Below are 71885 nucleotides of genomic sequence, written 5' to 3' on the forward strand. Positions count from 1 at the left end.
TTTCAGAGGGAGAGAGAGAGAGAGCACAAGCAGAGGGAGTGGCAGACTGAGGGAGAAGCAGGCTCCCCGCCAAGCAGGGAGCCTGATGTGGGGCTCGATCCCAGGACCCCCAGATCATGACCTGAGCCAAAGGCAGATGCTTAACCGACTGAGCCTCCCAGGTGTCTCCCAATAAATATTTTTTTAAAACACCCACTCATTGCTGTGAGGGTGTGATTACACAGGCACTTTGGGAGTGTAGAATGGGACCATGCTTTGGGAGGCAGTTTTGCAGTCAAGCACCTCAAACATTTATTTCTTTGAGAGCAGCATTTCCACCTCTGATAATTTAGGCTGAAAAAGTCCACCATAGATGGAGAAAAAGATGTATACGTAAGGGTGTTCATGAGACAATGAATGATATGAGGAAAACCTCAATGGTAGGAAGAGTGATTAGCCTGGTAGATTTTATAATGGCAAAATTCTTTTAGATTTTTGCTTGAATGACCCAACAAGGTAATCCAAAACAAAATGGGCAAAATATTTCATTATCAGTAATAATTAAGTCAACTACAGTGTGCAACTATAAAAAAGTGACAGAGTAATAATATCCTGAGAAAATATGCATGTTATAATGTTAGGTAAAAAAAAAAAAAAGGCAGAAAATAAATTGTTTAACCAGTATAATGCCTGAGTAAAAATAACCTGCGCAATACAAAGACTAAAAGAAAACCTTACGGGATGGGACGCCTGGGTGGCTCAGTCTGTTAAGCATCTGCCTTCGGATTAGTTCATGATCCCAGGGTCCTGGGATCGAGCCCCGCATCGGGCTCCCTGCTCGGCGGGGAGTCTGCTTCTCCCTCTCCCTCTGCCTGCTGGTCCCCCTGCTTGTGCTCTCTCTCTCTCTCTCTGACAAATAAATAAAAATCTTTAAAGACAAAAAGGAAAAAGAAAACCTTATGGGGACATAATGCATAGCATGGTGACTGTAGTTAATAATACTGTAGTGCATATTTGGAAGTTGCTGAGAATAGACCTTAAAAGTGTTCATCACAAGAAAAAAAAATGTGTAACTGTGTGGAGACAGGTGTTAACTAGACTTACTATGGTGAGCGTTTCGCAATATGTACAAATATCAAATCATGTTGTACACTGGAAACTAATATAATGTTATATGTCAACTATGTTTCAATTAAAAAATTATTTAAAAAACTTAAATTCAGGGGCACCTAAGTGGCTCAATTGGTTAATCATCTGCCTTTGGCTCAGGTCATGATCTCAGAGTCCTGGGATCGAGCCCCACTTTAGGTTCCGGCTCAGCGGTGAGTCTGCTTTTCCCTTCTCCCTGTGTGATCTCTCTCATTCTTACTCCCTCTCAAATAAATAAATAAATAAATAAATAAATCTTTAAAAAAAAACCAAAACAAAACCCTTAAGATCACGGTGGTTTTTGGGGGGATGTGGAGGACTTTTTCCCTTTTTTTCTACTTTTCTATGTATTCTAATTTTCTGCAATGAACACATATAAATTTTACAATCAGCTAAAAGTAAACCTATTTGTCAAATGAATATTTGTTCTTTGAGCAAAAACATATGATTTTGAAAGTAATATCTATTCCTCTCATAATCACTTCACTGTCATAAGGGTTAGATACAATTATCATGAGGGCAAACAGGTTGTGGACATGTCTGAGGCATGAGGCTCTTTGCATGCGTGAAAGGGGTCAGGATGACGCACGGACATACTGCTACAGCATTCTGCTGAATTCCCATCTGAAGTATAGGTCGCAGGATAGCTCATTTTATGAAGAAACCCTGCAGTTTGCAAAATGAACTGTCCATCCAGAATGTGAATGATCTTCCTATTTGTTTTGTAGGTTTGGATGTTTATGTGTCAGATTTCTTTTAAGTAGAACTCAGTTTCAAAGTTCAGAACTGCAAGAGAGAAGACTTCTCAAGGTGGAGGAAGACATGAATGGTTTGTCTAGCACCGGCTCCTTTCCACCTGCTTCGCCTTTCACCTCTATGCATCCTGTTTGATTTCCCCCGTCCTCATCGCCATTCAGAGGATAACTCTTGGGGTCAAGGACTGTGGACTTCAATTCATGTTTGGCTTCCAGAATGCTATAGGAGTCTAATGGGTGCTTGTTACAGGAGCAGTTGGCCTCAGCTAAAGCCCTGGGCTGGTCCTGCTGGGAGCCACAGAGGGGACCCATTGCTGAGCGACAACCCCATCAACACCAACAGACACGGCTCCCTGTGGCTTGGTCTGCGGCAGTCTGGCATCAAGGGTGGAGGCTGAGCAGAAATGGATTTCTTGCCACCATTCTCCGTCGGCCCGAGGGATGCTGGATGTCCCCGTGTTCCGGCCCCCACGTTCTTCTAGTCAACGCCTTGTCTGTCTTACTCTCCCCATAATTGCGTCTCTGGCCTAGTTCTGTTCTCAGACTGATGCCTGTAGAGCCAGGGGATCAGCGACCTCTTTGATGGGATCCAGGAGTTCCAGGACAATTAAAAAAAAAATTTAGGGGCTCCCAGGTGGCTCAGCAGGTTGAGAGTCTGACTCCTGATTTCGGCTCAGGTCATGATCTTGGGGTCATGAGGTCGAGCCCCGCATTGGGCTCCACGCTCAGCCGGGAGAGTCTGCTTGAGATTCTCTCTCCCTCTCCCTCTGCCCCTCCTCGAATAAATAAATAAATCTTTAAAAAAATGTAGTAGGGTTTCTTTAGTGATAATCTAAAATATGATTTTACCAGTTATAAAGGCAGCAATCCCAAACTGAAAGACATTTTCTTAGGACGAGACTTTTGTACTGTGGCTGCATTCAGCCCCTGCCAGGAAGGGCTAGGGTGGCTCACGGACCAACACGTCTGGCAGTGGGCAGCTGCTGGCTCAGTTCAGGGCTTTAATGATGTCAGGGCTGGTGTCCCTGTGATCCTGCTGTCTTGTCCCTCGGAGCTGCAAGTTGGTTGCTGCTGCTTCAGGCATTGTGACCTGTGCCGGAGGCAGGACTGAGGGAAAGAGGAGGCATTAGCCTCGTTGATCTCTTCTAACCAAAAAGCAGCACATTTTCCAGAAACCTCCTAGCAGGCCTCCTTTTACATTTCAGTGACACCAAACGAGTCACACAGCTGTCCTGGCTAAGAGGGAGGCCTAGAAATCCACTGGCGGGTAAAAGGCACAGGCTTGCTATGATGGGCTTGGCCCAGTCACTGCTCGGTACGTAGGGCTAGATCACAGTGTGCCGTCGCTGTGGGGCATGAGGCATGGGCCACGCAGCTGGAGGGCCTCTGCACCACACGTGCCCGGCCAAGGGAACTTTTTCCTTGTCTCCTCTCCCTGTGCTTCTTGCTCTGTTCCTGTGGTGACTTCCTCCTGCCTTTGGGCTCCTCACCGACTTCTCCGCCCCATCAGTGATGGATGGACTATTGCTGGTCACTCCCCCCTCCTCCTTCACCGTCAGGGTGGAAAAGGTCTTTATTTCTAAAGCCATTCTTTCGAAGTAAAGGTCATTATTTCTAAGTTGACTTCAGAGCTATGATACTAAATCCCAGCTATTTATCGAACTTCTAAGGTTTAAATTCCATTTATTCTCACCCAAAAGCAATTTCCTGGGTCGAGGAAGAAACACTCATGCTCAACTGACAGCCAAGCAATGCTAATTTTTGCTAAAGGCCCCCGGGGGTTAAGTGTCGGCTAACTGACAAGATAAGAGAGAGGGAATTTCATGCAAGTCTAGTTTTTTTCTGGAGAGGGGAGAGCTGGGCTTGGGCTTCCGCTCACCATGCTCCCCATCTTCTCTAGGATATCCCACTCCCTTCCTCTCTGTGCTCACACCTAGGAAGTAGCTCTGTGTCTTTCTTTACCCCTCCTTCTTTCTTTTTGCTTTCTTGTCTCCTGCTGCCGAGAGCTCATATTTCACCTTGTGATCCCTTCAAGGTCATGATGGCCTGTGGCTCCCCCTTCCCCGTTTCCGTGATTTTCCCGAGGCACACAAGCTCCCTTGTCTTCTCCTGGCTCAGCCACTTCACCTGCTCCTTGATGGCTATCCTGTGCGTTCTCGTGTGTTCTAAGGTTAATAATGTGTCTCTAGCCCTGACCATGGTGTCAGACGGTGAGAAATCGGGCACGGCAAGTTCTTTTCTCAGTTCTGCTGTGAGCCTTGTGAGCTCTTAGGCAGGTGATTTAATTATGCTGCAAAATTAATACCGCGCTGGCAAATCATTTTGAAATTCAACATTTTTAAAGTCTCTTGGGACTTAATGACATAAATATTACATAAGTATCAGTGACATATTTTTCTCCTGTTTTGAAAGTCTGCTTCCTTTCCGAAAATTTTAAAATATAACATAAAGAAATATTAAAAGATAAAGTTAAATGGAGAAAGGAGGGGCTCCCGGGTGGCTCAGTCAGTTAAGCATCCGACTCTCTACTTTGGCTCAGGTTGTGATCTCAGGGTTGTGAGATCGAGACCTGCGTCAGGTTCTGCGGTCAGCAGGGAGTCTGCTTGAGAGTCTCTCTTTCCCTCTCCCTCTGCCCCTACCCCCGCTCATGCTCTCACGTGCTCTTTCTCTAAATAAATAAATAATTAATCTTTTAAAATAAATAAATGGAGGGGCGCCTGTGTGGCTCAGTGGGTTGAGCATCTGCCTTTGGCTCAGGTTATGATCTCAGGGTCCTGGGATGGAGCCCTGCATTGGGCTCCCTGCTCAGCGGGGAGTCTACTCCCTCTCCTTGTGCCATTCCCCACTGCTCGTGTGCTCTCTCTCTCTCTCAAATAAATAAATAAAATCTTTAAATGAATGAATGATTGGAGAAAGGAAACATGCATATTGTATTGGACTCAAAATACCTTAGATCAGAGGCCCTAGTCTTCTCATGCTTTGGGGATGTCCCCAGGGTCAGCCAGACCATGAGGTTTGAAGGCACGGTCCCCAAGACTGTCCTCACTTCTGACACCAACTGCAAGGTTGTGGGTGTTGAGTTCACAAAACCACCCTCAGTTTTGACAACTCACTAGAAGGAAGACTTACAGAACCTGCCGAAAGCTATTCTACCCACAGCTGTACTAAATCACAGGAAAAGGATACAGATTAAAATCAGCCAAAGGAAGAGACACATGGAGCAGAGCGTGTGAGGGTTCCAAATGCAAAGCTTCTGACCACCCTGGCATCGATGTGTGACAAAACACATGGAATATTACCCATCAGGGAAGCCCACTTGAGCCTTGATGTTCAGAAGTTTTTGGGGTCTCATTACCTTGACACGATTGAGTGATTGATTGTCCACTGGCTGATCTCAGCCTCCAGTCAAAGTCCCCCACGTAAGTCACGTGGCGGGTCTTTCTGGCATGGCCAGTTCTCACCCTAAAATGATCAGGTGTGGCTAACCCCACCCTAAGATCTGGTGTAACCAGAGCCTGCCCTAAACAGACACTTCTGTCAGGAATGACCCAGATTACATCCCAGAAGCTGGGGTGTAAGGGCCAGACCTCTTTTGGGGCAAATTCTTTACTGCGCAGGATGCTTGGGTTCTTATTCATTATCGACGTTCGTTGTGCCCCCAGGAAAGTGCAACGTGGGAGAGGCATGTGGAGCATCCTGGAGACCCTCGTTTGTTAGTGGGCATTGGCATTGAATCCCAGTTACGGGGGGCACACATCCCAAAGCCCTTGGGGCTGCCGCTCCCTGCTGCTCAGACATCAGAGATGCTGGCAAGGCAGGGGCTCTGGAGTCTTCTGTGTTTCAAGATGCCAATGCCCTGGGGGCTCAAGGACAGCTGAGGTTTCTGGAAGTTAGTGACCTGTCATCAACTAGGTCAGAGTGAACACCTGACCTGGAGATGTGGGGGAGCAAAGGCTTAGTGGATTCAGAGATCAAGTAGCTGGAGTTTGAAAGTGGGCAGAAAAACCTGGACTTTATATGCAGCAGATGGGAGAAGTAGGCTGAGGGTGGGAGACACCATAAACATGTGATGCACAGACTCAGTAAACAAAAGCAGCCCAGGAGCAAACAGAACATGGAAATTCATTGGAAGACACGTGACTACACAAATACTCCGTGTCAAGTTCAAAAGGAAAATACATTCTTCACTAAGAGAAGGATTTATTAACCTTCTAATAAAAATCTGAAGAATAATTGCTGTCTATCTAACAAATATTTATTGAGCATTTACCAGGTATCATTCAATGTTCTAAGTATTGAGGATTCAGCAGAGAGCAAAACTGACAAAATCCCTCCCCTCACAGAGCTTGCTTCCCAATGGGAGATATAAATAATAAATAAACATACAATATGAGGTGGTGGTGAGTGTGCTGAAGAAAAAATAAGCAGGAGGAATGGATGGAGAGAGGGAAGAGAGGAGCTTGTTATCTTAGCCCAGGAGCTCAGGGACAGTCTCACTAACCAAGAGATATCTTTGTCGAGATTTCAAGAAAAGGAGGGACCTGGTCATGTGGATATCTATGGAAAATTTTCTAGGTAGGTCAGTTAAGTGCAAAGATCCTGAGGTTGGGGAATGCTTGGCGTATTGATGAACGAGCAGCCAGTGTGGCTAGAGTGGAGATAAAGCCAGATAAACAGCACCTTGTGGTTGTGGAAAGGAGAGAGAAGCCATTGGAGGATGTCCACTGTAAGTTTATGTGACAGAGAACAACGAAAGTTCGGGTATGCACACACACACCCATCTCAGTGCCCAGGTTCTGTGTAGACTCCTGGTTCCATCATCATCTTTTTTTTTTTTAAAGATTTTATTTATTTATTTGAGAGAGAGAGAATGAGAGAGAGAGAGCACGAGAGGGAAGAGGGTCAGAGGGAGAAGCAGACTCCCTGCCGAGCAGGGAGCCCGATGTGGGACTCGATCCCGGGACTCCAGGATCATGACCTGAGCCGAAGGCAGTCGCTTAACCAACTGAGCCACCCAGGCGCCCTCCATCATCATCTTGAGCAGGGCTAACTGTGGAAGAGTCTTAGAGGCAGATGACAGGTTAAACTGATTCCTATAAGAAGGGATGTGGAGTGAACGTGGAAAGATATGAATTCTGGGAAGACACTAGGGGTGGGGTGGCCAGCAAAGGGGCAGCAAGGGGGCAGAGAGGGGCTACTGAGAGCATTCTTTTGGGGAAGCACAATTTTAAGGGAAGCAGCTACTGTGAGGAGGGAAACGAAAATTTTTAGAATGTTCTACTGTGTGTTACCCAGCATGATTCCCTCTTTGCTGCTTCTCCCAGAGTTTTCTCACATGAAGCTGCAAGGCTTTTTTTGGAGTTGGATTTGTGTTTCTTCTGAATGAACATTCTACTGAGACCAGCTCTGAGGTGGCCTGGCTTTATTCAGGTTTCATTTCTATGGGTAGTGCCCATGAAGTGATTGATTAACTAGCTGTTTTATAGCCTTTTCTCGTTAACTCGAAAGATTTTTTTCTTCTCTTAAATAATTAAAAGAACCCTTCTGTTTCACTTCAGAATATTTATGCAACAGGTAACCTCAGTTGGAGTCTCAAATCTGCTATTTTCAGCCGTGTCATCTCAGGTAAGACACCTGATCTTTTTAGGCTCCAGGAGTCTTATCTGTAAGTGGAGGTAATTTTTTAAAAAAAATTTCTATACAGAATCTCAAGAATGAAATGATACTCTGCATGTATCATTTGCAAATGACAGCCACTATTTTAACTGATTACTGTTTTTAAATGACCAGTTTGGATACTAACATGTGCTCACTAAATATACGTGGAATAGATTTAATAATTAAAATGAATGTGTAGATTCACTTGACCAGAGGAGACAAAATGTGTGCATCAGTGCATCAGGGGGTAATAAATTTTATCGAATTGCTGGAATCTCTTTCTTATCCTACATCAGTCAAGAAAGACATAGCAAATGTTGCAATCCTGAGAATAAATTTCCCTTAATAGTAAAAATAAATTCTCTCAAACTATAACTCATATATCAGAAGTCACATAATGATTATTGAAATTGCAACTTAAAAATAAACACCAGTTTTATATGTGTGTGTGTGTGTGTGTGTGTGTGTGTGTGTGTGTGTGTGTATAAAGAATCTATTAGGTAGAAGTTCTGGAAAATAACACAGAAAGCAGCAAGAATAATCACTGGTACAAAACTGGCTTTGTCGTGAAAAGGAGATTTGTCTCCCTTAAAAATAGTGAACTCTTTTTTTTTCATCACTTCGAGTCATTTGCATTTGATAATGGTGCAGTATGTAAATTGTGTGAATTAGCATAAAGACTGATTGCTGACTAGTTCTAACTGGCTTTTCCACACAATCATGAACGCAGGGTTTTGTAGACTCTGAGAGATCAATGGTCAATAGTCTAAGACTCTATTCAAAGTTTAAAAAAAAACAGTTCAACACTTTAACATTTAGTATGTCCGTGCTTATCTGAATGTTGGTTAGAACGTTCTTGAAAGCTTGATGTTGTCACAGTCTGTCTTAGTGACTGCCAGAAACAGTCATGCCGTTCTTCCCCTTATCTTAATGGGTGTGGTCGGTGCTGATGGAAAAGGCTACCCAGAGCCAAGGAACCCCTTAGGGAGGCTTTCCCCTGGGGACCTCACTGCACCTCTGCCTCCCTGGGAGGACTCATGCCCCATCTCCCCCCACCCCCTTTTGCCCACATGCCCGTGGGATCAAGGTCCATCCTCTAGGTCAGACACCAGCTTCAGCTCACCAGTGTGCATGTGCTGTCCCTGTAACCACCCCCCTCCACACACACACTCCCCGCCCAGCCTCGGCATCTGCACACCCACACCCACGGTCTTCCCACTTCCCCAGCCGGCCCCACAAAGGCACCGGGGTACCACAGCTGTAGGCTGTGGGAAACCTGCTTCTCTGTTTTCTTCAGCTTAGTCCAGACACCTCACCATCTGTTAAATTAGAGCTATGTCTCTGGTCCTGGCCTAACCCCTTCCCCAGCCGACTGCCTACCCAGCGGTCAGAGTGCTCTAGAATACATGTTGGATGACGCGAAAATACACCACAACACATGTTCTCCAGTTTAACCTTTCAGTGTAGCTGTGGGTGCCTTGTAGGGACTCACCCCTCAGTGCCTGCTCATCTTCTCCATCTACTGAACTTCTGTCTTTATACGCCCAGCTCAGAAATCACCTCCTTCTGGGAGCCTTCCCTGACTTCCATAGGGAGTCTGTCATTCTCTTACATTCCATGCAATATATTTATTTACATGTCAGATCCCCTTAACTAAGGAAGGAAAGCTAACCGCATCTCCAAGGACCCGTAGTCTCACGGGATTGAGGAGCTGTTTATCTGGCTTTTGGGGATGGCTTTGCGAGATCCTGTGTTTACGGATGGCTTCCTTGACACCGTATCTTGTAAGACCCTGCTGCTCGGGCATCACCCGAGAGCCGGTTAGAATGGCACCATCTCTGTTCCTACTCCAGAGCTTCTGAATAAGAATCTGTAGTTGAACAAGATCCCCAAGGAATTTGCTCACATACTAAAGTCTGACAAGCACTGGCGTAAGGATTATTCATGTCAAGAGTTTAAATAGAAAGTATAAAATGCCTGCTGGTTCCTGGGAAGCCGTGTTTGAGGCGGACTAGATTCCAGAGATGGATCGGCTCCTCGGCATTCAGTTCCGGGCACTGGTGTGAAGTGGCACTGGGTCCACAAGCAGACGCCTGGGTGGGGGGGCGGGGGTGTGTGGCAAAGGCAGCTTCTGCAGGAGGGAGATGGGAGGGCTCACTGTCTCTTCCTCCAGCCACCAGAGCTGCTGTCTGCGGGATAGCTCCAACTTTTGTTGCACAGGAAATTGAGAGGTTTGGCACTAGGTGGCCTTATGCTGTTCCAGACTAGATCTAGACTAGACTAGAGCACACCCTACGAGTGTCTCTCTGCGCTCCCTGAAGGTGTCCTATTGCCCCCTGTAACCAGACAGACAGTGGGTGCTCAGTCAATGTTTACGGTTGGATTTGGGTTTCAGTGATGTGCATTGTGCCTTCTCACACCTCTCCAGTCAGCACTGTGTAGACAATGCCACCAATTTTAACAGAAATAATTCTGTCTCCACAGAAGTCTGGGAACTGGGACCATGACCTGAGCCGAAGGCAGACGCTTAGCCAACCGAGCCACCTAGGCGCCCGGGTTTTAGTCTACATTTGGAGATATGAGCTCACAATGATTTTGCGTTCTCATGTGACTGACTCCTTTATCATGTCTTTTAGTGTGGTCACATTAGGGCATTCACATATTTAAGGGCATATGATTTTATTACAATTGTCCATTTGTTTCTCCTTTATATTACAGTGAGGGAATTTTACTGAGTTTTTTGAAGTTCTATTTGATAGGTTATATTGTCTATAAATTCCAGTTCTGGAAGGCAAAGCAGTATTAAAAATGAATGCCTTAAAAGGGACATTGTGTCACTGGTGTAGATGTGGATAGTTCCCAAAGAAGGAGACTCTTTGCCTTGCTCCTCGTGGAATGGGCCTGGGAATGGGCCTGGGCAAGACTCTAGAGAGAGAAGGCTGTGTGGTGTGTGGAGGCAGAAAGGGTTTTAGACAACCTCAGAGTTTCCAGCAAGGACTGGGGCAGCAAAATGCTACACTTGATCTTAGCCAAAAGGCCGAGAAGCGATGGGGGGGCGGGCAGCAAAATGATGCAGGATAACTGAGAGGGGCCTGCAAGTTCGTTGGCAACCACCTGGTGATGATCAGAAGGGGCTATGGTTTTCCTAGGAGCGATGCTGTGGGCAGATGGTAGGCCAGACAGGTGTGATCCATCCTTGACCTTTTCGCTCCTCAAAAGCACTTTGGAACTTAGACACAAGCCCTGGGGAAAAGTGGAGGGGGGTGAGGGAGGGAATCACTTAAATGACTCGAAAGAATTTTCCACCAAACAAGCAGATAAGGAGCTTCTAATAAAAATTAAGTTCTGTTCTAGAAAAATAAAATTACATTTCCTTTTTTTTTTTAAGATTTTATTTATTTTTGACAGAGAGAGAGAGCACAAGCAGGGGGAGCAGCAAGCAGAGGGAGAGGGAGAAGCAGGCTCCCCACTGAGCAGGGAGACCTATGCGGGACTCGATCCCAGGACCCTGGGATCATGACCTGAACCGAAGGCAGCCACTTAACAACTGGGCCACCCAGGTGCCCCTAAAATTATATTTCTTATACTTTTAAGTTTGTGTCCTAAGATTCATAATTATTACCCAAGTATAAAGCCCTTTTTCAATGTGTAAAATTTTGCAGAATGTCCCCAAGCATGAGAACTGCTGCAATTTAAGCATCCACGGATTGAGAAAAGACCTGAAGGCAAAAGCTACCCTGCATTCGGGAGGTGCTTGCTTCCCTCACAGTTAGATTTGCTGATCAGTAGGCCCACAGACTAGGAGGAACACAGGTTCTAAATAAGAAAGTCTGGGGTCCCAAGTTTGCTCTTTACTAACTGTGGGCTCTTGGACAAGTCAAATTGTGTCGTTACTCCTGTTTCCTCATTAACAAAATGGGGATAATGATAGTATCTACCACACAGGGTGATTGAGAGAACTCTGTAAGCCATGGTCGATCATAAATGGACATTAATTATTGTTTATAGATGCTCCCTGTATACGTATTATCTACAGACATAAAAGTGAGCATTAGTTTAATTTCTGTGGAGACTCCTTACTCCAGAGTTAAGTATTAAACCAAGCAAAATAATTTAGGGTTAGACTTTTTAGGGAATTCCTAGTCTGTGTGGCACGAGAATATTATTGCACAGAGCTGGTTAAGAGACTACCTACCAAACCACAGGCTCTGCAGGAGGATTTGTGCACGTTTGGATCAACAACCCACTACTTGCCACGAAGCTCTCCCACCAGGAAGATGTGCTCTCGTTTTCCATTACCCAAGTCTTATCGTTTCTAGAACCAAAGAATACAGACCAATTAATCCCCAAGGAGCAGAAATAAATTACCTCACCTTTGGGTGACTTGCTGTTTGGGCGATTTAGCACTTCTTATCTCAAGAGGAAAAGCACAGTGGGGCTGGTTAGTTCACGATGGGAATGGTCCATGCTTCCAAGGAGACCCAAGTTATTGTAAAGAGACATTCATCGTAGACCGATGACGGTTCCTGTTTGGAGGTTTGGAGGAAGTTTCTTCCAGTTTGTCGCTCTGAATGTGGCCCTATTTCTTAAGGTATCCAGTGAAACTCTGATTATGCAAAATATTGTGGAAATGGGGTTTTCCAGGTGAGGAAAGGCAATCATCTGGGTTTAGCCCAAGTTGAAAAGCTATTTTAAATGCTTTGTTGGACTTTCTTGCCTTCACAAGTACAGGGCAGTGAGTGTATTTTGCATATTTCTTTGTGAGATAGTTGAAAGAGTCATTCATTCATTTGTTAAACCATTCATTTATTCTTTTTACAAGTATCTCTTGTATTGCTACGGAGTTCTGGGCTAGGGGCTGGCCGCATGGCAGTGAAAAGACAGAGATGGTCTAATCGTCTAATGGAAGCCATCAGAATTGTGTTCAGAACGCACCACCACCACCTAGCAGCCATGTGATCCCAGGCAAGTTCTTTATTCTCTCTGACTCAGTTTCTCATCAGGGAAATGGGGCCCAAGAACTCTAATATTTAGCTTGCCAAGAACATTTGAGGATTATAAAGCATAAAATGCTCTAAAAACTGCAGGTCTCTCTGAATGGTCATGTCATTTGATGACTGAGAATCTTGCCTTGCTTTATGAAAATCATTCTAAATGGCCCAAACCATTATATTAGTTTAAGGGATGAAGTCATTTCTATGTGGACTCTATATTGTATTTAAAATAACATTTTGGGGGAAAGAAACTATCTGGTTCAGTTCCTTCCTTTTACAAATTAGAAAACCAAGGCCTCAAGAGGTGGACTGACCTGCTCAACTGACTCTGTTAACAGATAAACTGAGGCATATTAAAAATTTCAAGAGTTTATTTGAACAAAAGTTGATTCAAATTGGGCAGCATCCAATCTAGCCGATAGGAAAAAGCCAGCTGTTAAGATGCTGAACAAAAAATGAAAGACTTTCATAGACAGAAGGGAGCAGGAACAAGGAAATTATACTAAGCAAAAAGCAGGCTGGTTATTGCAAAGTTATTTTCCTTTAGGGGATGGCAGGGGTCTATCAGGCAGATGACCTAACTAGTGCTCATCAGGAGATTCCTGATTGGTTTCAGATTCCATTTCTGGGACAGTTGAAACTCTAAGTAAGTTAAGTCTTAGTTTGGTGACATGGGGTTTAGCATAAACAACTTCACTGTGGGCCCGTTGTCTTGTTTTTAACAACGCACAGAGCTGGGACTAGAGCTCAGTCAGTCCTGTTCCTCGGACCAGGTCTTATCACTCAGACTACGTCCCCTACCTACAAAACATAGGATGATACTAGCTGACGAGTGACAGTAGCCTGTCTGCTGAAATTGGGCAGTAACTTCTCTTCACTTCAATCTGTCTTCAAGGAAGAATATAATCATTGTCCCTTCGATCCATTTCCAAGAACAGTTGATTTTAACTTTCTATTTGAGCTTGCGTGGCAGGCAGAATCTTGGACCTCATTGTCTCTGCCCTCTGATGTCATGCCCATGGTTGTATTAATTGGAAAAAGGGATGTTGCAGATATAATCAAGGTCACTAAGCAGCTGGCCTTGAGACAGGGAGATTATGCTGTATTATCCAGGTAGGCCTAAAGTAATCACATGAGCCCTTAAAAGCAGAAAAGGAAGCCAGAAGAGGAAATCAGATGTAGCAAAAGGCAAAGTTAGAGATGCCAAGCATGAGAGGGGTCCTATGTACCATCATTGGCTCGAAGATGAAGGGGGGTCATGTGTCGAGGAAATGGGGATCACCGTGCTCCAAACCTTTGCCAACAACCTGAAATAAGTTTGCAAGTGGAATCTTCCTCAGAGCCTCTGCGGAAGACCCCAGGCTGGCCGAACCCAGGCTTCAACCTTGGGAGGCCCCGAGCAGAGGACCCACTTGAGGCACTCTTTGCTGGGACTTCTGACCCACTGTGAGATGCTACATGGGTATCACTTTCAAATGTTTTTCTTTTATTTTTGCCATTGACTTTAAAATATTTCTACTATTAATTGAAGTAGTACATACAGGTGGATACCCAGGCAGTGCAGAAAGGTGAGCGAAGAGCAGCAGCCCCCTATTGAGTAAGCCCTTCCTACATGCCCGCCAGGCAGCGGCAGCCCTGTGGGGCTGTTGCTGTACCCCACATCTGTCAGTATCACCCTATCGTACTGCTTTTTTAAAAATTTGAGATATTACTTGTTGATTTGATGTTTAGGTAGATATCGTTTACTTTTTTTTTTTTAAGGATTTTTATTTGAGGGAGAGAGAGTGAGCAAGCACAAGCAGGGGAGGGGCAGAGGGACAGGGAGAAGCAGGCTCCCCACTGAGCAGGGAGCCCCACACACGGGGCTCGATCCCAGGACCGTGGGATCATGACCTGAGCCGAAGGCAGACGCTTAACCAACTGAGCCACCCAGGCGCCCTGATATCGTTTACTTTTTAAAAGAAAGCTCCAACAAGGACATCTTTTCTTGTGTTTAGTATCTTTCCTCTAAAAGTTCAGTATAGCAAAAATGTTTTATTTATCCTTTTAGTGAGTTGGCTCCCACGCAACCGAGGTTTTATTGTGTTTGGCCTCTTAAAGGACTGGAAACCACCATCCCATGCTCAAGGAGCCTCCACGCCCGCTCGGTTTCATCTCTTTGGTACCTAGCAGGGAAATAAACTTACAACATCCCTCCTGTCTGTGAACCGTCAGGCAATATGAAGATTTCAAACTTTAGCATAATCTGTGTATCTTGGGCTTTTAACCATAATGTCACAGTTGCTGGATACAGCCAAGAGATGAAATGCTTCCTTTTTTTTCCATTGCACTTTCTCCCCAAATCCTTCCAGGAGGACGCTCGAAGCTCCAGACATTGCAGCGGGCAGAAGATGAGATGGTCAATATTCAGAGTTTCATCATACCTGGGGAAACAGTGCCTCATTCCATAGTTAAGAAACGATGTCTGAACTAAATTTAACAGAGAAAACTTGATTAGGACACTATTCTGCTTGTGAGTTGATGTAGCAAACTCTAGTGGGTATAGTGTGCCAGAATGAGAGAATGATCTGGTGAGACATTTAATCAACTATGGTCAAAGGGTAAAAATTGATTTAAGAAAAACCACGTAATTTTAATCAGTTGATTTCAGCTTCTCATTTGTCACACCTTTATCAGAACTGTCAACACAAAGCAAAACAAACCGAGCAATTCATTTCTTCTTCTCTTGTAAATTTACCATATGTGTACCGGGTGTCTGAGGCTGGCATTCCAGGGGACAGAAAAGCAGAGGCCCCAGTTAATCAGGAAACTAGAGGAGGCAGTGTAGGTCAGTGGTTAGGAACTCAACTCTGGTGGGGTAAAAACCACTTTGGGTTCTGGCTTCAACCGTGAGACCTTCAGGCTTCTAGGGTTGCTGTGGGATTAAATGAGATGGGTATGTAGTACGTAGCATCTGATAAGACTAAATAAATGTGAGAGTTTCTCATCATTCTTATTAGCTCCAAGACTAGCCCAGTGGACTTATGGGTCCCTGTCCAGCAGCCTTGAGGACAACTTCTATTAGTATCGTATGCAGAAGGGGGAGTGGCACTGGAATTGCCCAGCCTGTGCTGAGGAGACAGATGGCTCCGTGGTGCCCTTGGCTTGCCCGTCTGTAGGGCACAGGAGTACCATCACATTGTTGTGGACTGGCCAGACCTCGCATTACACTTGGCATTGCTCATTTGAGGCATAACCTTTATGGCTATGTAGCTGCACAAAACTTTCCACAAGGAGCTTCCAAACCGTGTTCACCTTTTCTTTTTCGATATGTTGGGTCTTTAAAAAAAACACCTTCTTACTTAAAAAAAACCAACCCATTCTATTGAAGTGTGATTGACATACAAAAAGTTGTACGTATTTAATGCATACAGCTGATGAGTCTGGGGATGATTATACATCGGTGGAAACATCATCACATCTGGGCCATAAACACAGCCATCACCAAAAGTTTCTTCCCACCTTCTTTATTTATTATTATTGTGATGATAACACTTAACATAAGACCTACCCTCTTGGCACAACACAATCCAGTGGTGTTAACTACTGCTACTATGTGTACAGTAGATCTCCAGGATTTATTCATCTTAGATTTTGTCACTCTTCTGTAATTAGTTCTTCACTGTAGCCAGAAGAGGGCACTGTTGCTTTACCCAAATTCTGTACTGTGGTTTGCAGGGCGGTGCGTCTGTGTCCTGTGCCAGAGCGTCTCATTCCTGGCTTTTTTGGGGGGGCAATTTCATCTCTTAGGTACCTAGCAGGGAAATAAAAAAAACAAAACAACCTTTTGTCTGTAGCAGGACATATACAGAAACTTGATACTTGACAAACTAAAAATTTTTGAAATCACGCACAGTCGTGTATGGGATTTTAAAAAAATGCACAAGTGCAGCAGAGAAATGCATTCTTTGATCAAGGTTTCAACTTTCTGACACCACTGTCTGAAAAATTAGGGCGCAATTTGGCGTTCCTGCTCATTTTTGGCACCATAAGTGACCCAGAAAAGACAGAAGAAATTGAAAAAGACATAGAAGCAGTTGTGCAGTTTGGGGGAGCTCTGGGATGTTTCCTCCTACTGTGGCAAAACTCATAATCTGAAAACAGAAGTCTTTGGTGGGCGCAACGTTGACACTCACCCCCTACTTCTGCCTATGAGGTTTGCCTTTTCCTTTCTTGGCGAATGCCATTATGAGCCCCTTCACCATTTTTAACAGGCCAGTTTTTAATGAGGCAATAATGGCTTTATTTATAATCCTTGGGTGAAAAATGGCACTTGAAGAAGACCATTTCACAACCCAGGGGTGTCTGCATTCTCGTGGTTCTCTTCCAGACTAGCAGTCTAATAAGGGTGACAGAAACTGAACTCTGCTTTGGCCTATGTTTATGTTCTTTCCCCCCCTACCCCTCTCAAGTTTCCCTATATGTCATTTCTTTCCATGGCTTCAGAGTTGGAACGAGAGATATTCGAAATGCAAATACAAGTATGCTGATGGCAAGCCAAACCTACAACAGTGTAAAGTCACAGGGTAGGGCTGAAAAAATCTAGTGGAATTGGAGAATATCTGCAGCACCAAGTATTAATACGATGCCTGTAAATCAGTATTTGCTGGGTGAATGACTGATTGCTCAATGAAACCACTACCTTCTGAGGATAATTGTGGGTGTGAAAACTGATTTGTAAGTATTTGAATGTACATGATTTTTTTTTAAATGTTACCATTTCCTCCTGATATTGAAATATTTTCAGGTATCCTCAAATAAGGGAATAGCAAGTCTTTCAACTTTATTTGGGATTTGATAGTGAATGCTTTTCACAATTATTCATGAGGCTAAAGGAAATTTGCGTACACGTGTGTATGTGAGTTTGTATCCTCGCTCGTGCTATATTTTCAAAATCATGAGAAACAGTTGTGGGAACTTTAAGAGAGCTTGCTCAACAGCCTTTCTCTGTTTCTATTCTCTCTTCATACCGGTGATGTTAACTTGCGGCTTCTTGTTTTTGTTTTTGTGTTTTTTCCTTCCAGACTCCTGTCCTAGCTGAACTCTACGCAGTGGGTAAAGTCTGTGCTCACAGAGGGCCATAAAATCCTTTTAATATTCATTTGAAGGTACAAGCTCTTGGACCACAAAGGTCCCTTCTTCATATCCAGGCATGCCCAGGGACTTGGCATCTCGCCCTGGAAGCAAGGCATATAGGCCAAACAAAACCCTCATTTTCACTGCTTGGAACAACGGTCAATTCTTTAATGTAATTACTTAGAACAAATTAAGAGTTTAGATCCAAGAGCCTTGAGGCAATCAAAGATTATGGAAGATAGGGGGGTGGGGAGTGGTTTAAGATGCCCCTGGGTTGTAAAAACCACCCCCCACAGAGCCTGGTGTGATTCTGATATATATGAAAGAGCCTTGACCAAGTACACACCAAAGGATCTTCAGGGCAGGAAAAAGGAGGAGCCTATATTCCATCCACGCTCTGTGTTGGCCAGGCTACCTTCTTCTAAATATAGCTAGCTGCTTCTTTTTAAAATGTGTGACTTCTTCAATACTCTTCCCTCTGCAGCAGCTTAGTTTCTTAAGGTAGTGGAGAGTAAAGAATTGTTTCTCCATCATCAACTGCAGACCGACAGCCCCAGCATAAAGCATGAAGACGGTATCAGTAAGAGATGGAAGGAGGCACAAAGGCAAATCCCATGAATTTGAGTTTTATTGCATGAGCTGTCAGGTTCCTAGGTATGCAGGAAGAGCAGAGCCTCAAATACTGACTTCAAAGAGAGTCTGTAAATTTCATTCAAGACAGGAAGTGTCCCTTAAGCCACTGCCACTGGGCAAATGTAGAAATAGGAACTTTGATACAGATTCAAGATACTTTTACTTCGGAGGGTTAAGAGGACAGAGCTATAGGGTTGTAGGAATACCGTTCTCCTTAAACAGCTTAGGAAGGAATCAGAAAGGCTTTACGCAGTACTCACCACAAGCCGGGCACCGTTCTGTGTGCTTTACATATGCTAGTTTATTTAATCAGCAAAACAATGCTCCGAGCCAGGTGCTCATCTGACCTCACTTGGCAAACCGGGAAACTAAGGCACCAAGATACAATACTTGTCCCTCAAACACCCAGCTAGTACATGCAGAAGCAGAAATTCCAGCTTGATTCTAGTCCCTGCCCTTAAGCATTTAACTGCTAAAAATCAGATACTATGTGGATATAGAAAGACTGGAACCGATATGCTAAATGTTATTGCCTCTAAATGGTGGGTTTACGGTTAATTTTCTTTTACCTTTCTGTTTTTTCCCCCAAATTTCTACCACGTACTGTTTTTATAATCAGAGAAAAGAAATAATAAAATGCTGCTTTAAAATTCTGACCCTAAAATCTATCACCGTGAAGATCACTGTGCTGAAGAGCCCCAGAGTAGAAATAGTGCTCGTGGCCCTGGTTGCTCGATTCACTAACGGCCAGACTTCATGGACTAACACCAAGGAAAAGTGACTCAGATGGATCCCTCTGCAGTCCTGTGAGCCATCAATAAACTGTCTACCCCCTGCAATGTCACCTGGGGCCCTATGAGGGGATGGACAGAGTCTCAAAGGAAGAGTGAATTTCCCAGCTGTAACAACTCTGAATGGAGTTCAACAGGATGACCGGCTCAGCTCTGAAAGGACACAAATTCACGTTCACGCACGACTTTCTATTAAAAGTCATAATACAGGGGCACCTGGGGGGCTCAGTCGGTTGAGTGACCGACTCTTGGTTTGGGCTCAGGTCATGATCTCAGGGTCGTGGGATGAAGGCCCCACTCAGCGTGGAGGCTGCTGCTAGAGCTTCTCTCCTTCTGCCCCCTCCCCCCACGTGCACACGTGGAAACTCTCTCAGATAAATAACTAGATCTTTAAAAAAAGTCATAATACAAAAGTCCATTGATTCTGTATAGATCAGCCACGAACAACTAGAATTGGAAATTAAAAAGTAATTTTGTAACTCACAAAATACACAAAACACATATAACGGATGTAGGAAGCAACTGAAATTTTAAAATATGAGCGTGTCAATTTGGATACAATGTTAGGAATATTCTCAAGGTTTATCATAACAAATGTTTAACACGAATACCATGAAAAGACATAAATGCAGAAGGCAGCAAATCAAAATTTAGGAAACTATCAGTTCAGACTTCTTGTTTGTTCCTGGAGAAAAACAACTGACTTACACAACGCTGATAGCTTCTCATACTGACTAACTCTTTATTTTTCCTTGTCTTTTTAATAAATAGCCGGATTTTAAAAAACCCCTTTTTGAAAGTAAGAGCTGAGGTCTCATTTCTCTAGGTTTGCATCTCTCTTAAGGGGAGGTGTTGACGTGGGCCCTGAGCTGAGTCCCTCAACTCCTCCTGCGAGACCGAAGGACTTCTTCCCTCAGCGGCTGGGATGCTGGCTGCAGAAGGCGCTCAGCCACCTGCCCTCTTCCAAACTGAGAACTCTGTGGAAGAGTGCCGCCTTGATCAAGCCCTGGTCCCTTTCCTGGGTAGCCTGGACTCAGCAACTGGTTGATGCAGCCTCATAAAACCTGGCCTTCTCGCTCTGACTGCGGACAACTCTGCAGTCTCACTTCCACTCCAGGGCTCCCTGTGGGGGCCATCCGAGGCCTCAGCTGAGACCACATCCCCCCTGAGCTCCCTTTGCCCATCCTGCTTCCCTCCCTTTCCTTCCACAGGTGTTGATCCCAGGACAAGTGCAGCCAGGGGCTTCCCGGCCCTGGCTCAGTGTCCCATTTCCCAGCACAAATTTGACACTGGGGGAGGAAGAGCATACCTCTCTAGTGAGCGCTGGGCCCCTCTGCCACCCTGATTCTTCAGACCACAGCCCGGAAGCCCCTCTTAGAAATAAGGCGAGGAAGGAAAGCAGTGCCATTTTCCTCACACAGATTCAGGAAGTGGATCAAAGAACAAAGAAGACCCTTGGAAGCCTGGCAGGGAACATGTCTGAAATTCGGGTGGGGCTTTGGGGGAACCACAGGAGGCAGGATGGCAGCTGCTTAGCCCACTGTTTGGTCTAATCCCCCGAGCTGTCTTGTCCCTGGTACCATGGTCGCACTGTGTTAATTAAATCATTCTCATTAATTCAGCCCGAGTGTAAATTAGGAAGGAATGAAGATAAATTAGGTTTGAAGGCAGCTAATACATTTAACCCCATGCTGCTTATTTTGCAGCCTAACAAAATAACGTTGTTAAGGGAGATAACAAGGCCAAAGCCTTGGGCACAGCTTCTTAATAGCATTAAAAATGAGACCTTGGTTTGGTGTCACAAGGCAGAGGCGAAGACCAGCTCCTGGGGGCCTATGGGAATGGGCTAACATCTTGAGTAGGGTGGTGGTCACTGTACGACACAGACCCACAGCATTTCCTGACTTGTTTATGACTCAGACATCGACTGTGTGTACGCTTGTCCAGTTGGATCACAGGCCTGTCTAGAGAGTTCTTCCTGTACACATCCGCGACTTGCTCACCTTCTCATCCTGTGAGGAGAGTGATGAGAATTACCTTTAGGCTTGGCTGAGGGATGCTGGGGTAATAACAGTTTGAGTTGCTGTGATCAGAAATATGCTAACTTGCAAATCATTTTCAGCTGTAAAATAAACATTAGGGCACAGAGGCCTGAAAGCTTGTCAGACATTGGTTAAAGCAAACCAGTGTGGTTTGCAGGAGGTCATTGAAAGCACACACATTTTCCCCAAAATGCAAGTTTAGTTCCTCTATCTCTCAGTAGGAAAATGTTTTCCACTTTTATACCCTCCAGAAGCTAATTTCTTTCCTCTGCCTCATGTTGCTTATCTCCCTGAGGCAGATAAAGCAAATGTCTATGGTCACTGAATACGATTCAAGATTTCCCAAAGCTACGACGTTTCTTCCTTCTCTTTTCTTGAAGCCCAGAAAGATGGCAACATTAGGTAGAAAGGAGCAGGGAAATGGCATCCGAGGATGATGAGCCAGTGTCGAGGATCCCCCTGCCTGCTTAGCAGAGTCCCCGGCAAGGAGAAACAAATGTTGCTGTCCCCATGGTTAAGGACACTGCAGTTACCAGGTGGTGAAGACGCAACAGAAACAGACTGCCTTGCCTGTTCCTAACTCAGTGGCTTTCTGTGACAAAATCCCTAGTCAACCAACCGAGCTGTGCACATGTTTTATCTTTTTTTAAGATTTTATTTATTTTTTCCGACAGAGAGAGACACAGCGAGAGAGGGAACACAAGCAGGGGGAGAGGGAGAGGGAGAAGCAGGCTTCCCGCTGAGCAGGGAGCCCGATGTGGGGATGCGGGGCTCCATCCCAGGACCCTGGGATCATGACCTGAGCCAAAGGCAGACGCCTAACGACTGAGCCACCCAGGCGCCCCCACATGTTTTATTTCTCGGCAGGATCATCTACCTACAGTTCCATGTAGATTTGCTAAGTGACTAAAGTAAGAAAGAAATACTTCTCCTTAGTGAGAGAAAGTGTTAACCTCTTTGTTTAAACATAACATTTTTTCCCAGAGGAAGACATTCACGTCTGGTCTTCCAAAGCAACGGACTTACTTTGAGCCGACAACATGGACAAAGCACTTCTAGGAGGCGTCTTCGAGGCTGCCTCCACACCTTGCCACAAGCTACAGAAACAGGTTTTTAAAAAAGACAGATGTGCGCTAGCTCCACATTTCCACCTCCCTTCTTTTCAGCATCCACCTCTGGTATCTACAGCGATGCTCTACGTTCGGTCTTGGCTCATTTTATCCGCACCTCCTTCAGGAACAGGATCGACTTGCCGGGCTCCTCTCTTCACCTGGCAGCCCCAGAATCGCTGCACGTGATTCTCACCGTGAGTTGATCCAGCTGTCTCTGGCTTTGTTAACAGTCTGGGCCTGAGAGTCTGCATCACAAATTAAAATATGAAACAGATTTGTAAAGGCTCACGGTGAGGCTGACGAGTTAATGCTAACAAAGGACTTCAGAGGGCACTGTCTTTCTTTGCTTGTAAGGAGCGAAATTTCTCAAGCGCATACCAGGAGGGACGGCGGGGCAGGGGGTGGTGTGGGAGGTTGGCGGGGGAGTGGGATTAGAATAAAGAACCGACAATTCTGGTTGAGGCAGTGTCTGGACACCGGCAGTGTTAGGTGGAGCCCCCTCAGCCTGTTTAAACCATTTCGGCATCTAGTGTTTAGAGGAAAGCTAGGAGGTGGGGGAGTTGGGGAAGGGAGAAAACTCTTCGGTGGATCCCTACTTGAGCTACAGAGCGGAGCCTCTGCTAGGGGGCCGTGTGACCTCGAGCTGGACAATTCACATCTCCCTGGGTCTCAGTTTCCTAACCTGCAAAACGAGGCGGCTGGGACGGTGATCTCTACCGTTCATTCATAGATTTTATTCCAAATATCTAATAAGAACCAAACAGGCGTTTTAGGTCCCAGTGGAAATACAGCCCCTAGTGCAAAGATCAAAACGGGTTTGGTCAAGAGCCATCGCCATTCGAGCTTGTTTTTCGAATCGCTTTCCTTTCCCCTGGCACGCAACGCCTCAAACCTGGGTGCTGGGCCATTTCTTTGCCGAACCCCAAACCAACACAGCAGAGCGATAAAAGACAGGAAGGGCCCAGCCCAAGAGGGCGACTGGGTCTCTCTCGCTAGAGAGAGGGGGCGGCGGGGCCGCTTCCCTTGAGCAGCTCGCTTTGAATCTAGCACCGGCCGCGATTGGCTGCCAAGCACGTGGTGTGCGCCCCGCGGGACGGCGCCCGCCCTCCGCTGCTCCCGGCCGCGTGGGGCAGAGTCCGGCCGCGGGTGCCGCACCCGTTGGGGGGGGGGCGGGGCGGACGCAGGGGGAACGCCAGGGCTCGAGTCTGTCTGCAACCCCCAGCCAGAGAGAAACCCGATGGCCCGCCTATGCCCAACCCGCAGTGTCCCCGCAGTGACCAAACTTGTGCCCCTGCCCTGGCTCCCGTCCTCGCTCCAGGTGCTCTGCCCAGGGCGCGTGCGGCAGACACCCAGCTCCCCCCTCGCTCCCCTTTCCTGAGCATCGCTCGGACTCCGGCATCGCGGAGCGCGCAGCTGGGCGCCTCCGCCGCCGAGGGTCCCTCAGCTCCGGGGCTGTCCTTAAACCGGGCTGGGCCAGAGAGGCGCAGGCACTCCGACCCGGCCAAACTTGTTCAACTCGCGGTCCCTGAGGATTGCAGCTACTGGTGGCTTAGGCACCGTGTCCGCTTTGTCTCCCTTCACTCTCCGCAGCCCCCCTCCCCCGCTTCCTCTCTCGACTAACTCCCCCGACACGCTCTTCTCCAGCTCTTCCCGTCGCCTCCTCCTCCCCTTCCTCCTCCTCCTCCTCCTCCGCGGGCGGCATTCACGCGCTTCCTCTCTCCTTCCCCCGGTGTCACTCTGCATCCGCACCGTCTCCTCCCTCCCCTCTTCCTCCTCTTCCCTCCCCTCCTCCCTCCTCCCCTCCCCTCCCCTCCCGCCGTGCCGCGCCCCTTATAGCCAGGCGCGCGGTCGCTGGGCGCAGACTGCTCGGGCAGCCGGAGAGGAGGTGGCGCAGCAGTGGCGCTGTGGAGACCGAGTCCAGACGCCAGGCGGCCGCCGGCGCACTCGAGCGCTTTCTAGCTCCCTCCCCGGAGTGCACAGCCCGCCTCCTTGTGCGGCTGCAGGCTCGCTCTCTCTTCCCGAGACGCGCTCCGGGAGACCTTCGGCGGGTCGCGAGCAGAGTCCGCGGCGTGGGGGTCGCGAGGCGCTGTCCTCTCCCCGGCGGGCGCCCCATGCGCGCTCCTTTCGCCCCGGCAGTCGCCGCTGCTCACGGGGGCTGAGACGTCCGCCTTGTCGCCTCCCGCCCGGTGACCTAGGCGAGGACCCAGCTGGTTGTGCGCTGACGCCGGTCGCAGCCGCCGTAAGTTTCCCCCGCCGCCCCGGACCTGTTGCGGCCATCGCGGTTTTCCGGGGCAGCCTTGGCCTGCGGGGGTGTGTTCGCCGGGGGTGTGCGTTCGCCCCGGAGCCCCGAACTCCGACTTGGGCGGAGGTGGGGGAACTGTTCGCGGGGCGGAGACCTCGGGGGTCGCCGCTGACCTCCCGCAGCGTGCAGACGCTGGCCATCGCTGGAGGGATCTCCTCTGGTCCGGCTCGCCGGCCCCCGGGCGAGCTGCTGGGGATCGGAGAGCCGAGCCGGGGTTTCCTTCCCCCGCCGAAAGCGGCGCTTCGCTGGGGGTGGCTGTCGCTCGGCCTCGCACTTCGCAGCCCCCGGGGCCGAGCGCCCGGGATCGTCGGCCCACGTTGCCCCCCACCCGGCACAGGGGAGCGCCGGGGCCACGCGCGCACAACGTCTTCGTGACGGCACGTTCACTGCGGCGGAATGTCTGTGGGGAATGAATGAAAACTTTCTGAAAAATCAACTTCTTCTCGTGCACGTATTTGGCCTTTGGTGTGACATTAGGAGTTTCAAAGGATAGCAATTGGTGGGCGTGGTGGAGACGAACCTTGAAACTTGTTTGGCGTGTAATTTCGTGTTGCCCTCACAGGTACGGCCAGCGTGCTGAGGAGCGTTGCAAGTGTTACAGAGGGCTGTCTGATCAGTTGGTTTTCTTGTTAACAATGTCTTTCTAATGTCGTTCCATTGTTATCAGTAAGGTAAACGCTCGAGAAAATCGGCCTCGTTTCTCCTTTGAGTGCATTGAGACCAGGTTCAAAATCTAAGGAGATGTGACGGGACGCAAAGTATTGGCAGCAGGGAGCATGAGTAAAGAGCATTAAGTGAACTGAAGTTACTGTAACTAGAAGCCCTTTTGATGTTCACGGTAACAGCAGCCCTTTCTCTGTTTTCTTTGTGGACACAGGTTAAGTGTGTGTGTGTGTGTGTGTGTGTGTGTGTGTGTGTGTGTGTGTTTGGCTACTTACTTGGCGTGCAAATATTTCTCTGGGGGCTTAAAAAATACTGGAAGGGTGATTCGTTTTATGTTGAAGTTGTGTTTGGTGACTGTATAAATGGCTTCTGCTGATATTTTGATGTTTGCATAATTTTAAACCAGAAGGTAAGTCGTTTCCCTTGGGTCTTTAAGTTTACCCTTTATTTTAAGCAAGTATTGCTGCAAGAATGTTGGATTTTGCCTGTGACATGCTTCTCCATTTGGATGGTATCCAAGATGACAGGCTAGCCTCTTGCTTCTGGTTTTGTGGGCCAACCTGGAAAATGCAGGAGCATAAACACAGGAGGCATAGGGATGCAGATTCTATATCCTAAGGTCTTCTGAACTGTTTTCTTAAGGGTGAGCCTCGTAGTGAATGTTGTTTTACCCTGTCTGGAATCTAATGCTCAGGGAAACATGTTCTGGGCCCCGGTGTGATTCCCACTCACTGTGCAGGCACTTTGGTGTCATGTACCTTGTGCAGGGAGCCTCATTCTTCAGCTAGAGGTGTGTTCACTCTTAGCTTGAGAGAAGGCGGCTTTTTGAGGGTGCTTTGGAAGCATTTGCTTAAAAAAGAAAGCAGAACTACTCGTTTGGAATGTTTGTAAGTTTCTATATAAGGCATCAGAGTATTCATAGCATCTTTTGAGGTTTAAGCTTAAAGCCTTCCTCAAAGTACTTCAGATTGAATGTACTAATTCACAGCTATAGTGGTAGAGCATCAGGGATGCTGATACGTGTTCTAAGTCTTGGGAGACTTGGTGCATTCGCATAGCGTGGAGTTGGGTCTCCAGAGCACTGGGCATCGCTTCACATGGATTGGACTGTAAAGGCTTTGCTTGAGGTAAGGATGATGGGGGGCTCCTCACCCTTTGTCCTATCCTAAAGTTGTTGTGGACACCGAATGTTGTCTTTCTAGCACCAGAGTCCTAGAACATTGTTACTTACTTTCTTCCACTAAGCCATGTTTACTGCTAGTGAAGAGTTAACATTCCAAAACTGAAAGAAAACAAGTTGCATCACCTAAGGCTCTGTGGCCAGTGTGTCCAGGCACAGTTGGCACCTGATCTTTGTTGTGCGCTGTGCCACAGCTGGGCAGGAAGTGCAGCTTGGTGGCTAGCCTGTGGATTTGTGGAAAATGGCTCATTTGCGTTTATTAGTAATTACTGCAATATACATTAAAAAATAAATATCTGAACTGTTGAAGGAAAAGAGGAGGCGGTAGGCTTCAGCCGCCTGTAAAAACTAACTGTTCTGTGTTTGGAACAGATACTGTAACTTACACGGTTGTTTACCCTCCTGGCATAAACAGCTTCCTTAGGAATCCTTTGACAGGCAGGTTCTTGAAGGCTTTAGTCTTTTGAAGTTAACAGAAGGATAGGATTAAAAAAGAAAAAAAAAAAGAAAAGCATGTGATTCAGTTTTTTGAAGATAGGTGATAGGTATGTCCTGTGTCTTTAACCTACGGTTTACTTACTGAAGAAAGCCAAAGACAGCATTAGATTTTGCTATAATTTCAGTAATACAGAGGAAAGTACTTTAGTCAGCAAATAAATTCTAGGGTGGCCCTAAATTAACAATGGCTGGCAAAATACACACACAACACACACACACACACACACACAGGTGTGAGTACATTTGATTTACATAAAGCAGGGTTTGCACTTTGAACTCCTGTGCACGTGCCCGTGTTTGCAGGTACACAAGAATGGTCCTGGTGATGCACTGTTGAATCAAGAGAGAGGGATGGATAGATCCTTTGTTCCTGCATCTGGTTTTCTAGGAATTGATATAAAGCAGGAAGAAAGAAAAACAGCAGTGATGAGTATGCTACTCAAAATATTCTTCCTTTTATGTGTGCAAATCCTCATTTTGGAAGCTGTCCAGAGCAAGAAAGATGGGTGGTGATTGTGGCCAGAATCTGTTCTGTGTTTTCACAAAAGCCGGCTGATCAATATATGCTAATGTTTATATTGGTGCTCTTTGAGGACTCTGGCGTGGTAGAATTGTCTGGTTAGAAACTGTAACATTCCAATAAAGATCTGATCGTGGAAGAAGGTGGCTTAAGCCTATGATTTTAAGGTGACATTGCCCATTTACTGCGATACACACAGAAACTGGATCTTACTAAAGGTATTCTTAATGGAATTAATTAGTAGGTACTTGTTTTACACATGGCTTTATGTTGCATGGGGCATAAAGGCTGGTGCCCATCCTGGCGTTACGAGAGCTGGAAGCCCAGCATTTTAAGTGGCCTGCAGTGAATCAGCTGGACAAGGGTAGGGAGCTATGAGGGTGAGACCTCCCTCGTCTTGGGCTTTGCTGGCTTACATTCTCAAGGACTTCAATATCCTGAAAGTTGGCAGTCAGGTTTTCCAAGATGAACCTGCTTGCAAGCCTTGATTTTTTTTTTTTTTTTTTTTTTAAACAGCGTTCAAATAGCCCAGCAGTGTTACAGTGAATGCCTTTCCTTATAGGTGGTTGTCTCTGACTTTGTACAGGCTTGGCTATCCATTATTCCGAGCAGTAGGCGCCAAGGCTAATGACAAAGTGTTCTGTTTTCTCTGTTCACAATGATTTGTGTGGCTTTGTTCTGCTGTTCTGAACATCAGGAGCATCACATTCAGTGGTTTGTTTTGTCTTGTTTTCATTTTAGGAGTGGAAACAAAATGTCAGTCAGTGTGCATGAGAACCGCAAGTCGAGGGCCAGCAGTGGCTCCATTAACATCTATCTGTTTCACAAGTCTTCCTATGCTGACAGTGTCCTCACGCACTTGAACCTTTTACGCCAGCAGCGCCTCTTCACGGATGTCCTTCTCCATGCCGGGAATAGGACCTTCCCCTGTCACCGGGCGGTGCTGGCTGCCTGCAGCCGTTACTTTGAAGCCATGTTCAGCGGCGGCCTGAAAGAGAGCCAGGACAGTGAAGTCAACTTCGACAACTCCATCCACCCAGAAGTTTTGGAGCTGCTGCTTGACTATGCGTACTCCTCCCGGGTCATCATTAATGAAGAAAACGCAGAATCGCTTCTGGAAGCCGGCGACATGCTGGAGTTTCAGGACATCCGGGACGCGTGTGCAGAGTTCCTAGAAAAGAACCTGCATCCCACCAACTGCCTGGGCATGCTCCTGCTCTCCGATGCGCACCAGTGCACGAAGCTGTATGAACTCTCCTGGAGAATGTGCCTCAGCAATTTCCAAACCATCAGGAAGAACGAAGATTTCCTCCAGCTGCCCCAGGACATGGTAGTGCAGCTCTTGTCCAGTGAAGAGCTGGAGACAGAAGATGAAAGGCTTGTGTACGAGTCTGCAATTAACTGGATCAGCTACGACCTGAAGAAGCGCTACTGCTACCTCCCAGAGCTGTTGCAGACAGTGAGGCTGGCTCTCCTGCCTGCCATCTATCTCATGGAGAATGTGGCCATGGAGGAACTCATTACCAAGCAGAGAAAGAGTAAGGAGATTGTGGAAGAGGCCATCAGGTGCAAACTAAAAATCCTGCAGAACGACGGCGTGGTAACCAGCCTCTGTGCCCGGCCTCGGAAGACTGGCCATGCTCTCTTCCTCTTGGGAGGGCAGACCTTCATGTGCGACAAGCTGTATCTGGTGGACCAGAAGGCCAAAGAAATAATTCCCAAGGCTGACATCCCCAGCCCAAGAAAAGAGTTCAGTGCGTGTGCAATTGGCTGCAAAGTGTACATTACTGGGGGGCGAGGGTCTGAAAATGGAGTCTCAAAAGATGTCTGGGTTTACGATACCCTGCATGAAGAGTGGTCCAAAGCTGCCCCCATGTTGGTGGCCAGGTTCGGCCATGGCTCTGCTGAACTGAAGCACTGCCTGTATGTGGTTGGGGGGCACACAGCTGCAACGGGCTGTCTCCCAGCCTCCCCCTCAGTCTCTCTAAAGCAAGTAGAACACTATGACCCCACGACCAACAAATGGACCATGGTGGCCCCCCTCCGAGAAGGCGTTAGCAATGCTGCAGTGGTGAGTGCCAAACTCAAGTTGTTCGCCTTCGGAGGTACCAGCGTCAGTCATGACAAGCTCCCTAAGGTTCAGTGTTACGATCAGTGTGAAAACAGGTGGACGGTACCAGCCACCTGTCCCCAGCCCTGGCGTTACACAGCAGCAGCGGTTCTGGGTAACCAGATTTTCATTATGGGGGGAGATACGGAGTTCTCTGCCTGCTCTGCTTACAAATTCAACAGTGAGACTTACCAGTGGACCAAGGTTGGAGACGTCACAGCAAAGCGCATGAGCTGCCACGCTGTCGCCTCTGGAAACAAGCTCTACGTGGTGGGAGGGTACTTCGGCATTCAGCGTTGCAAAACTCTGGACTGTTATGACCCGACGTTAGATGTGTGGAACAGCATCACCACAGTCCCGTACTCGCTGATTCCTACTGCATTTGTGAGCACCTGGAAGCATCTGCCTTCTTAAACGCAGTACACCTTCAAGAAGGTGAGCGTGAGGTAAGAAGTGAGTGTGGCTGTAAGTATGCGTGTAATTAAGCTAGCTGTGTGAGTTCCTATGGAGACTGAGACGTGATTGATGTAGCTCATCCCATGGAAGTAGTGCTACAAAAACTATTAAGAGGATTGGCACCCCAGAACTGTGAAAGCACTTGTGTTAACCACAGCTGCAGCTCCCCACCCCATAACAGAAGCCCACGGTTCTCAGCCTTGACTGAGCCTCCCACTCTCCCAAAGAGCTTTTCAAAAACGGCCCATCCCAGAGATTTGATTGCATTTGGTCCGGGTGGGTCCCAGGCAGCAGCATTTTTTGGAAGTTTTCTAGTGATTCTGATCTACAGCTGGGTTGAGAACCCCTGCCCTGGGTTAATAATGCCAACTAATGTTTACTGAGCCCTCCCTGCCTGCCTGGAGCTGGGCCATGTGTCTCACATGGATCATTTCATGTGATCCTGAGAACGACCTCGTGAGATATTACTAGAGCACTTTATAGATGAAAACAACTGAACCACACAGAGGGTAAGTCAGTAGCCCAAGGTCATGGAGCTTCATAGGTGGAAGAGTTGGTCAAGAAATCAACCCAGGCACTCTGGCTCCAGAGAGGAAGCACTTGAACATCATGCTGAACGGCTCCTTAAGAAACCTGAGCTTCATATTCATCTTACCCCAGGAGACATTTGTTAATATTCAAATTTAGATGCCTCAAACCCTTTGTGGAATGAAGTAGGGTGTAAAAAAACAGAATGCTTAAGTTTAGTTTGTTCCCTCCCAAATTATTTATTGCCTATTTAAAAATTTTTTCCTTGAGAAAAAAAAATAGCCCCCTTTAGGGCATTTATTAACTTCAGAGGGAAATCAAGGTCTATCCTTGTAAAAGGTTGCACCTGCATTGTATAAATTTGTCAGATGCGTGGCACACTGAGCCCTCTAGACAGCCTTCCACTGCAGCCTTTCAGAGTTAATCAGACAGGCTGACCCTATTGTCAGGGCTAACAAAAGTTGTCTTTCTTTGTCATATATCTGAGTCCATAATGGTCGTCTTGTGTACTTAAGAGTATATAATACTCTTGGCTCAAATAATTAATAGGCCTACACAGTTCAGTGTTAGTGGAGCTAATGGCCGTTTTGCTGCCGTTAAGCATCTTTAGCATTGGCCCCAGGAACCACTTAAGCACGTCTGAGTGTAGCACGGAGCACGTGGGATGTGTTGATTTGTTTTGGTAATTCATGGGCTTATTACTAATAATAAGAGAAAATTAAAACTAGGCTTTGGAGGAAGTACAGTGAAAACTAGCTCATTACCTGGAGACTTTTGGCTCTGTTTTCCCTAATGTGTTTCACACTTTCGAAGAGGACTTTCAGAGGGAAAAAAAGGAAATCTAGGGGTCTTTGTGAGCTCAGCAAAGAGGGATTTTGACTCATTTGTCTTTTCTATCCACCTTTCTTACAGCTTATTTTAAGGCACCGCTAAAATTGGCCTCACTGTTAACAATTAATCGTTCTCGTTTTTTCATTGGTTCAGTTGTCTCCTCCAGCCTCTAACAGTACAGTTCTTAGTAATAGAATGTAACCTTGGGACGAAACTCCTTCAAAGGAGCTGCAACAGTCAAACGTCCTGTGGGGAGCGACCGGGCTGACAGCGTCCCACACCAAACTGGTTTTTGCAGCCTTGCTGGCATCTCAGTAATCCTGAGTAAACAAATACTCTGAACGTGGTTATTTCATCTGCGATATGAGTTGCATGACTCACCTCTAAAGCACGTTTGAAGAACCTTCTGGGCAAAAGCATCAATTAAGAGTACACTAAGTTCGGTGTTAGTCCAGAACTGACTATATTTGCATAGGAGAGGCAGAAAAATTGCCAGTGATGGTGGTGGTACCACAAAATGGTGACTGGTAGATGGGCTGGCGCCTTTGGAGCAAGGTAAGGAAGCGCGGAGGCAGGAAGAGACCACGTGTGCATTCTGGTTCGGGGTTTGAAGCTGTGGACTATGGACCTTTCTGGACTTCAGATCCCTCTTTTGTCCAATGACTGATCTGAATTTGGCTTCTCCAAGCTCTATTCATATTCAGACTTGGGTGAATTGATAAATGAGGGGAGAAAAGGGGCGAAAAACACCTTACCCATTGTCTGACCTATATATTCTGAGGTTTCTTTCCTTCTTCAATTGAGACCTCAGCCAGCCATGGAATTAGCTTTGTGTGTGGCAGGAAAGTGAAGCTTCTTTGATTATCATCTGCTTGTTATCTTAATTCTTCATTTTTGGTGCCTCCTTTTGCAGCCCAGAGTATGTTGGCAAACACTTGAATTTGCCCTATCCTGGGTGTTTGAACCTAATCACAGACTTCCGGTCCCCGGGAACCAAGCAAATAAAGTGTTAGGTCATATGGGAAACACCACCTCCCCGCCCTGGGTGCCGGCAGCCAGAGTGGAGCACAGAACAACGGAATTTGACAGGGCTCCTTCGCCTTTGCAAAGGGCGGGGTGGACCTGATCAAAGCCACTCTTTCGGTTTCCGATAGGGAGCATGTTGGTTTAAATGTCCAAAGTTTTCTACACACAGGATAGTGTTAAAACACTTCAGCTGGATGGGGTGACTTTAAAAGAGATGCCGTGCAGGTATCAGCCCTAAGCTGCAGAAACTTCCGGGACATCTCTTTGATCTCCAAACGTAGGTGCTAACCAAGTTAATACAGCGTTAACAAGAAGTTTCCCTAAGGTCTAGAAGCTCATTCATCAGGGGGATTTTAACTGTCTCCTGACTGTTCTGTCAGTAGGTGGGAAGGACAAAAAGGAAATTACTTTTGATTACTCTCCCATTTTCATGGTGCTTTGTGGCCCCAACCTGACAGCACTTGGATCTCGATGTACTTTTGTTTCTTTGTTTTTAGAGTTTTTTTTTTTTTCTGTTTGCATATGCTCCATCATGAAATTTCATATTATTACAATTACAAAATACATTCTTTTGGCCTACTGTTGATATATAGGTTCCTGGGAGGTGGGGGTGGGAGAATGACACTGTAGTCTAAGGAATGCCTTGCAAGCTTGAATCACTGTTATGAAACTGCCAAAAGAAACAACTAATGAAATGAATCAGACTTCTGAACACACAAAAGCGAAAAGAATTCAGTGCAAGTAACGAGCGGCCCCTCCTGAATTCCCTTTTGTCTTCACTTAGAGTTCTAGCAGCAGGGATGAGATTCCTCCGCTAGGGCTGGAAATGTGCTCTATGAACAGATAGGGTGAGTGTTGGAGAGACAAAAAGCCGTCTACATAATTTCCCTGTATCAAAGTAGACATACAGGATGGAAATGGTGGGTCGTGCGGGGAAACACCAGCTCCTGTGAAATGTGCAAGCTTTGTGGTTAGGGCACCTTGAATTTACATTCACGCTTGATGTTGGTGGATTCTGCAGATAATAACTGCATACCATAGCTGGCATCTCCCAAGTGTGGACTGATGAACTTGGAGAATAAACTCCAGCCTTGGGCTGTGGAGGCCTGCGATGTTGTCGTGTGAAAGGAAGCGAGACTGATTTCTGCCATAATGAATAGCAGAGATGCATTTCAGTAAGAGGATTAATATGTCTTGCCTTCTATATGGTGAATAAATTGAATTTGGAATCCTTTATGGTAAATGGGCCAAGGAGGGTTTGCACAAGAATCTTTTTTGACCCTCTGGTGATGGCTTCACAATGGCTCTGTTTAACGATAGAGGTGAAGTGTGAATGTTGGAGGCGGAAGGTGGCAACTCAATAGCAGCACCTAGACGTAGAAGTTTGCATTCACACATATATAAGTTGACAGTGTAGTAGAAAAATGAAGATTTTTCTTTGGATGCCATCGTTTCTGTCGAGCCAATTAGCTGTATCTGTGCACGCACGTGGATGCACTTAATCTTTGCACATTTGCTACCGAACATGTAATTAAGACTTTTAGAAGCAATATTGACCAGCTTTGTCCTGATTTTAATTTTTTTTTTAAATTTCGAGCTACTAACAAGTGTCCTTTTTTTCTCTCTGTTTTAGCTTGCTCCATCACTTGGTGAGACAAAATGAGATTTCTGCTTTGGAGAGGCCAAATTTAATGAAGAGAGAGAAAAGAAAAAAGGAAAAGAAGTTGCTACAAGACTCCGATACAATGCACTGCACCTTGTAAATTCTCTAACTGGACATGAAGGAGGGGGTGGGGGAGGGGGTGGGATTTTCAGTGCAAGTAGCACATGGTTTAAATATGAATGAATGAACCTGTGATCTAGTCCTTGTCTTGTAATTGTGGATTAATGTCAGCGTTAATCAGCCCCTCAAAGGGAGAGAAAAGCCGGCCCTTTTCCCTTGCTGTACCATATTCAGCATTTGATTTCCATGGGCTCTACCATTTATGTGTAAAATTTGAAATGGTTGTCACCTCTCTGAGGAGCAAGCCTGAAGCCTCCACCCCAGCTGCTGTTGGAGATTGAAAGCCCAACTGTGGGGCCAGGAGGAAAGCTGGCTTGGCTGGCTGCTGAGTGAGGACCACTGGACTCTCCGCTAATCTCCGAGGGGTTGTACTCCCCAGGAAGGTTCTGAACAATGGGGACATTGTTGGTAGGTGTTTGGTAGATGTTCTTTTCTATTTATAAGTGACTTTAAACTTTCCCTTGGCTGTTAAAAAATTTGTTATAGATTTAGCTATTTATTGTTTGATGCCTGCATGCTGAAACAATGCTTACAATTGTCTTCACGTGTATGGATGTGTGTGAATGGTTATATGTTTTGCACAATTTTGTGGCTGTTGTGAAGTGCTTTGCTGCACAAAAATGGAAAACTTGGGAGTTACAATTTGGAGTATAACTGGAGGGTGGGTTGGGAAGGGGGTATTTTGTAAATGTCAAGACAGGGAAGGAGTATAAGACAGAAACATTACATTGTAGAGGTAGAGAAAGCATGGAGGTCACTTTTCTTAGACTCACTAACTTTTAATGGGGTTTCATGGGCTCTGGTCATGCTGATGGCTCATGGGGTGAGGGAAGTCTTCACTACCCTGTTCCTTCCCATCTGAGTCACCTACTTCAATCTCAGCTACTGAAATTTGGAAAGGACCAAGTCGCTTTGCAGTTTTTTTCTTTGTGTAATATCCTGAAATCCTGGAAAATTCTATGGAATAGTTCTGTATATAGGGCACAGGTTAAAGGCATTGTCCAAAGTTTATTTATTTTATTTATTACCCTGTGAGAATGCTTTGCCATACCCACAGTTAACAGGAGAAAGCTGAGTTGCCACAGATGTAAATTAATTCACTCACCGGATTTGCTTGGCCTGGTGGGTTCATTGTTCTGTCTTCTCGATGTACAGTTGAGCAAGTGTTAGGAGTTCTCCAAGACCATATTCACATTGGTACTATGTATACTTTAGTGCTCACCCTTGGGTAAGTCTCTAAAAAGAACTCTTTGGTACGCAAAAGTGACACATTTGGCCAGGAAACACCAAAGAATGATGAGCAGTGGCCCCTGTTGAGAGGTTTTCCGGGAACGTTGGGAATCTGTTGTGAATACATTCTTTGCTAGTTCGAGTGCTTGTTTACTAACTGTGTGCCGTGATAGGTATTAGTGCTAGACTCAATTAGGTGCTTGCTCAGAGGTGTCTGGGGAAGACCAGAATTTGCAACTCGCACCGCTTTCATCGATGTTTCTCACATTACTTGTAGTTTAGAAAATAGGTCTTAAGACTGATAACAACCTTCTACATTGTGAGTGTGTTTGCATTGTCTAGTGACAGATAACTCCTTAACATTTCTCTTTACCTGAATACTTTAGACTAATTGTACATGTCCGTTCGTGCCATGAATAAGTGGGCTATAGTTGGACCAAAATAAATGAGCCATTGGAATAAAAGCATCACAATACTTTTCCAGCAGGCAGTTCCTCGCTCCTAGATGTGTTCTAAGCGATGCAAATGTCTACTTGTACTCTGGCGGCATGGGGGTGGCGTTATATTATAGCAGCGAAGGCTCTCTAGTTTATGATGCAAATCTGCTGAGATGTGTGTGTCACCGCGTGACTTCTGAAAGCAGGATGAATTTTCTGCAGCTGTTTCAAAGTTGTGGTCTGTCCTTGAATCCTCTGTTAATTACTGTGTGCGAGCCAGAGGGAGCCGTGGTCAGGATGGGCCCCCAGCCTGCAGGGAACTTTCTGGACTCCCGCTCTTTGAATTGATGTAGGCATTTGGGCTCACTACTTGACCATTCTCACCCTGTGAAACGTCCCCCACTTTGAAGCAAATACAATTCACAGCACAGTGCACACAAAAACCTTGGCATAAGACAGAGAAGGTTCTTCTTATTCTGTGGACTGGTTGCTGTGGAAACGGATAACAAAGGGCAGCCTTCCACTTCTGGTATAATTGTGTAGCCCCCTTTTCTCTGGGCTTGACACCTGTCTGAATAAGAGTGATTAGAGCTGAATAATATCCCTCTCTTGGCTGTTGAATATGTGGTTCACGTACAAAACTCTGTGTAAGTTGAAGTAAAGTGTTCATGTTCATATGTGCTTGTTTGCTACTATTACATTTTTGAGGTTTTGTAAAACTGTTATTTTTTTTTTCACAATGTGAAACTGAAGGTCAAATAAATTATTAGAGATTTTCTCTTCATTGTGTGTGTGAGTCTTTATTTTAATACAATATAATCTACCGAAACCTGGTGCCTTTTGTAGTTTAATGAAGGTGAGGATCATTTCAAATGTTTTCTGAACGTGTTTATTTCACCATCTAGTCACATACATTCAGGGAAGTGGTTTTGCGTGTTGAATAATTAAAATTTTTGGCCTTGGGTATTTCTTCAAGCAGTGCAAAACACCTCAATTCTGGTTTATTCCTAGCTTGGGATATAAAAAGTCATATACCAGGCGATGGTAAGACCGCATAGGTAATATACAGAAGGAATTTAGTTTTTAGCATCCTCATGTGGCTTGTATTTTGACAGGAAAGCTGTGAGGGAAGGGGCTGGAGTTCTAGCCCCTTTTCATCTGACGTGCCTTAGAAATCATTAAAATAAGTGGGAATATATGCGTATTATTTCCCTGTAGTGGCACAGAAAACCACAAATTTAACCCCTCTGATATACTTAGCTGCTTCCAAGTTGAAAGCCACTGTCCCGGCTGGCTCAGGGTAAAGACTGAGGAAGCTTCTCACCCTTGCCTCATGATCATTTTCTGTCACAGTAAGATGCTCCTTTATCACTTGAGTTGGGCCCCTTGCTGTTTTAATGTGTACAGCGATGTCAGGCATAATCTTTTTTTGGATAGAAAATAAATACTACCTAATTAGAACTCTATGAGAGCCCCCAAGCAGGCAGAATGCAATTACAGCCTTTGGACTTTGACCAAAATGCCAAGCAGATGCCTCAGGTTTTATAGAAGGATCATCCAGTTCTGTGCTGGGTGAGTCTGGTCTAGTGCCAAGCCTTGGAGTCTTCAGATCCCATGGGCACAGTGCTGATGACCCATGGAAACCCTGTTGATGACACCATAGACAACACCATATGACTGGGAAGAGGGGAAGTTAGCAGCTACGAGTTGACACATGGGACTTGGATGTTCAGAAAAAGCCTTGATGTTAATCTTCAGAAGGGTTGAGAATGATTCCTAGAGGGATGATTGGAAATCCGCCTTTCAATCTTTGGAGTTCTTTTTATCCTCTCTGTTGGGACATGTAGACAGATTGGGGTAAAGAAGTGACTTCAAATCCTTTTCATTAATTTGGAAATGTCATTTCATTCAGACATTCCGATTGCCCTAAACGGTGCATGTATTGGCTTGGATTGCCTTGGGTTGCATGTAAGAGGAATCTGGCTCCGATGGTGGTTTAACCGCAGTGATGAAACTGTTGGGAAGCTGGCAGACCGGGGCTGGCACCGCCCCCCCCCCCCGCCCCGGAGGCCATGGAGGTCCAGGGCTGCACCTGCTTTGCCATCCTGGCCATGGGTCTTGGTTTGAATGCCTGCAGGAGAGCAGCTGTAGCTCATGGCTTGCAGGTCAGCAAAAATGGGGGCAGACGAAGGGGAATAAGTACGTGCCAGATGAAGCTCTTCCCTTTTCTTGGGACGGTACTAGTTTTCCTAAAAGACCTGCCTAGGAGGTGTACACTTCCCTCTCGGCCATACTAGGTCACATGAACTTCCAAAGAAATAAAGGGTCAGGGCTATGTTCATTGGGACACGTTGTCAACCCACACAGAAATGTGATTTTGCTAGTAAGGATGAAAGGAAGGAGGGATGGAGTGGCAACTGTATGGCATCTTTTCTGGTGGACAATCAAAGGGTCCCTTTAAACCACAATCCCGTTGATTGATTACGATGTGCTGGGACTATGGGCTTTACAATCATTACTTAGTCCTCACAACAAAGGTTGGGAAATGGCAGAGCTTTTTTTTATTTATTTATCAGAGCGCGCGCACAAGCAGGGAGAGTGGCAGGCAGAGGGAGAAGGAGAAGCAGGCTCCCCACTGAGCAGGGAGCCCCACACACGGGGCTCGATCCCAGGACCCCGGGATCACGGTCTGAGCTGAAGGCAGCTGCTTAACTGACTGAGCCACCCACCCAAGTGCCCGGTGCAGAGCGTTCTTCACATCTCCAACCCTCAGCTCCTTCATTTATAAAATCCGGATTCATATTCTTTAACAGAAAGATTTAATGCCATAAATTTAAGAGAAAGCACTAAGCTCCGTGCCTGACACATAGTAGGTTCTCACTAGTTTTCAGCCATCATTTTTTCAACACTACTGGGAGAAATACATCTGCTAAATCTGAGTGTCTATTCCATGCAAGGGGTTGTGGTAAAGGTCTGCGTGCCCATCGCCTAACTGCGTCTTCATAACAACCCTGATAGTAGGCACTATTATCACCTTCATTTTGTAGATGAAGAAACAGGTTTTGAGAGATTATCCAACTTGCCCAAGGGAGTGGTGGAGCCTGGGTTTCAAGGCATGTTCTCCAACCTGCTCCTCTCTGTCCAGGAATGTGGAGGAAAAGTGACTCAGAGGGCTGAGCCTGGCTGTGGCAAATGCAGGGCTCTCTTGTGTCCATCATGTCCAGGAAGCCTTGACTTTAGAAGAGCCAAGGAAGCTGTAGCTGGTGAGTCCTGCCCTCAGACATGAGAACTAAAGAAGCACATGGAAGGACTCTACATTGTGACTCAAAATGTTCCTTGACACTGTGTTCTGAAGATAAGATTGTGGAGAATTTAAAAATAAATGGGCTCCCCACCCCCAGTGTGGCTGTTACATTTGATAGTTCATTGAACGGCATACACTTACACTATGTGTACTTTTCTATTTGTACAATTTTTATTTACTGAGAGATTGAATATACAATGGATAATAGCCAGAGCATAACAGGAAGAGAACAACTCTGACCCACGGGCTGCAGCAACCAGTCCAGGAGACCAAAATCTATGGTGGCCAGCCTGCAATTTACAAGTCAGGCCTGTGGGAAGTCAGACCACTATCTCTAGCAACTCGTTCAGCCAAACAATAACCCATGTAATAACTGGCTCAAAATGGCCAGGATTTTGGTTGATAATGGAAAACTTCCCTAATTTTTGTCCTTGCTTCCAACTGAGGACTAGCCAGAGACAGCCCAATATGCCCCCCCTAACCATCACACAGGATGCCCTACTTTTAATTAGCCCACCTACAGCTTCCCCACGCCACCTGCCTCCAGTCAGGGCATATCTGAAGCGTCCCCTTTTCTCCACTATAAAGCTTTCCCACTCCTCAGCCTGCCTTTGAGTATCTGCCAAAAGACAGTGGCTGACTCTCTTGCTATAGCTAGCTCTGAATAAATAGCCTTTGCCTGCTCTCATGTGGCTGGTCTTTGTGTACTTCCACAGACAAATGTTTGTCCAATAAAAAAATTAAATATTTCAATAAAAAGGTTCATAAAGAGGAAGTGGGGACCAACACTGTGGGTTCTGGGTAAACTGGGTTTTCAGAAGGATGCTGTTTTATCCTGAATGTCGGAAAAGAATGAAATGTGCATAATACATAGAGTATGAGAAAAATGGATTTTGAGTTAATGGGGTTGAGATTAGGGCATCTGGTTTGCCGCAAGGAGAGCAGTTGCTTTGTTTGGGAATATTTTGAATAAAGCGAGAGAGAACACTTAAGTAAGTTTTATAGCCATATTCATGGTGCACATGAATGTATGAATAAATGCAAAAACTTAGCAGTTAATTCCTGGTCGTGCCTGTCACAAATCTTAAGTGCTTTGCCTGTCTGACACATACTCAGACAAGCCATCTGTCCTGCATTTGAGTTTAATCATAGACAATGAATTTTAAAGCTCTGTTATTTGTCAGACATTGGACCACTAAGTTTAAGACCTAACTTGCAGACGGAAAAAAAATGTGTGCTGGGGCATGACTATGAATTAAAAGTAATTTGACTAAGTAAATTATAAATCTACCATAATCTTGTCCAGCTCTGTTTACAGCCCAGCTTGCTTTCTGAGTCCAGGGGAACCAAAGGAGACAAAGTTTCTCTCTCTCTCTCTCTCTCTCTCTCTGGTCCTGTTTCCTTAGCAACCTAATCTTTATCTGAAGAAAGATGGAGGTCTGCATGGAAGAAAGGCAGTTGGAATTTCAGCAAAGACTCTCACTAGTCTTTCTCCTGCCTTATCAAATGATTTGTTTTGTTACAAAAAGTTATTTTAGACGCACTTTTTAGATGTACTGGGAGATCCTGGAAAGGCTGAGAGAATGTTTCCACATAACATTGTAACCACAAAGAAGATGAAATCAGCCTCGGTGGACACAAACTAGGCACCTGCAAAGTGAGAACTAAAATGTCTCTTGGGGAGCCTGCTGGCTCAGTCTGTGGAGCATGTGACTCTTGATCTCCAGGTCGTGAGTTCAAGCCCCATGTTGGGCACAGAGATGACTTAAAAAAAAAAATAAATAAAATGCCTCTGTCTCTGAGGTTCTAAGTAATATATACACAAGCTCTAAGTTGCAAACACCCCTGGTCCCTCTCAGCCACCCACGTACATTCTGGCCAAAGCATTGCTGCCAGGAGAACCATTCTGAGAGGATGAATCTTGGAATTTTGAAATCATTTGTACACTGTGAAGGAAAGGAAGGCAGAAAGAGGAAGAAGGTGGGGGGCACCCCCATGGAGATGTGTCTCGTGGGGGGTGGCCCACTTCACATCCCTTTCTGGTACTTCCTGAGAGGGCACTTGCTGAGGAGATGGTCGGGGGTCAGCCAACACCCTCTTTCAAAATGAAAATACCTAGGCCCCTTTTGGGGGGCTGTCATTCACACATTTATATGAATTGGGCCAGTCTGTTGGGTGGGTGCAGGTGGGGAGTGCTGACAAACTGCCTCAGGGAACCGGAGCGGGGCCTTGCCTGTGTGGGACTCAGACCCCGAGGCATACCCAGGAGAACCCCAGGAGTTGGGAAGCCTGGAGGTGTAGTAGTAGCAGGTGGGAGAATGAAAGAGGCAACATTTTACTCCTAAAATATTATGGTTAGGGAGGAGGGGAGGATGAATAAGTAGAACATGGAAGATTTTTAAGGCCATGAAACTATCTTGTATGATACTACAAAGGTGGATACCTGTCATTATATGTTTGTCAAAACCCATAGAATGTACAGCACCAAGAGTGAATCCTCATGCAACTGTGGACTTCGGGTGATAATAACGGGTCAGTGTAGGTGCCTAACAGATGTGCCGCCGTGGTGCCAGATGTTGGTAGAGGGGGAGGCTGTGTGTGTTTGTGTGTGTGTGGGGGGGTGGGAACCCTACTCTCCCCTCTGCTCTCATTTTTCTTAAAGATTTTATTTATTCATTTGACAGAGAGGGAGAGAGAGCGAGTGCACAAGCAGGGGGAGCGGCAGAGGCAGAGGGAGAAGCAGGTTCCCCGCTGAGCAGGGAGCCCGATGCGGGACTCGATCCCAGGACCCCGGGATCACGACCTGAGCCGAAGGCAGTCACTTAACCAATTGAGGTGCCCAGGTGCCCCCCTCTGCTCTTATTTCTGATGGGAACCTAAAACCGCTCCAAAAAGTGTTTATTAAATGCCAAAAAATTACATTAGAAACAAAAGGAGTCTTTTGGGGGTGTCAAATAAGTTGTTTAATCTAATAAAGCATACAGTATATATATTGTTGTCCCAGGACCCAGAAGCAGGCCGGCACTTGTGGAGACTCAGAAAATGGAGTCATGGTCGCTACTCATGACCCAACCACCAATTATAACATCGCCATGAGGAGAATATGTGTCCCTTGTTCCGAACTGCCAACTTACAACTCATACTGTTGGAACCAACTCACTCATAACTTAATGACAGTCTATATTTTGGCCAATACCTGTACATGATATCTGCACTCACAGTACAAATGCTGATTCAGAGACTTCATTTCTGCCAATGTTTCTCCTCCACAATACTTAGCATTCAAAATTTAATTACTGTAATATATTTTAATTTCCCTTTTCAGGTATTTCTCTGGAGCAGAAAACTAATTTTGTAAATGGCTGAATGGGTGTACAAATGCCCATGTGTGACTAGAAATTCATTTCTTCATTAATTGGTTCATTCGTGGGGGAAAAAAATTAATTCCATTTGCTGGAAGTGTAGAAATGTTCAAAGAGACAAACCAAACCGTTTGGGAAGAAAAATGGGTGTTTCAAAAAGTTTTACCAGAGCTGATTAGAGATGGCTCAGAGGGAAGCAGAGTGTTTCTCTTGGGTGTCAGTAGGTTGGCCTTGATGGGCAGAGCTCCTTGAACTTTCTGTGAAGAGGCACTTTTCAGCCTCCGTATCCCTAAGGGTAGAGAAGTGCGGTGGGCTATGGAGGCGCGGTGGACGGGGCAGTCCTTTGCTTCCAGCAAACTGGAAAGAAGGCTGTGAGGAGGAATTTATGTAGGACAGTGACTGCCTTCGCAATCTGCAAATGGCACTCACAGCTTCTCCTGCCCTCCAAGAATCATGATAAAGGCAGAGAACCATGGAGTCCTGAGGCGTCTTGGTTGGCTCTGCTTGTGCTCAGACGTGGGGCATTCGGTGTGTTCCTCAGGGTGATAGCTGTCATTAGTAGATCTTGTCTAACCTCTGAGGACAAGGGATGGGCATAACTCCTTTCTCTTCATCACTGACAGTGTAGGAGCTCTCAAAACCAGGGAGGAAAGGAGCTACCTTTGAGGAGGGGAGGGGCTGCTACAATTGTACCTGGAAACCAGGCGCCAGGCATCAGCCCTCAAGGCGGAGCAAAAGGGAGAGAATCTGAGATAGAGAAGATCGGCTCATCTCTGCTCTCTCCGGGTTGGCTTATGCACTGACAACCCCTGTTCACAGGTGGGCATGGAAAGGCATGAGAGAGTCTATGAGGGACATAGCATTAGAATCTGTGATCTGTGGGACTGAACAGAACCTGCAAGGCAGGTTAGGTGAGAGACCCGACAGACGGAGCAGCTCAGTCATGCCCAGCATGGAAGTGCCACCACCACGGGACGACAGTAGCGTTCAGAAGAGCGCTCCGCATCCGTCTCCCGGAGACGGCTCAGACCACAGTGTGGGTGGACCCCTGTGACATGAGGCAGGAAAGACCTCCTTCTCTGGCCCTCTCCTTATTTGGCACAGTCTTTCTCTCTAGACATCTCTTGCTGGTCTATTCTTGTCCTGACTTCTGCCCTTGGAGATCCACACAAACTCAAGAGACTCACAGTTGAAGGCTAGGATTGAAAACCTGGCCCACCTATCGTCCTGCCCTGTGGCCCTGTGACTTCCTGGGGGCGGGTCACATGCAGGTGCAGGTGACAGAAGAGTTTTTGGAAGAGATGTGATGGCCCCAGTGGCCCGGCTTTTAGCATCTTCCTCACAAAGGGCCAGTTTCTTCACTTTCTTTTTTATGTTTGGGGATATGCCGAAACGTTTTTGAAAATTTCTTAGCATTTGGCAATGATCTGCCTGCGCATAGTGATATGATTGCTCTGTTCACAACTAAGCTGCAATTTTAGGCAGAATTTGCAGAGCATCTCAGCATTTAACAGCTCATGAAAACTTGGCAGTAATTTCAGGCCACATAACATCTGCTTATTTCATTTTGTTACAAGTCACCTGGGCAAAAACGTCCCCACTCTGGCCTGTAAATGAGCTAATCTCCAATTAGAACACTCTGGTTAGTAGCAGTAGCAATCAACCCCGAGCCGTCTGTAACGAAGCCTTAAAGCTAATGGCACTTCTTCATGCTAGCAAAACAAAACCATTATTTTCCTTTGTAGCTCAGATGGGAGGTTTGCGAATGTCTTACCAGCTCTAAAAGCTGATTCTCTGAGGAGGAAGTAGTGGTTTCTTTAGTAGAAACAACTTTTTTTTTTAAATCTGGAAATTTTGAACAAAAGGATTTGGGAGCCATTTAATGTGGATTTTAAAATAATGTGGTTCTGTACCAGCACAATGGCCTAGCACTCTCTGATCATTTTATTTTATTTTTTTTTTAAGATTTTATTTATTTGACAGAGAGAGAAACAGCGAGAGAGGGAACACACGCAGGGGGAGTGGGAGAGGGAGAAGCGGGCTTCCCGCCGAGCAGGGAGCCCGACGTTGGGCTCGATCCCAGGACCCTGGGACCATGACCTGAGCCGAAGGCAGACGCTTAACCGACTGAGCCAGCCAGGTGCCCCTCTCTGATCATTTTAAAAAAGCATGGCTATTGCATCTATTCAAGATTTTCCAATGGAGACCTTTGAGCATTGTTATTGAATAGGTAGGGAGCACACTGAGCTCCATAGTTATTTCTCCTCCCATTCCCCGCCCCCCCCCCCAAACTGCTCAAATGTTCCTCAGGAGAAGGACGCTGATTGAATGCATCTGCAAGCATCTCCCTGCTTTGGAAACAGCAGGAATTGCAGATTGGTCATCTTCAGTTTATTAGGTATCCTGACCCCACACCGAGTGTCCTTCTTCAAGGTCAGCTCTCTGTTTCTGGTACCCAGTTTTAGAGGATGACCAAAGGACAGTGGCTTGGAGAAGACAGCAACTGATGCCGTCTTCTTGGGGCTGTTGGCCAGGGCCCGCACGGAGCCCATCAGCCTTCACTGTGGGCTGTGGTACCCATCCTGCTTCCGGGTCCTTTGGCCAGACTTGACAGGATAGGAAATGACGGAAAGTCATCTGAGCTGGGGCCCAACCAAAAAGTTGGCTACAAAGTTCCTTTTTAGCACTCTACACAGGTTTTCTCTGAACTGGTTCTTTACCCCGAGACATAGCTCTCACAATATCATGGGATCAGAGCTGATCATCAGTCTGGGGCGGGTAGTTGACCTTGAATCTTGACTCTGGGCCTGTGCTTAATTTTCTGTGGTGACAATGAAAGCTTATTAAAACCTGACACATTGTTTTCAGCCTTGAGCTCATCTCTGTGATTCACTTCGTCTTAAGGAAGGAGAAGAAACCAAATTAGTCACCGGGAAAAAAAAAAAGAAACGTTTGGGGGCCTCCCTTTTTATGTCATAAAGTTATTTGTAATTTGAGAGTTATTAAACGATCCCACTAAGAGAGCCCCTTCTGTTGAAATGTTAACAGCAGGAGACAAGTTAAACCTACTCAGAGTGCTGTCCTTCACCCACTTGAAGTGTTACTGAGGAGCTAAAATAGAATCACTGACAGCCACATGCCTTGCTGCAAATTCATCCTTAGAATTGAACTGAAGGAGAAATGACAGCTGATGAAGAAGAAGTTTCTTAAATGCAGAAAAAGTTGACTGGAGAGTTTTCATGTTTCAGCTTGATAAAAATAATTCCAAGCTTCTTCTTCTTCTTCTTCTTTTTTTTTTTTTACCAAAAATAAAATACCTAAATAACTTGGACTATTCCCTTTATACTGCAGCACAAAATATTAGATTTATTTAAGTAGTAATAAACACTCCACTGTTATTTAACTGGATAATCCTAAATCCAGATGGGAATATTTTCCAGGGAATTTGAAGAAGCATTTTTTTGCGGTGAGGCTTGGGTCTCTCTGTGGCACCCATGATGGGAGGGTCTGCGGAAATGCACCCAAGGCCCAGAGGAAAACAGAAGAGAGCATGGTAGCTTGCCACTAGGAAGTAACCACCCAGCTTTTGAAAAATCAGAATCAGGGTAGATCCTCAGTTAAGCCATTTTTATGTAACAAATTTTTGAAAGCCTTTAAGAATGACTTATGTTTAAAAGCTGATAAGCAAGAATTGTTTGAAATTTGAGACCCATCTTTCCACAGAGAGGGTGTTAACCTTGATGGGTGTAGTTTTTGTGCTGGCCCCTAAAATTGTGTGACTGGAATGTAGTTGATCCCTAATACCACACACGCTTGGTTTCTGATGAATTTGGTGTAGGGGTAGAGCGGGGAGGATCAATCATACTAATTAATGTGCAACTTGCATTTTTCTCTTAATATGTCATTCGGTTCTTTCCCTGTGAATGGTCTCTGCATTTTGTTCTGTTTTCCTCTGAAAGGGGGTTGGACATTTGGACATTTGAATAAGTAGGTGGCCTGGCCTTGCTTATGTATTACTCAATCGGCAGATATATCCAACCAGAAACGGTCCTTGTTCTTTTCTGTTTCATATTCTATTGGCTTCCTCAATCCCAGCTGCCCTGTAAATGCTTGTACTCTACTTCTAACTACCTCAAGTGGGTCCTTTGCCAGTTTAGATCTGGGTTCCAAACATATTTGAATGATGCAATTGGCAAATATATTCTCGGTGGCTTGGCTATGGACAGAACTTTTTTTTTTTTTTAAGATTTATTTATTTGAGAGAGAGAGCGTGCGAGCGGGCACACAGTGGGGAGGGGCAGAGGGAGAGGGAGAGAAAGAATCCCAAGCAGACTCCACGCCGAGCAAGGAGCCTGACATGGGGCTCCATCCCACGACCCAAGCCGAAACCAAAAGTCTGACCGCTAAACCAACTGCACCGCCCAGGTGCCCCTGGACCGAACTTCTTAATGCGGACTCTCATTAGCTTTATTTTATAGAAGCAGTCTGTTGGCGAAGTGCTCAGACCTCCAAACCACTCTACTTGATACCTTTGCAATGCATCTGACACCACCATTGTGGTGTGGAGCCTCGGTGCTGCTCAGCCTCTCCCAGGGATGTGCCAGGATCTCTGTGGATCCCTGTGGTCATGGATGTAAGATGTTCAGCTAAGAGCTGAAGCCCCGAGCAGCTGAGCAGTATGGCAGTTGTACACGGGAGAGAAGGAAATGAACTTGTAAAGCCTTTACCTAGGTTAACTGGTAGACCGTGGGTAGTCTTCCTGCTTTTAACAGCAACATGAATTTTTTTTTTAAAGGTTTTGTTTATTTATTTGACAGAAAGAGAGACGCAGCAAGAGAGGGAACACAAGCAGGGGGAGTGGGAGAGGGAGAAACAGGCTTCCCGCTGAGCAGGGAGCCCGATGCAGGGCTCGATCCCAGGACCCTGGGATCATGACCTGAGCCGAAGGCAGACGCTTAACTGACTGAGCCACCCAGGCACCCACAACACGAATATTTTTATAAAACTTCTCTCTGAAGTACGAATGATGTGATGAACAAAGAGATGAGCCATTTCTTTTTTAACTCTATTTTTATCTTTGAATTAAGTGACTGCAATAAAAATGTACCCATTTGTTTCCTGATGAAATGAAAGTTGAGTGGATAAAAGCATTTCTTTCTTAAACTGATGTCTTTCTTGGGGACTAGGACTTTTTTTTTTTTTTTTTTTTAATATTGTGGCAGGGAGGCTCTAAGTCACGAGAGGGAAGCAAGCATCACTGTGCCGTAGCAAGGACCCCGGCTTCATCTGATTTTCCTAGCTTGCAATTACATCAGCCTTTGTCACTAGCTGCAGAATGTGTTCAATTATGCAGTGTCTTTAATCTGGAATATCTCTGGACTTGAAAAACACTATTGCTTTAATTATCACCACACCCCTAGGAGGAACCAGAGGTGGAAACTCTGACCAGCATCCCAGTATTACAGGTGAAGGAGTTAAAAGGAAGGGCTGCTGAGTGACTAGACAGACAGCCTCCAAGGCCTGGAGGCAGCAAGCGTGCCGGCACTGAGGCGCTGGGTTCAGACTTACAGATAATGGTCTGTGTTTCTGTGTTGAATGTCCAGTGACTAAGATAGTTGATGAGCCTGAGGCACCCTGAGGTAGTATATCAACGGATTTGAATGGAGTCAAGAACCGGGTACATGATCCTCATTCTGGCTTTACAGAGTAAAAAAGAACACCCTGCACGTATAAGGGAACACTAAGTAGCTTCGGAGGATTTTGAGTCACCGGTTTGGGGTAGCCTAGTCAGAAAGTTAGACCAAATGAGGGCTCACTGGTCTTGTTTTTGGATTGTCCTCCTCTGTAGTCCCTTAGGCCAGCAAAAACTCACTCACGCACACTTTCTCTCTCACCACACACGCACACGAACACGCACACACACACTCCAGCTCTGCTCTGGCTGTGTGGGTCTTTTTCAGTTGACAGTTAAAGGAGGACCACAATACTATGATATTAAGAATTAAATTAGGGCACCTGGGTGGCTCAGCCGTTAAGCGTCTGCCTTCGGCTCAGGTCATGATCCCAGGGTCCTGGGATTGAACCCCGTATCAGGCTCCCTGCTCCGTGGGAAGCCAGCTTCTCCCTCTGCCCCTGCCCCTGCCCCTGCTTGTGTTCCTGCCCTCGCTCTTTCTCTCTCTGTGTTAAATAAATAAAATCTTTAAAAAAAATTAAATTAAAACCATATTTCATCTAAAAAACATCTCAGAGGACAAAGTGCCTGGTGCTATTGACCCAGCTTATTATCTTCCTGGGCAGCCGATGTCTCTCAGAGCTAAAGATGCACATAGCCATTTGGATGTGGAGGCAACAGGAAAGTCAGAAGGGTAGGCCCTGCTGGGTTGTGTCCGTGTCTCACATTTAGCAAGCACTTACTGAGGGACACATGGTATGGCGGGAGGACAATATGGCAGAAAGTATGGAGCTGCTGTAATGCTATATGGGACCACTCTTTTATTCACATGTGTGAGAAACAGTCACATCAGATGTCATTTTGGGTCTTTGGAACATGCAGCTCATGTGGGGCAAGCACTGTTTCTGCCTTGTAGGAGAGGGTCTTAAGGTGGAGAGCTACCCAGAAGAGATCACCTAGTCCAGAGGTTCTCACGCCAATCAGATACAGTGCCTCTTTTTTTTTTTTTTTTACTACAGGTATTTTATAATTTTCCTCTTTACTAACCCTAAATTAAAATTGCCAGATAACATAGCGCCCAATGCCCAAAAACCATATTAATACTCTGTGTCAGGTTCACCAGGAAACAGAAGCTGAGATAGCATTAGGGGGCAGGAGAAGTATATCGGACATACTCTCAGGATGAACACATACATGTAGGAGAGGGAAGCAGGACTGGGCTGAGGGAAAGGTTGGGCTGTGCGTGGATGTAATCTCACAAATGACACAGCAGATCCCATAGGGAGCTCTGGAGCTGGGGGGATCCTGAAGAATTGTGCCCAACCAGAGCCTTATTAACCCCCACAGCGACAGTCAGTGGATCCAGGCAGCTCCTAGGGAGGAGTCAGCCCCCTGGAGACCAGAGCTGCTGGGAAGGGGTGTTGCTCAGCTATGGGCTGTCAGCTGTCAACATTTCAGTAGCTGTGGAAGCCCTGCAGCAGGGACCTGAAGGGAGCACCCAGGGTCCAGCCCAAACTGCAGTAGAAAGGAAAATCAATAGGAAAGCAATTCATGATAAAAGCATATGTATTTCTGGCATGATGAAACTAAAAGATGTTGTGAAGTGGTCCAATACTTACAACTGTTTGTAATGCATTTGTTTGGGCTTAAGAGAAGACGGTACTCTACTGAATATTGTCAACACTTTGTCTTTATATTTGACCCTTTGGAATAAGGGCTAGGTAAGTGTATTATGTATCTATACTGGAATGGTGACAGTTACATATGCAGACCGATACACTGTCACTGGAAGTTTACTGAAAAGGTGATCAGTTCTTGGTAAAGTTCCCAACACAACAAGTATTTATATACAGTATATATTCCATTCTTGGAAAATTCAATGTATATTAAAGCTGTGAAAAAAATATTTTGTGTTCATATGTTAAATGGAATAGATACGAGGCTCAGATAATTTTATAAAGGTTTTCACCTATATAATCAGGCATTTATTTGAACTTAGTGATGGATATGGGAAAATTCTTTGTCATGGGGACCATACCCCACACTTTGTAGGGTGTTTACTCTGTCTAGCTCCACTCACTAAATGCTAGTCGTGCCTCCCAATCAAAAACACAAATTTCCATACTTCCCCAAGGAGTAATCTCCCTTTCTTTGAGAACTCACTTAGTTCTCTGCTTCTAGCCTGAACAGAATTGTTTTCTCTTCTCAAGGTGTTTTAAAGCAAGAGATCTGGCAAGCTCTGTTAAGTCCCTATTTCTACAAAGCAGTCCAAATTAAAGAGACTGCACAGCTCTGTGCACACTTGGGATCCCGCGGCCTTGAGTACTGGCCCCCTGGCTCTCCCATCAGCTCTGGGATGTCACCCTCAAGTGTTTGAACCCCAGCCAGATTGTCAAAGCCACAATTTAGTTTATCTATAACTGACTGACTCACTGGGTAATAGCCGGAAGGGGTTATGTGCATCTTGGGTTCCCTTTACTTAGGAGGATTTTTACTGCCCACTGTGTTTCCTCAATCACTTCTTGCTTTGGCAAAGCTGAATTTCAGGAGAAGACAGTGGATTCATGGGGGGAAGTAATCCATCATACCTGCTTATATACAAGCAAGGGAAATGGTTGTTTTCTCACAAGCTTGATTTCACTCGTACTGGGTAGACTGTGTATTCCTTTCCTCCTACATCAAACAGTTGGCCCCAGCAAACAGCAGAAGCAGGCTGCCTAAGGGAAAGGATGAGGAATGTCAGGGTAAGGACCGTGGAACTGGAATTAGAGATAAGGAGAGGGGCGCCCGGGTGGCTCAGTGAGTTAATCATTGACTCTTGATTTCGGCTCAAGTCTTGATCTCAGGGTCATGAGATCCAGCCCCACGTTGGGTTCTGTGCTGGGCGTGGAGCCTGCTTAAGATTCTCTCTCCTTCTGCCCTGACTCTCCCCCTGCTCACACACCAGTACATTCTCTCTCTAATAAATAAAAAAAAAAAAAGATGAGAAATATTTCCAGGCTGATTTGAAATATAAGACAATAGCAATACCAATTGGGAAATCGAAAAGGAAGGTCTTAAATATGAGTTATTTTATGCAGAATGTTTTATGCTAATTCAGATGTTAGGATTTAATTGTAAAGTGCTTATGCAGCAAAACCGCTGACACCGAGGATCGTTCAGTCTGTATAAAGAATTACAAGGCTCTGGAAATGACTGCTGGAGCCTTAGAGTAATTTGCATCCAGAAGAGTCTATGCTAAGGAGATGGATGTGTTTTATCTGTGCACCTAACATACAGACAAGTGTTAGTCATTTGTTTATGAATATTTTCCATCACCACTCATCTCTCAACATATGGCAAACATTTCTTACTGTTTTGTCCTGAACCCTCTTCTATGGGCTGCCAGAAACAGCTGGTCCGTATCTTTTCATAATTTTGCCGATGACTTTTCTGATGCACTGGGTTTCTTCTTGTGATTAGAGAGAAAAATTATTGATCTTCTAAAGACATTAGTTCATTATTGCTGGGAGGCCAAAAGTGTTTTTTAAATGAGTAATCAATCACACTGCTGATTCTACCTCAAAATATGAGCATCTTAGGAATTTCTGAACAAATGCATATTGACCTAAGTGCCATTCCATACTCAAAGGACTGCAGTGTGATAATTTTCTAAATCATGGCATTACACCTTTGTAGACTTGACTCGTTCCATTTCATTAGAAAAAGTAGTGCTCAAAATTGTGTGTGCACAGTTAGTTGTAACAAAACCTTATTAAATCTGATATGATGCAGCCTAATTTCAGGTTTATCTTGATTTTATGCAACTTCTCTTAGCAATTCTGAGTATTTGAGCTTCAAGTTAGACTCAAAATGGACTTTTCAAATGCACATTCGAGAAGCAGGACCATCACATTTGGTGGTACTGGTTGCATACAGCGTACCTGCTCATGAAGATCTCTACCAGAACCAGGGTCTGCAGATGAGCCTGGTCTTGGTCAAAGTAGCCACCTTTAGATGCCATATGCTTATTACAAGGATGTTCTGTTACCCAGAACCTCCTCCCAATTTTGGTCTTTGATTTGCACTTAGATTCTTGGGAATATGGACTGAAATGGACCGATGCATCATGGCAATCCTCTAGTCCTTGAGATGACAGAAAATTTACCATTGGAACCCTCTCAAAGTAGGTTAAATCAAAACAGGTGAATAAGAATTGTAATCAACCTGGGTGATACCATTTGTGATAAAATGAAGGAGATTCAAAAACTAATTCTGAAGGCAATTACAAATGAAGAGTCTGTAAGGATATTTTCAGTGAAATTAAGATACAACCTTCCAAATAGTTATTTTAAAAAAATTACATGCTTACTTTAAAAAAAAAAAGTTCTCATTACTTAATATTTTTATTTTATGTTCAATTATCAACTTTCTCTGCTTCTAAGGACAAGGATATGATATGTAATTGATACCTATCACTTAACCAAATATTTAAAAATTTTTTTAAAAATATTTTATTTATTTAATTGTGAGAGAGAGAGAGAGAGAGAGAGAGCACAAGCAGGGGGAGCGGCAGGCAGAGGGAGAGGGAGAATCAGGCTTCCCACGGAGCACAGAGCCCGACATGGGGCTTGGTCCCAGGACCCTGGGATCATGACCTGAGCCGAAGGCAGACAGTTAACCGACTGAGCCACCCAAGGGTCCCTTAACCAAATATTTTATTGAACTGATGACTACAACAAAAGAGAGCAAATGAAATTTTATCCCCTCTTTTTGTCTCTGCCTGCACATTCATTGTACATGTGTATAAAAATATATATACATATATACGCCACATGTATTTTTTTTAAGGTAAGGAGGCAAACTACAAGAATATAAGAAAAAACATAAGTCTAGTAGAAAGATACCTCAAAGAGTCTATCTCAGAGTAGTTGAGTTTATTTGTAATAAAAAGGAGCTGAATTTTTTTTAAGATTGTATTTATTTATTTGTCAGAGAGAGGGGGAGAGAGAGAGAGAGAGAGAGAGGGAACACAAGCAGGGGGAGTGGGAGAGGGAGAAGCAGGCTCCCCACTGAGCAGGGAGCCTGATGAGGGACTTGATCCTAGGACCCTGATATCATGACCTGAGCCGAAGACCGATGCTTAACTGACTGAGCCACCCAGGCATCCCAAAAAGGAATTGCATTTAAACAGCATCTCAAATGGAAGTCATATTATATATCATGGTACAGAATTAACAGCAAAAAAATGAAAAGGTCTTATATGTTAAAAAATTTTAAGGCAAAAACTGAGTGATTTTTTTTCCTCAGAAGCATGAAAGAGGACTAATTGAAAATGGACAAAGAACGTTGAATAGACAGTATATCAAGGATAAAATAAAACTAATAAAAAATATGGAAAAAAGATCAATCACACAGGAATGCAAATTAAGACATCTTCCCCCCCCACCCCAACAAATTAGTAAAAGGTAAGACCCAGAGAAAGAGAATGAGAGAGAACTGACAAAGGTGTGATAGGACAGTGCTTTTATACATAGTCAACGGGAGTATTAATTGGCACAATATTGTAAGACATGATCCAGACTACAAATTTTAGGAATCCTTAAATGTCGATACCTTTGACCCAGGTATGCCACATCTAAGTCTTTACTATGGAAGTAATCCTCATTATCTTTTTTTAAAAAAGATTTATTTATTCATTTTTAGAAAGAGAGAGAGAGCAGGAGGAGGGGCAGAGGGAGAGAGAGAGAGAGAATCTCAAGTAGACTCCGTGCCACATGTGGAGCCTGACGCAGGGCTCAGTCCCACAACCCCGAGATCATAACCCGAATGGAAACCAAGTGTTGGACACTCAACCGACTGAGCCATCTGGGCACCCCGGAAGTAGTCCTCATTATTGAAAAAAGATTCGGGTTAAAACAAACACTCATCAGGCCCTGACTGTCCAGTGAAAGACTTGTGGACAGTGAACAGTGGCATATCAACTTGATGGGACACTGTGCAGCCTTTAAATGTAATGTTTCCAAAAGTTATGTCATAACAGAAGAAGACGTTTGTTAGAATGTTAAATAAAAATAAAACAGCTCTCCTGGGGATGAAAGGTACAGCATGGGGAATATAGTCACTAGTACCGTGATCGTGTGCGGTGACGGCTGGTAGCTATAGGAGGGGTGAGCAAAGCATAGTATAGACTTGTGGAATCACTATGTCGTACACCTGAGACTAATGTAACATTGTGTGTCAACTAGACTTCGATAAAAACATAAAAATAAAAATAAAACAGCCCTCAGAGTCATATCTGGAGTATTTGGTTATATTAAGAGGAAGGAAAAGGGCTTCTGGGTGGCTCAGTCAGTTAAACGTCCGACTCTTGATTTCGGCTCAGGTCATGATCTCAGGGTCATGAGATCGAGCCCTGCATTGGGCTCCACACTGGGCACGGAGCCTGCTTAAAATTCTCTCGCTCTCTCTCTACATCTCGCACTCTCTCTCTCAGAAGAATAAGAAGAAGGAGGAGGAGGAGGAGGAGGAAAAGCAAAATCTAAAAATGATGTATAAGACAAATGGCTGAAAAAAAAATAAACCCAAATATAAACTCTGGTTTTATTTGGAGGATGATATAGACCATGTGTCATATGTTTCCTTTTTTCCTACTTTTCTAATTTTCTTTCAAAAAACAAAATCTACTTCAAAAAGTACAATTTAAAAACTATTAAGAGCATGTTAGGATTGTACACTAAGGTAAGTAAATGGTACGGCTCCTATTCTAGTATCAGATGAAAAATCTTACCATTAAAGGAAATGGATGAATTTTCCAAAAATTCTGGATGTCAACATGGTTTAAGCTGTGTCATTATTATAAAGCACCAGATATAAAAGAGACAATTATCTAGTTATCATTCGCATATATGAACTTCCAAGGACAGGAGTTTATTCTGCGTTATACTCCCCCCCCCTTTTTTTAAGATTTTATTTATTTAATTGCCAGAGACAGAGAGATAGTGAGAGAGGGAACACAAGCAGGGGGAGTGGGAGAGGGAGAAGCAGGCTCCCCATGGAGTAAGGAGCCCGATGCGGGGCTCGATCCCAGGACCCTAGGATCATGACCCCAGCCGAAGGCAGACGCTTAATGACTGAGCCACCCAGGTGCCCCATTCTGCCTTACGCTTTATGGTCGACTGGATGGTTCTGGAACCGCCATTTATCCTGTGCCTTGTGAGCTCAGTCTGACTCTGTCCCGTCCAAAGAAGCCCCTCCTTCTTTGGCTCACTCCTGTGTCCCCTTCTCTGTACTAGGGAAGCCAGACTCCTGGAGACCTCCACGGAATGGGTGCTGGGACAAGCCACTCTCAGGCCATTCTGAGTTCTAATTTCTAGTGACTCACTATTGCCTGTCTACATAAAGGCCCAGGTTCATCAGGTCTGATAGTTCTTGTTCTCTTAGAATTATGCCTGCAGCTACCAGTAATATCAGGAGTTAGATAGAAAAATAAAAGATATCTTAGCTACAACAAACAAACTGCGCTGGGGATCTTCATGGTTTGGAGGGAGAGAGGGAGTAAAAGAAAGGCATTAATAGCTTTGGAAATTCTTTTTGTATTGCTTGCCTGGAGAAAAGACTGGCTTTGTTCTTTCCCCCTCTTCTGAGCTTAATCATACCTACTCATCCTTAAAGTCTCAAATTAAGCATTGCTTCTTCATAGATGCTTTCCTTGGTACCTAAACTGGGATAGACACCAGACTGTCCCTAGTGTACTGCTTTTCTCTTTCCTAGGACTCAGAAGTAGTCCTTGTAAGTCTTAGTAATCTTTGTTTCCTGTTGGACTCTGAGTCCATGAGAGCAGAAACCTTATCTCTTTTATTTATCATCATGTCCCCAGTGCCAAGAACAGGAGCCTGGTATGCACTGGGTGCTGAATAAATATTAGTTTAATGAATGCCTTTTCCGGTGTGGTCTACAAGGGTAGGGAAAGAAGGGTTGGCACAAAACCAAACAGTGGTGGACTTGGAAGCATAAATACTAAAAGCCTTCTTATTTTTTCTTAAACAAATATACACGTACATATAAATAATACCATATCATTGCCCTAGTATTGAATTCAAGAAGATCGGACTTGGCTTTTTGTCTTTGAAAGTGATGGACACAGTTTGCTTGGTTCCTCGACTGTGAGAAGAGCAGACATTTGGCACTCCTCCAAAAGTTAGGCTGCATGCTCCTTAGATAACTTGATCCACCGGAGCAGTGCTTTTATGTAAATAAAGTTTAGAACAACCTAAGAAATGCATGAGAAGGTGTGTTGTGAATCCAGAGACCGCTCAGCCCCTCTTCCCTGAAGTCCGCCAGGATTTGCTCCACTTAGCACATCTGTTTTTTTGCCATCTCCATTTCCTTGCCTTTTGTAAAAGCAAAATTCTTGGAATTTACCTGACAAGAACAAATCACCTGTAATTCTTTGCACTTAGTAACTACTGAGCATGTAACTACAGAGCTTAACAATTACCATATACTGTAATCATGCAAAGATTTTAATCTTTCAAATTAGATCTCACCTCCACACTGGGAAAGAAAAGGAAACTTACGGGATACTTAGCTCATGGGCTAGTTGGCACTCCTGGCAATGTCAGGAAGTCATATGCATGAGTGGTCTTAATGTAGTAGTTATTTTTTATCAAGTGCCTTTCATTAAAACTGCCCTGCATGCTTTGTATTGAAGAAACAAGAGAAAAATCCTTTTTGCAAGTGAAGGCAGCCCTTTGTCCATAAGGAAACTCAAGCAGTGGATGGCATATTTTGCCGTAGCATATTCTTTCTGCTGCCCTTCGGGGTAAATAGTTGGACCTTCATGTACAACAAGGGAACTGAGTCAAATTTTAGAAGTGAGATGCAGGAAAAAAATAAAAGCCAAATTTATGCTTCATATTGGAGTTGGTTTCGCAGAAACTCGGCGAAAGAGAATTTTGAGTTGCAGAGCTACCTACTCTTACCCCAAACCGAGGCCTGCTCCATCCTGCTCTCTGGAGCTGACTGTGTACGCTCTTTTCACCTCCACATTCGGTGACGTCACATTCATGACGTGAAATCAGCCAGGGGCGTACTCATTACACCATGACAATTGCCAGTGCTACAAACCAGGGCTCCCTCCCTCCACCAGACTGGTTGGTACACATTAACCTGCCCGTCACTTTCCCAAACCCACCTCTGGGGGAGAGAAGGAGGGACGGGTGAGGAAGAGAGGGAGGGGGAGAGAGATTTGGGAAGAGATATGCGCCATGTGCACGCGTGCACACACACAGACACACACACACACAGTAAGGCAAGCCTAAAGGAGTCCCTTACCCAGAGCAGGTGCTCAGTCAATTCGAATCCCTCCCTCCCTTTAGTGGCAGACAAGAGGAGAAAGACCACAGGGTCAGGCAGCAGTATGTGGAGGTGTGTGTGTGTGTGTGTGTGTGTGTGTGTGTGTGTGTGTGTGGAGGTCGTTGGCCAACTGGGTCTCTTGTCTCTGGTAAGTGTGGCATTTTCAGGGGTTGGCTGATGAAAGGGAGGAGGCTGGGGAGGAATGTGGCCAGGAAAATGTGGGTGAGTTTGAAAAGAGAGTTCCTGCTCAGCCTCAGCCCCTGAGAACAGGGGGCTGGGGAACAGGGAGAGATCTCTTGGGGAATTTGTTATGTACTCAGGGATCGTCGGGACCTCGTTCAGGGCTTTGGGAGGGTTTGGAGCAATTTCTTTAACAGAAACAGAAAAAAAAAAAGGTATTGAACTTAGTAATTTTTCAATCTCATTAGAAGTCATCAACCATCCTTTATTCACTGTGATAAAGGGAATCATTAGGATGAGATTATATTGCTAATCAAAAAGTATTCATGAGGGCACCTGGGTGGCTTAAGCCTCCGGTTAAGCCTCCGACTCTTGATTTCAGCTCAGGTCACAATCTCAGGGTCGTGGGATCGAGCACTGCCCTGTGCTGGGCTGGGCACTGAGCAGGGAGTTTGCTTGAGAGTCTCTCCCTCTCCCTCTGCCCTTTCTCCCGCTTGCGCATGCTCTGTCTCAAATAAATAAATAAATCTTTAAAAAAAAAAAGAGTGAGAACTTATATGACCTGTCCTGGAGCTGGTACTGCAGATGTGCAGGACAAGAATCAAGCATAAGCCTATTTCCAAAGGTTTTATGATCTCTTCAGGACAAAGCTAACCCACAGAATATGGTAAGGTAAAAATTAATTGTGGGGCAGTTTTATGCTTGCTAAAAAAAGTCCAGTAGGGTTTAGAGAAGGAAGGGAGCACAGTGGGTAGATAATTCTTCAGGACGACAATAGAGCTTTTCTAAGCTTCCATGCCTGCTAATTTATTTCTTTATATTATTATGAGCTCCATTACAATCACCAGTAAAATTATAGTCCTGCTAATAGAGATCCATAATAATAAATTCTTTACTATGGTGATGGACTCATTCAGCCTTAGAGCTACACTCCAAAGTAGGATGGTTGCCAAATATTTTTAAAATCCCTGCTTTCTACTCACCGAGAGAGTCAGGTTCAATACCTTGTCTCCAGCTTTTTATCACATCAGTAGCAGAACGAGGGAAAAACAAAACACAAGTCTCCACATGTGATCCTTGGCTGTCATGGAATAACTTGAAGAACTGTATCAGGTCTGAAGATGGAAGCTAGCTGAGCAAAGTCCCCAAATGTCAGAGAAGATGAGGGCAACCGAGGAAGCGATACAGGCACTTTTTGGATGTGGAACAGACGCAGGATTTTCCTCTGTAGACCTTTAGACAATAGGGAGGTATGTGGGCCATATATGGAAGAATCGGAACCGTCAAGAGAATCGAGATTAAGGTGTGCACATGAGCTTCGATCTCAGCAAGGAGCAATTCTAGGAATGTTCTAGAGATAGTGCCAGGCAGCCCAGCTGAGGACGTGGCGTGGGAACTCAGGGCAAGTTCAGGGCTCAGCTTTTAGACTTGAGGACTTGGGAACGAGTTACAGAAAAGAAAGAAAGGAAACAAAAAGGATATACATATTTTTTTCTAAAGAAGAACATACAGAACATACAGGCAGTAAAGACAGAAAATGTTGGCATGTCTTAAAAGTGACGGCGAAGATAAACTGGGGAGAGATGCACATTTAAGCAAGATCCTCACCACCAGAAATAAAATAGTGTCTGGGAAAAAAGGGAGGTTAAATATCAAAGTACAAAAGGTGCAACTAAGCCTAGGACAGCTCAGTATTGAATGGGCGGCAAATGTTAGCTCCACTGTTCAGAGAATATAGGGCACAGCACAATTCTAAGACCTAGAAATGTTGGTTGTTGCCTGTCACACTGTGGTGCAGACAAGGTCATGATCATACATGGTTCTTAGATTTATCAGATGACTTCATCCCGAAGGAGACTCAAGTCTTGAATTCCTTCTTTCCTTCATTATTCATTCATTCCATTTTCCACTCATTCATTTAACAAATATTTAATGGGTGTCCACTTTATGTCAGTCTCTGGGCTGGCTGTTTAGGATATGAAGATAAATAAGACCCACACTGCCCATGTCCTTGAGGAGCTTTTGGTTAAGCAGACAAAACAGTTGGCCTGGAAAACACGTATTTACAAAATAATGTAATGATGTGTTATAATAAAAGAAAGTTCATAGATGATCACACTGTTTTTTGAAAAGGGGCTTCCATTTCATTTCTGAAATTATATGTTGCTTACCCTGCATTAAAGAATTAGCCAAATCCTTCACACTGCTGTTTGGGACTCTGAGGCAAGGGAAGTCTAGGGCAGAATCACACATCATCGTGCAGAGACACAACAGGTGGGAAAGGGAGATACGAAGCTGGCATCCGAAGGACGTTTCTCGTTGGGGAAACTCATTTTTATAGCATTCAACACAGCTCAGTATTGAGCAAGAGTGCTGCAAGAACACGGGCATTCTTCCTTATCTAGCAGAACAGCTCTTGCCACGTGGCCTTTCCGTTTCACACAATGACGTGTGTCATTATCAGACGCAAAATACTCCGTTGAGAAGTCAAAGATTCAGTCAATCCATGGTTTATCTTGTTAAATTGATACCAAACAAGAAATTTTATTAGCTTTGGAATTGAAAAGACATCTTCTTATTCAGAGAATTAACTAAATTGGAGGTGTTTGGGAGTATTATATGGACAACCAAGAGAAATTTTAGAATCTCGTTCTAGAGGGGCGAAGACAATACTTGTAAGCATTCTGGATTATGTTGGAAATCCATACCGTGTGAAATAGACATAGGTGATAGGATCTGATCTGTAGTATTAAGTGATGAGACATGAAGGAATTCTTTGTCATGGGGTTCGTCTCTACTTCTGGTCCATGCCTCTAGCTAACCTGCTTCTTTCTACACACTTTGTGGTGTGAAGACTATGTCACTAATAAGGCCCAAATCAGGAATGATCTAAGTGTCCTATGAACAGAGGTTGCACGAATTCATACAAAATGATGTTAAGAACCGAAGCAGATTTCCAGATAATTCAAGAGGAAAAATACTCAATTTGCACATCTGGATATTACAGAGAAATACATAGGTATTTTAGGGGTCTGGCATTTTCCTCACAGTTGCTTCAATTGCCTGCTTCTCCTGCATGACATTAGTATGATCAGGATTGATTTGAAGTACTGCTCCAGAACCTATTTCTCAGAGGACATTGTGTTTGCCAGTTGTGCCTAAATTGCTGGTGGGAGCCCGGTTCTACAGGCTCTTGCACCCGACTAACTAAAGCTCAGGGTCATAGCACTCATACTGTGTATTCAGTTTATGTTTCAGGTGTGGTGGCTGGGGGAGGTTATAGAGACTGAGATTCTTGAGGGGAATGTTTAAAGTGCTCTCAAGTTACCCCTTGGGGCTGCCTCTCTCCTCTGGTCCAAACTTGGGAGAAACTGAGTAGTAGAGCTCTCAGAGAATCCTAACCCCATTAGCGTATTAGAAGCATCTGAGGCCTGCTCCACCTCAAGTCAGCATTTCTCAAGCTTAACTTACCACAGAAACCAGCCTCCCCTCACTTTGTTTGCCTTCCCAACTCATAATGACATCTCAAAGAAACTGGTTTTTATTTATTTATTTATTTATTTATTTATTTATTTATTTATTTTTAAAGATTTTATTTATTTATTTGACAGAGACACAACGAGAGAGGGAACACAAGCAGGGGGAGTGAAAGAGGGAGAAGCAGGCCTCCTGCGGAGCAGGGAGCCCGATGTGGGGCTCGATCCCAGGACCCTGGGATCATGACCTAAGCTGAAGGCAGACGCCTAATGACTGAGCCACCCAGGAGCCCCAGGAAACTGGTTTTTAAAAACTCATTTGCTTGGGCACTCACAAAAGTTTTTTCAAAAACTACATACTCTTGGGGTGCCTGGGTGACTTGGTTGATTAAGTGTCTGACTCTTGATCTTGGTTCAGGTCTCAATCTCATGGTCATGAGTTCAAGTCCTGTGTGGGGCTCCATGCTGGGGGTGGCGCCTACTTAAAACAAAACAAAACAAAACAAAAAAAAGAAAGAAAAAAAAATCCTACGTACTCTCTAGTTAGTTAACGTGTAAAATTTTTCATCCTGGATTTAAAGAAGTACACTGTATGTAAATAGGAGGTAGAAAACGTTAAACATGTTATAATTTGAAATAAGGTGAGAACTCACTCTAATTAAAAGAAATATTTTATGACAGATTTGATAAAATAGATTTTAGGTGACTTCCGAAAATGCTGTTTGAATCAGAAAGAATTTGAATAGAGTCTTTACTTGCGGGTTTTATCTTTAAAAAGTTGATAATTCTAGGAAACATTCCAAGAACATTTGAATGGTCAACATCACTAATCTATACTGTATTGATTATTCTGAATTCAGAACGTCCCTCAAAGGTCAAATTTCATTCTTAACAGAGGGAAGTGAGATGACAGGGCAAGACAGGAAGCCCAGACATCTCAGGGGCCTTGAGGAATGAGTAGCCCATCGCAGAAAGATTGGCTTAGGAGTGGGGCAGGTCTTTCTTTTTCAAGTGTGGTTTGGGTTCTCAGGCAGTTTTAGAAAAGGACATAGAGAACATATGGGACATGTAGGAGTTGAGGATCTAGAAAGTGATTCCCTTCAAATATTTTATTTAGCATCTGTGCCCCCTGGAAAGTCTGTGGATCCCCAAAGGGTACGAGTACCACTATTTCAAAACCTCTTCCCTTAGTGCGCACTTTTGGGTGCTGCCGCCACAGTGTTGAGCAGGAACATCTGAACTTGTCTCTTACCTGTCTCTTTATGCCCCCCTCTGCGCCCCCCACCCGGTTACTTCCATCCGCCTTTTTTTGGCATGGAATGAAACAAACTTCTTGACCAGGTAGGAACCCCTCCACAATATGGTCTGTGCTAACCTCATGCTTTCTTTCCCTCCTCCCAACCCCAGGCCCCAAGAACCCCAAGCTCCCGCCCCAGGGACCTCCAGGCTCTTTCTGGAATGTGCACTACCCTTTCTTGCCTCTGTGTCCTTGTTCTCTTTGTCAGGGAGGGTTATTCTCCAGATAGCGGCTTTCTCCCTGCCTATTGAGAAAGAGCTTGACTCATGCCTTCCTGAGGGCTGCTCATTCAGTCTCATTCAGTCTCTCCCCCCCTCCCCCAGCCCCCACCATTCTCACGTTGTCTTTTGTTTGTATCTCCGGCACATCTTCTGTGTCTGTATGTCTTGCATTAGCATTACATGGACAAGTGTTTGTCTACTTAAGTAGGGTCAAATCCCGGAGCAGCCAGGACTACACTGTATTCAACTGTATTCCTCCCAGCACCTAGCACAGGGCTGGTTAAATGTTGGTCAGTTGGGATCAATCTAAAAAGTTTAAACCCATTTCGAATGGGAGAAGCGCACAGAATCTCCAGGAAGGAATGTTGCCCTCTTTCCTGTACCTGGAGAACCCCCTGGTGTCAGTAAGGAGTTTGCCTTTTTGACACACCAGCTGTAGCTTGGGAAAGCAAGGGAACAAGACCTCTGTGCTCTCGCCCCACCCTAACTGTAATGGCAGTGGTTGCGGGTGATTGCAAGTGGGCTTCTATTTGTGGAACGGCTGGAAAATTTGCAGGGCTACCCTCAAATTATACTTATTTACAAAGGCAAATAAGTATCTCCTTTTGTTAAAAGAAAAGTTTGCATACCCAAAGTGTTTAGGTAAATGAAGACCTTAGTTTTCCCTAAGGGGCCTAACAAAGAATTTCAGTCACCATTGTCAGTAATGTCTTTGTGGCAGGTCCCTAATCTTTCTTTTTCAAATTTCCTTCAAAGGCTGGTTAAGGAGTCTTTAATTAACTATTAAAACGGGTGTTCTAACATGGAGGACAAGATTTAGAAAATCCCTTTAATTACTGGAACCAGATTTTCTCCTGATTTGTAAATACCAGTTTACTCCTCAACCAAATTGGGCTTTAATTAAACTGGGGGTAGGGGATTGGAGGCCTGAATCCTGGAAAGTGCCTTAATTTGCATCAGCCTCAGTTTCAGTGAAGTTGGTTTAAGGGTAAGGATGAGAGACTCTTATGGTTTATTGTTTAAACTGGAAAATCAAGCAAAATGGGATTTGCTTTCCATACAGGAACTCATGGAAATTGGACACACCCTTGCCACCTCCAATTTATTCAAATGCCATTGCTATAGGATTACCAGGGGGTCCCTCAATGGTATGAGTTTATGAAACAGCCACGCGTTTCTCACTTTTTTTTTCTTTTTTCCCTCTGTATACATTAATTAGGCAAAACTAGACTTATGTTTCTAGTGACAAGGAAAGAAAAACCAGAGCTTGCTCCATACCTCCCTCAATATAATGTTTAACATTCAATATGGTGCACAGTTTGTTGAGAAAATAAGGTACATGTTTTGTCATTCCCCTTATGGATTTCAGTCAACACATGGAGGTGTTTGAAATGATCTGCTAATCCAGTTTCCTTTCCTTGAACCATCTGGTTCGAATTCTGTCTACCTGCTTGGAGTGCACCAGTCTCGTCTGCATGTACATATAAGGAAGTCACAACTCATTAACAGTTTAGGGAAAATCCCTGTGGAAATATACAACTTTACTATTGTGGTAGGTTTCCTCTTGGGAGAAAATTAGATAGGACTTTGATGTAAACCAAAGACACTTGAGGCTTTTGGGAAGACATGAGTGGTCCTGAAAAAAATTAAACCACTTTAAAAGCTCTTATTTTAAATGGGAACAAAGTTATTAGCTACTCATACCATAGCTCTACTATCAGTGGTCAAGTGAAGTGATGTGCCGAATGTAGCCATACTAGCTTCAGGCTGGGCCCCTTGATCTGATTTTAGGAATGAGCCTCCAGCAGTAGTAAAATGAATGGACAATCTTTTTTTTTTTTCATGGACAATCTTGCTAAGGCAACAGACCTACTCAATCTTCTTGTTGCCTCCATTTTGGAGGCTGGGAAAACTCAATATCCTCTTTTCCAGCCCCCCTTGAAGCTAGGCATGTCTATGTCACATGGTTTTGGCCAATGAACTCTAGGTCAAAACTTGTTGGGGGCTTCTGGGAATTATTTCTTAACTGATGAAAGGGAAAGGTATCATTAGACTCACTTCCTTTTCTTTCTTAGACCCAAAAAGGAAGACTGAATGCTGATGTGATGTCTACAATGGAGGCAATCATTTTATGACCGTTAAAAGAAAGTTCATAAAAATTGCAGACATCAGACTGATTTTGTTAAGATACAGGACCAAAACCAACAGCTGCCTCCCTCTAGATTTCTTTGTATTGAATCCACTTCATTGCTTACCTGAAGCTGAGTGCAATCCTGACTGATCCATATAAATCCCATACACTCATAGGTGCCTTGAGAAATGTCTTCCTGAGTTGAGTGACTCAGTCAATCTTCCCTGCTCCACTATGGCACCGGGGGTCTCCTATGGGTTGGGACATCTGTGTGAGCCTGGAAGGTAGTATTTGGGCCTGAGCACAGAGTGCATGATAGAGTTTGGGTTAAAGGAACAAGTCAAAGACCGGAGAAGAAAGATTAATTCCCAGCCTCCACTACACACATGAGGAAGTGATACACAAAGAAGGTTGCAGTCTAGTGATTTTGCACGATGTAAGTGAGAGTGAAGAGTCAGAACTTCACACAGTATTTGCAGATGCCCCCTGCCCTCCACTCCCCCACCCCAGCCCCCCTTCACAGACCCATTCTCTGATTCACTCCATTCTTCTCTTCCTACGTGTCCAGCACCTGGAATACCCTAATGAAGGCAGAGCAGTGGCTGCTTTGCTTATTTACTTATGTGTTTATTTGTCGTGGCTGAACTTTGATACCAATTTATATCCCCCTTCTCAATTCCTCCCACCTTCCCGTTTTCTAAAAGCACTTTTCCTCAGCTCCACTGGTCTCATCTTACGCAGTTAGTTCAGAGGTACATGCGAGTTTATAGTGTCTGACATTTTAGCCAGAAGAGAGAATCTGTGGTGATGGGGAAACAAAAAGAGAATCCTTAAGAACAGATGCAGATGGTGCATTTCCGGATATAAAATAGAAGAGAATATCTAAAAGGAAAAAAGCTGTCATAAACATTTTTACTTTTCCTGAAACTGGATTTTGCTTTGGCTTTTTTTTATTTTATTTTTATTTTTAAGAGTACTTCTCATGGCCCTAATATATTTCATATATAATAGAAAATAAGGCTACAAAAATCTGACTGTGTACTACGTCTTTCATTTTTCCCTAGAGGTGTGCTGCTCAAGGACAAAGAATCTTTTCTAAGAGGAGTTTTTTCCTCTGTCTTGGAAAAATCCCAGAGACAGACCCCCGATTCAGCAGGTCAAAGGCCCACTTGAGCAGAGGCGCTGTTAGGGCAGGAAATGGTGCATTTCCTCTTCAATAGGAATCCCTCCCGGAGCAGGGCAGGTTTGGGGGAGGGGAGGCAGCTGCTTGGGCCACTCGGATTCAGAATTTAAATGGGGAGAGACCGCCCAGAGCTGAGATCCTGTCCCCAGGTCTGTGAAGATGGGGAAACGTGCGCCTTCTTTTACAACCCCGAGTCACCCTGACAGAAATGCCAGGAGGGAAGCTAGGGTATCTGCCGGGCCGGTGGCCGAATGCCCTGGAGACAGGGTTTCCTAAACTGTGCGTTGGTGTTTCATAAGACTGTAAGATCCTAATTAGAGCTCCGTGAAAAGAAGTTTCCTGGGTCACGTAAATGTGGGAAAACACGGACTTAAAGCTAAACAAGTTTCTTCACTCTTGTGATTTTCCCAAGCGAGGATGTAGCGTCCAGTATTTCCCAAACGTACTTGATTGCAAACTGGCTGTTTCTGTTTTTCTTTTTGGTGCAGATATTCCTCAAACAGTGGCAAACAGTTACTACAAGGGAGGGAAATGCTTGGGGAGGGAGATGGGGGGGGGGGATGGTGCTGCTAGGAGTCCCCCTCGTCCGCCTTCTCAGTCTTCATCAGCTACGCAGGAATGACAGCGAACTACATCTGGCCACTCGCACTGAACGAGTTCCTAACCCAGCTCTCCAGGGAAGAAGTAACCAAAGTAGGACAGCCTTTAATATCCGAAGATATTCTTCTAAAAGAATTTGGAGACCGAGTACATGGTTCCGTCTCTCCCAATTGGCAAAGAAAAGTTTACCTTTTTGAAGGAGGAAAAAAGCTTCAGAGACTATGGTACTGTTTACACAGGCACAGGAAATTATTGGCAAAACTGCAGCTGTATTTTTCAGAGCCTCATGAATTACCCATTGCGTTCATGGAGAAAGATGAGCCCGTCCCCCTTTTTGTTTGGTCTTGAAACAGACCCTTGGCTAAGTCCTTTGTTGGGAGAGAAAAGAATTTGAAAATGATTGTTCATTCTTTAAAAAAGAAATTACTTTCTTCTTCTTCTCCTATTCTTCTTCTTCTTCCTTTTCTTTTTTTTTCCCCCCAGCTGGGATGATCTGTGATTAAGATCTCCATTCTTTTTAAGAGCCCTAAAGCACTACATATGCTGACAGCTTGCAAATTAAATTCTCAGCTCAGAACTTTCTTTTTGACCTCTGAACCAGTGTATACAACTACCCATTGAATAGCCATTCCAGGATGTCCCAGAGGCACCACAAATTCATCACCGTTACTCTTGTTCCCCTCTTCCTGCCTTTCCGTTCTGACTTAACAGGACTACTGTCCATCCACGAACATAGACCAAAACCTGGGGTTTGTTACCCTACCCTCAATGACTTTCTGCATCCAACTGCCAAGTCTACTTCAGAACAGTTCTCAAAAATGTCTCCTCTTAAAAACAAAACAAAAACAAAACAAAAAAATGTCTCCTCTTCTCCACCATCGTTCCCTTAGTTCAGCAAAGACAGCTTTTGCTTTGCTTACCACTTCCCGGGACGGGACTGCTCTAACTTCTCCCGTGTCATCTACCACCCTGCATTCTCCTCACACATTTCTGGACCGTGGCCCCCAACTCGCTCTGGTGTTCCGTTGCTCTGCACTTTACCTGCTATTTCTGTTCCTTCAAATGAGCCCTCCCTTTCCTTCTTTGCCTGATGAACTTGTACGCCATGTCTGAGGTCTGAGACCTCCATAGAGTGCTTCTCTTCTCAGAGCCTTCCCTGAACTCCCTGAGCAGAAATGGCCACTCTTAGCTTTGCAGCAGTACTATCCCTTCATCAGAATCCCTGATTTTTACCTGGGCATGCAGGTCATAAGAAATAATACATGCTTGCTGTTTTGGGGGGCGTTGTTACGCAGCAAAAGCAACCTGATGCAGCCTGGCATACAGCAGGTGCTTTGTAAGTGTTCAGTGAATAAGCCAGTCATGAATACCTGAGAGTATTTTAGTTTCCTCCACAAGATGAAAGAAAAGAAGATAATGTTTTGTGACTGAGTTCCCCGACTTGGCAGTTGACTTATGGAGAAGGAGGTCACTGGGGGAATGCCAGGGACTTCATCATTCTCTTCTTCGCCATCCTGGAATGGTCAGTGTGCAGATGGCAGTGGGCTGGCAGCTCTGCCCGGGTCTGCCGCACAAGCATGTTTGATGCCCTGAACTCCAGGCTCACAGAACTGTGACCAGATGTCACCCGGCTGGCATCTCACCTCCGTAGCCAGTTGGGTATCTGAGACTTTTTATAATGATCCAGTGTCAGATTATCCAGCACAAAGCCTGACACAGAATATGTACTCACTCACTGTGGGTTTTGTTGTCTTGCCATTTTTTAAAAGGCGAAAGTACAAAACTAATTTTTTTCTTGAAAACCTGGGCATATGTTGGGGGAAGAGGGTAGTAGCCAACATGCCGGATGTTTTGTGTACATGTTCTTCCCTCTTTCTTTCTTTCTTTTTTTTTTTTTTTTTAAGATTTTTTTTATCTATTTGACAGAAAGAGATAGAGAGCACACAGGCAGGGGGAGCTGCAGGCAGAGGGGGAGGGAGAAGCAGGCTCCTTGCTGAGCAGGGAGCCCAATGCGGAGCTCGATCCCTGGACCCTGGGACCATGACCTGAGCTGAAGGCAGATGCGTAACGACTGAGCCACCCAGGTGCCCCCATTCTTTCCTCTTTCTAAGGCAAATCCCTCTCTATCCACACCGTTCCTCTTTCTCTTGCATCCGCAACCTCTCCTGCTTCATGGGCTCCTGACACTTCACCTATGAAGAAGCTCGAGTTTCTCTTATTGTACAGAACCCTCCTTAATTCTGCTCTGCTCCTCCTCAGGCTACTTTCAGCAACTGACCTAGAAGCAGGTCTCCTCTTGGGGGCCTCTGACTGTTATTCCTGTTCTGGCCACTGCAATCTGGCTTCCATCCGACTTGTTCTTATTGCTCCTGCTAAGGTCAACTCTGGCCTCCTAAATGCTACATTCAGTGGGAAGTTCAGTCATTGTCTAATTCCTGCATTTGTTGGATCAAAGCTCTTCCATTTCCCTCTCTGAAGCCCTACGTCCTCCTTGCTGCTGTGACATCACTCTGTCCTTGTTTTCTTCCTACCCTTTGGATAGTATCTTCTCACATTTGTTCCTTTTGTCTACGCAAATATTGATATAAAATCTTACCTAGCCTTCGAAACCCAACTCAATTTCTACTTCTTCCAAGAAATCCAATCCCATTTCTATACTTATTGATCATAACTTAAAAAAAGAATAGAATAATTAAGATTTTATTTGTTTATTTGTCAGAGAGAGAGTGTGCACAAGCAGGGGGAGTGGCAGGCAGAGGGAGAAGCAGGCTCCCAGGTAGGCAGGGAGCCCAATCTGGGACTCGATCCCAGGACCCTAGGGTCATGACCCGAGCCGAAGGCAGATGCTTAACTGAGCCACCCAGGTGTCCCTATTCTATTATTATTCTATATTAATATTATTATTCTAATACTATTTCCAGAAGGAACCAGTATCTTTAGCTCATCATATTTGAAATGGATATTTCTCTCTGGATTGAGTGACCCCAAGGTGGTTGGGGAGTTGAGGAGGGCAGGTAATTTACTCATCATTTCTTTCCAACAAGGTCATGTTTTCTTTTTATTTATTTATTTTAAAAATATCTATTTTTTATTTTTAAGTAATCTCTACACCCAATGTGGGGCTCAAATTTACAACCCTGAGATCAAGAGTTGCACGCTCCACCGACTGAGCCGGTCAGGAGCTCCATGGTCACATTTTCTGTATGTGATACTGCTCTTACTCATGAAAATGCATTCTGTATTATTCAGTACAATTTAGTTTGTGCATTTCAGTTCAGTTCACCAAAACCATGCTGAACTGTCCACTGGGTATGAGGCATTGTACCAGGCCTGGACATGCCCAAATGAAGGAGGCTCAATCCTTACCCTCAAGGAGTTCTTAGTTGGGCTAGAACTAGCTTGGGTATGAACTACCAGAACTCCATACTGACTTTGCAATTTAGACCTGCTGACTACGATATGGCTGGTCTGGTGATCATTGGTTGGTTGACGGGATAATTCAATGTGTGGCCATAGTTACACAACTTGGAACTATGGCGGCCTGAATCTTTGAGGTGCTTGTGTTCTGCTCACGCCGGTGAGGTTGTTTAGGTGTGCTTTGTGTCCTAACATCTCCTGCTTCTTCATGGGCACAAGGCTGACTTTGTTGGCCAAACTTCCACAGCTACCAGGTTTACTCTCCTAAGAACTTTGGAGAACGTGTCTCCAGATGTTTCTTTCCTAAGCAACAGAAGAGAGTTTGGACTAGATGACTTCTACAGTCTCTTTTTTTTTCCTTGGAATTCTGTGATGGTATAAAAACACCTCAGAGCCAAAGGTCTGAGTTTCAGCGTCTGTATTCATGCTGTCCTATTGGGCTTATTAGTGTTAATCAGTAAGCGGGTTGCTAAGACAATATTTGAGAGGTGGATTCTAGTGGATTAAGGTGGAGGTAGGTAGATGAAAGTCTATTTTGAGGAGAACAGTAGTTACAGGGACACATAAAATAAATCTGGTTTAAGCCCCACTTTTTCCTGGAAGAGTTTTTATGCTCTATGAGCCTTTAGCTCAGGTAGCACACTGGCCTTTATAAAATATTCTGCACTTAGACTCTGACGACCCTTTGACCACATGATTTCTCTCTCTCCCTGCCCCAACCCCACTCCCTCTCCTTTACTTTCTCCCCCCCCCCACTCTCAGAAAATGATATGTATTTATTTTGTAGCCCCTAAGGAGATTTTAATGTATTTGAGGTTAGGGACCGTGTCTTACACATTTTTGGGAAATGCCCCATTTCTCATAGTACCCAGTGCATTCTGGAGACAGAGTATGTGTTTCATAAGAACTTGATTGATTGCGTGAAAGTGAAAGTTTCCAAGAGCTGTCGCTTAAGCCTTCTGTGCTAGGCCGGTAGGGGATGTTCAAGACTCTCTCTTCTTAGCACAAGTCCCTGAGAAGATTCTTACAGGTGACTGGTGCTAGAGTTAGGTGATCACAGTGTTGCTTTTCCTAAAGCCTGTGGGCCATCAGATCCATTGCTACTGTGAGCAGAGGTCTTTCTTGGCTGGGTTCCAGGAATAATCAACCAAGTACAAAAGAGGATGACAGACTTTCTTTGGAGTACTGGTGGGGGCTAGCTTCCTATTTGTCCCGGGGTAGCAAATACTTTATGTCCCTAACATTGATTTCCCAGCTCTTGTTCAGGTCCCACAGACCTTTGGGGTCCAAGAATGGCCACAGGAGTAATGGAAGCATAGCTTTCCAAAATTTCATGCAAATTGGTGATGTACAATTTTCCTGCAGAAGGAACCCATTGCTTTATGTTCTTCAAAATGCTAAGAAACACTACTTTATGCACATTTCTGCTATACAGGCTTTCTTGGGGATGATTTGTAGGGGAACATGCACAGATCTTACAAGAGAGGGTGGGGATGAGCAGGCCATTTGGCTTAGGGCCTCAAGCTCAAGAGTGGAGGTCACATTTTGAATTTAGAAAAAAAAAGACTTTTTTTTTTTTTTAGAGCAGTTTTGGGTTCACAGCAAAATTAAGAGGAAGGTACAGAGATTCTCCTGCTTCCGCACACAGACATAGCCTCTCCCATATCAACATCCCCCAGCAGAGTTACAGATGATGAACCTACAGTGACACATCATTATCACCCAAAGCTCATAGCTTACATTAGGGTTCATCCACAGAGTTGTACATTCTATGGGCTTGGACAAATGTGTCTGTATCCCCCATTATAGTATCATACAGAGTATTTTCACTGCCCTAAAAGTCCTTTGTGCTCTGCCTATTCATCACCCCAACCCCCACCTTTTCATTAACTCCTGGCAACCATTGATTCTTTTA

The 71885-nt window shown here is 44.9% G+C and overlaps 1 protein-coding gene across 2 annotated transcripts; it reads left to right on the forward strand.

Moving 5' to 3' along the window:
- Positions 1-23982: 23982 nt before the first annotated feature.
- ENC1 (ectodermal-neural cortex 1) lies at positions 23983-36576 on the forward strand. 2 transcript variants are annotated; one of them, XM_073905318.1, is made up of 3 exons: positions 23983-24467; positions 28133-29936; positions 33976-36576. In XM_073905318.1, the coding sequence occupies exon 2, from the start codon at positions 28146-28148 to the stop codon at positions 29913-29915; it is 1770 nt and encodes a 589-aa protein (XP_073761419.1). In that variant the 5' UTR covers positions 23983-24467; positions 28133-28145; the 3' UTR covers positions 29916-29936; positions 33976-36576. The 2 variants fall into 2 exon arrangements, with proteins under 2 accessions (XP_073761419.1, XP_025748507.1); XM_025892722.2 differs by having other exon boundaries at positions 23989-24467; positions 28133-29947.
- The last annotated feature ends 35309 nt before the right edge of the window (positions 36577-71885 follow it).

Source organism: Callorhinus ursinus, unplaced genomic scaffold (genome assembly GCF_003265705.2).
Source record: "Callorhinus ursinus isolate GAN/ISIS: 27379988/994484 unplaced genomic scaffold, GSC_fseal_2.0 scaffold23, whole genome shotgun sequence".
NCBI classification, from domain to species: Eukaryota; Metazoa; Chordata; class Mammalia; order Carnivora; family Otariidae; genus Callorhinus; species Callorhinus ursinus.

Bases quoted from the DNA above. Each gene is read 5' to 3' on its own strand.
- ENC1 (XM_073905318.1), top strand. From the start codon at position 28,146: ATGTCAGTCAGTGTGCATGAGAACCGCAAGTCGAGGGCCAGCAGTGGC.